This window comes from Ascaphus truei, unplaced genomic scaffold, assembly GCF_040206685.1.
Source record: "Ascaphus truei isolate aAscTru1 unplaced genomic scaffold, aAscTru1.hap1 HAP1_SCAFFOLD_987, whole genome shotgun sequence".
NCBI classification, from domain to species: Eukaryota; Metazoa; Chordata; class Amphibia; order Anura; family Ascaphidae; genus Ascaphus; species Ascaphus truei.
In genome coordinates this window covers 8149-80237 of record NW_027457327.1, presented here as the reverse complement: position 1 = coordinate 80237, position 72089 = coordinate 8149, and the positions used below count along the sequence as shown (strand labels likewise).

Here is a 72089-nt window from a genome sequence, read left to right as displayed (position 1 = left end):
GATAACAAAACAGGTATGTGTTAGAGTTATGTTAAAATGTTGCTAATATGGTTAAAGGGATAGGAAAGTACGTATATTTATTCCGTCAGCAATGTGTACTACTCTTTCAGGTTATACTATATTGTATTCGGCAACAATTTCTTTGTGATCGCTACATGTTATGCAGTCTGCAATGTTACGCTGTATCCACGCATTGAAAGGGAAAATGGTGGTTACAAAAAAAAAAAAAAAAAAAACATTTAAACGCACAGTCAACGCATAACGGTTGTTATATTTACCATTCTTCTAGAATTAACTGTTCGTCTGGCTGCAACTGGTCGCTCCAGAAATGCAAGGCATTTTCATCCACGCTTGACCCACCCGCTGAATCCAGTATGACACACATCTCCTCCATGAAGCGCTCATAGGAATCGCCACTGCTTTCTTCAAACAATTGGTCGGGAGGTAGGTTCATTTCTTCTGGTTCCCATTCCAATGCATTTTCAGCTGAAAGGCTTGGTACATAATCATAGTACTTTTGTTGTTGTACAATGTGGGTTTCAGGAATGGAGGGTGCAGATATTGCAGCAGGTATCGATTCACACGGAACAGTAGTAGCGGATCCATTGCTATTGGCATTAGGAATAAATATGCCTTTCACAACAATATATGTGCCCTCTTTCAGGGTAAAATGCTTTTCCTTTGCAATCTTCCAGAAACCATAGGTGTGTTCTAGCTTATCCTGCACACGTTCAAAAAGTCATTAGTTGATAAAGTGAATCTTATTGAGGAATTAAAATTCCGCGCATGCCTACGGTCTTGGTAATAAGGATATTTAGCTCGAATCAAATCATAGATTTGGCGTGTGCTTGCTTTGTGTCCGCGACTGTTTAAAATTGCTTCTGAAACCATGTACTTATAACCTAAGAGGGGATTCATATTGTTAACGAATTCATCAGCCATGTCAGAGTACTGCACCGACACACTTTATTCGAGCAAATACCCGGTATGTACCTGGCAGATACCTGGAATGCGCCGCTCCTCACCTCTGATAAGCCCCGTTGCATTTGCCTTCCCAACCTGGGTTCATGCCTGGCTGACGGGCGGCTGATCTGTTAAATGATAATGATTAGGATTTAATAGGCTGCAATGCTTCGCGTGTCTACCAGATGGCATAAATTCATGAATTGTAATGCAGTATATATATATATACTGTGCAGTATTGCAGCCAGCGGAAATAAAATGCTTCAATCCCTGCTTGGAAAATACCTCAATGCACTCGGGCAGAAAACAGTCACAAACCTCAATACACCCGGGTATACCCGAATTCGTGGGACTAGCCAAGCTCGAATAAAGTGTGTCGCCAGTGTAGCACAAAAGATGTGTGCAGTTCTGTCTTCTTTGCTCATCAAAATGATTCTGCTCAATGGCTAACAAATTCCTGTGTTTCGTTTTCAAGGTCAACAAAAGTAACTACTTTTACTCCTTATTTCAAACGCCAATTGGATGTGTCCTTTTAATTGGTTTAAGTTTTGTGGTTAGTGATAGGCGAATGTGGGAAAAACATGTATCATTTTTTTATCTCGTTTGTGAAAACATTCCTACACTTATTTCAGTAACATTGATTTTTCTAGAAAAATAACAAAGAGCACTGTGTGAAAATAGTGCTTAGACAGCCATATCAGTAAATACACACACCTGCAAAATGAAATGTTTTTTTCCCACATACATTTCTGTGTGTATTTGAAATTCTGGTTAACTACCTGTCTGCATGAGTTTAAATACGTGTGTATCTATATATATATAAATATATCTCTCTCATAAAAATATATATATATATATATATAAAGTGTATATTGTACTATATGTATAGTGTGTGTGTGTGTGTGTGTGTGTGTGTGTGTGTGTATATATGTATATGTATATATATATATATATATATATATATATATAATGTATCTTTTTTTTTTTTATTTATATTGCAGGAGTACACACAACATATTGATGGCAGTAAGTAGGCCTTGTATGAAACCTATTTAAATGGTGATAAACATGAGTGAATTAAGTAATAAACATTTGTTTGCACCCAATAATGTTAGAGGCTCACACTTAGTATAGTTGTCAAACATTAGGCCTGTATTATTAAAATAGTGTGTTTTCACAAGGAAGCATGAAGTGTATGTTTTTTGTAAATACATCTATACCAGTTTAGATAGTACTATATATACACACACACACACACACACACACACACACAGTGTGTGTCTGTGTGTGTGTGTGTGCATATATCAATACATACTACATATATATTAGTATCAATTCAGAGATGTTCTTGAAACAAGAACACATAAATGATTAAAGGACAACATTACAATGGCCACCAAAGGCAAGTAATATTTAACACAAAATCCTGCTGTACACGTACAAGAAAGATGTTTGCAGTTAAATAGGTGCTTTTATAATTGCATGAAAATAATATGCACATGCAATGATTACATCAATTAACACACCCAAATGCAATGTTTTGCTGCAAAGTCAATGGCAGCTTCTCTAAACTTAGCAACTGGCTCCTGGTGGACCATTACTGAACAGACGATTAAAACATAAATATTTATAACACTATTCATTAATTAGGAGTGTTAACATTTCCAAAACTTCACGTGTACAAGAACATACTTGAAAGTTTGGAAACAACACAGTCTTCAGCATACATACAATAGTAATTAGATAATCTGAAGTCAACAAAACAAGGCCAAAGACATATTTTGTGAATTATAACATTTATTTTTTTTGTTCCTTTTGCGAGCGAGTAACAGGCCTGCTTGTTGTCTCTTGAATTTTCCTTTTTCTTTTGCCACCAACTTTAGGCACAACAGAGCCACTTTGAGTGGCCTCTGGCACTTCACGGGCAGGGCTTGTGGCCAGTGACTCACCTACAGGGCTTTTGGGCAGTGACTGTTCACCTACGGGGCTTGTGGCCAGTGACTCACCTACAGGGCTTGTGGCCAGTGACTCACCTACAGGGCTTTTGGGCAGTGATTCACCTACAGGGCTTTTGGGCAGCGATTCACCTACAGGGCTTTTGGGCAGCGATTCACCTACAGGGCTTTTGGGCAGTGATTCACCTACAGGGCTTTTGGGCAGTGATTCACCTACAGGGCTTTTGGGCAGCGATTCACCTACAGGGCTTTTGGGCAGCGATTCACATACAGGGCTTTTGGGTAGTGACTGTTCACGGACAGGGCTTGTGCCCACTGACACATGTGAGCAAGTTGGTAGACACTGCACAAGTGATGGTTGGTCTGTTTCATGTGTGTCTTGTTTTGTTTTTGTCGCCTCCTTTGTAGGTGTCTGCTGCTGAATTTGTACAGATGGCAGCGGTAGGATGTCATCAGGAACCTGCACAGCAATGTCTGCTACTTGACCGGTAACATTTGGGCCTGGTGAATGAATATCAGATGAATGTGGTGAAAACTGACCTGCATGAACAGATCCTGGCTGTGAGGTGTTGAATTGTGGTACATTAGTCATTCTCCAGTAATTAGCTTGTGTTTGCTGAACAACTAATGCTTCGAATGAGGTGTTGATTTTTTGCAACTGTTTAGGCACTTCAATGAAGACTCTGTGGAGATGTGCCAATTGTGAAACTGTTTCTTCCTGCAGTGCAATCATCCTTTCCAGCACTGTCATCAGGTCAGAATGGCGACGATTTTCTGCTTCCACAATTTTTCCCTCAGAAGCTACAATTGCATCATATGTGGTATTTGCTGGACGTTTTGGCGGTAAAACAGTTTCAATTGGAACCTCTTCATGGTCACTTGCTTGTATTTGTGTGTCTATGGCGGCGGCGGCGGCATCATCATCATCATCATCATCATCATCAAAATCCTCTTCATCATGTTCTACAAATAAATGTACACATTATTAAATGGCATGTTAATCTCTGCTGTGTTACTATGTAATTGTACTGTGTCATAAGTAACAACTAACATGTTTCCATACGTTTTATAACCTCACATTAAAAACTACCTTGACTTAAGAATAATGTTTGGACTCAGTATGAAATATGAGTGAATGAAAACTTGCTGTAAACTCACAACTCCTACATGATAGTTAACATCACTAACACAATACAAGTTGCCTTACACTTCATTTTCACTGACACTAAGTAATCCTATTTAAAGAAGATGTGCAAAACAAATAATGAACATGACAACATAACATATAGAAGAGCACATATTATATGGCCACCAACTGATACACTCACCTTCTAGGTGTGTTGAGCTGGCTGACCCAGGTGAAGACACTTGTTCAGTCTCAGGTGACACATGTCCTTCAGGGGCAACTATATATAACAATAACATAAGTTTTACATTTACATGTGTAAATATTGAACAAACAGTTATTGTATGTTCTGTATTTATGAGTACCTAACAGCATCATTTCCTTAACCCAAAATGTGTGTGTGAAAGTGAACATAAATAGTTGTAATAACAATGTACATGCCTGTGTACTTAGAACTTTTGAGTTCCCTAACATAAAACATACTATGTTCCTGCAGTAATGCGTGAGGATAAATAGATAAAATTTGTACATAAAAATCATATGTTGTGTAGTGATATCAGTATCATAATGTACATAACTATCATGAGATGACCATTCACAATGGTTATCATGAAGGTGGTCATATTGCAAAAAGTGTTGTTTTTGGTAGAGGATATGTGTGGTACATTAATATAAGATGTGGCACACATGAATGTGGCTGTGACTAAACAAGACAACACATGCAGTGTGTGATAATGTGTCGTTGATAGTAGTAGTTCAACTATAGATATGAGTGAACTAATGTGTGACGTATGGTTTGATAAGTAATGAGTTTTTGGGGCATTTAGTAGCTAAAGTGAAGCTTTCAAATGAGTGTGATTAACTTCAGTTGTGCTAGTCAGGTTGTAAGAACGGTATTCCCTTCCCCAAAAAGCCTAATCAGCCACACCTTTCAATTACTTGAAACAGGTGAAAATGGTGTGAACTAAGTTGACCCTAAAATGAGGCTGTAATTAGTGTGTGTGCTGAACCCCACCCCCTCTGTTGAAGTGTATGCTGTGATGAGATATTAATTGCAGCTGCTTTAACACAATGGTAGATGAGCTAAATAGTCGTGTGCAGTTTTTAAGTTATGAAAACAATGACATAAAATATGATACGTGTGCCTCATTATGCTGTCTGTATATGAGTTAAAGCAAAAATGGACCTTTTCATAAACAACTATAGATGTGTTAGTGCAAGTGATGTTTGTAGGCCGTTGCATGCAATATATTTGATGCATGCTTAAAATAGGCAGTAATGTCATGTTTGTCGGAGTAAAATAAATAAAATACACAATAATATTATACATATTTCTGTTCTGTACCTGTAGCTAGTAATAATTTCTCATTAACATGTGTTACACATGTGTACTACCCTGTTGTTCCCCATCTTCGCCCACCATCAATTGCTTCCACTGCAGCAATGCATTTTGGGAATTCACATGTAAATGAGCACGCAATGGCACGTGCTATATTAGTTACTGCTTTTAGTAGGACTACAACATATATGTCTATTTTGAGATATATATATATATACAGAATCAGACATATACATATATAGATGCAGGTATGCTTATATTGTGAAGACAGTATAAAAAGCAGTGTAACTATGCAAAATAACTGTAAGCAACGACACGCCTAGTACAGTAATATTTCTCACCTGGTGGAAATTGTGAGGGGTAAATTCCTATATCACGGTCACCAGGTAAGCCTTCCACGACGACGGGAAGTAATTTTGCCCGAAGCAGCTCCTCCAATGGACTTAATATGAGACGTTGTGGTGTCGGCCCACCTCCAGTGCCAGTAGCATGCACGCGTTGGTGTTGTATTTTCTTTTTCAATTTGGACCTAATATCATCAAATCTCTTGTGACAATTCCGCTTGTCCCTCACATGATTCCCACACGCATTGACACCAATGACTATTGTGTCCCACATTTCTTTTCTGCTTGCTGAACTTGTCCGCCCTTGAAAAACATATAAAATATATGAGGTAAATGATTAATAATAGAAGCACCAGTTTCCTACACTGCTAGCTGTTCCAAGAGATAGCAAACATGCTGTTTTATGTGTAATATGTGAAGCACATGAGCATTCACTACTAAACCTATACATGTAAGCAAGGTTGCATTCATATTGTATGCAGTTATGGCAAATTGACCGCCTGTGTTTAGTTGTCCTTGTAAGGCATGATAAAAAGCTGTGTTTCCAGACTAATTAACATAGAAAGATATTCTGAACCCATATTTGCATATGAACAAAACTCAGATGACCTAGGATCACATGTATTTGAATAATAAATGTAAAGGTACACTTACCTAGTAAATGTCCATATATACTGTCATAGTGCTCCAGAATGCCAGTGACAAGAGCTGTATTTTCCTGGTCATTGAAGCGAGGATTACGTGGCTTCTCCACACGTTTCTTCCGAGCAGGTTTAGGGTCAGAGCTTGGCTGGTGCTGACTGGACTCTCCTTCTTCCAATGGAAGAGCCTCCAAAAGCTGCCCACCAGCAAGCACGCCACCACCATCCACCCCATCAGCAACTGCGCCACCAGCAGCACTCACAGCACCAGCACTCCCACTCCTAGCACCAGCACTCCCACTCCTAGCACCAGCACTCCCACTCCTAGCAACAGCACTCCCACTCCCAGCAACAGCACTCCCACTCCCAGCAACAGCACTCCCACTCCCAGCAACAACACTCCCACTCACAGCAACAGCACTCCCACTCCCATCAACACCACTCACACTCCCAGCAACACCACTCACAGCACCAGCACTCCCACTCCCAGCAACACCACTCGCACTCCCAGCAACATCACTCCCCTGAACAGTACGTTCACTCCGACGCGTACTCGCACGAGTAGCACTCCCACTCCCACCAGCATCACTCTTCCCACGCTTTGCGGGCATACTTCCAGCACTCACAAAAAACAGACAATAAATGTACAGCCAATCACACGAAACACTTCCACATATAAAACAAGACAAAGATGTAAACAAAACAACAATGGACAAAGCTCACCCAATACACAACAAGTCTCTCCGTCAATATGCAAATGTTCAATCAGCCAGCTCTGTGCGTCTCTCTCTCTCTCTCACTCCCAACAACACAGAGAATGATTAGCAGTACACGTTGCCTTTAAATATGGCGCGCAGTCCAATACATGCTTGTTTCGCCTGATTCAGCAAGATTTGTGATTGGGCAACCTATCAGCACCCCGCCACGCACGCCGATACACCTGTGTGTGATCGGATAATCATCGTGAGAGTGGGCGGATTTGTTTTCGGGTTCATTTTGAATGTATTCGGCACTTACTGCATACGGAGAGGATAAATCGCCATTAACATGACTAATCGGTAAACTTGCCGATTTCACTTAATCGACGCTTACTGCATGAGGCCCCTTGTGAGCTCCAACTACCCCTACAATTAACAACTCCTATATATACTTTTGTTTAATATATGTAGCACAATATATGTATATGAACAGGAAGTGGGAACCAACTCATTAATTATGTTTAATGAAATAGGATACCACAGAGGCTAAATATATATATATACTAGCTGAGAGACCCGGCGTTGCCCGGGATGTAAATCCGTAATAGGTAGTATTATTTATAAATCGTGGAACAATAAGTGACTGTTTGTTGTAAAGGTTGGATAATAATGTTGAAAAGAAAGATGGAATAAAATGTAATACGATGTTGTATAAAAATGGTTTATTGTAAACACACCACAGTACAATGTATATTTTGGTGACATAACAGATGTAAAAATGTGAGACGTGTGTCCTGCTAGGGTGTGAGGCGGCAGGTGGCGCGTGGGTTGTGAGTGCTGTCTGTGAGTGGGGGTCCTGCTAGGGTGTGAGGCGGCGGGTGGCGCGTGGGTTGTGAGTGCTGTCTGTGAGTCGGGGGCCTGCTAGGGTGTGAGGCGGTGGGTCAGTGATGTCGGTGCGTAGGGGCGGGAGGCAGCAGGTGTGTGTGGCGGCAGGTATGTGTCGAGTGTGGCGGGTGTCTGTTGAGTGCATGCAGCGGCTGTGAGGCGGTGGGTGAAAGGCAGAGGCGGGCGGAGTAAGGGCGGGTGAAAGGCAGAGGCGGGTGGGCGCGAAAGCAGAGGCAGGGAGGCAGGAAGGCGGGCAGGAAGGCGGAGGGGTGGAAGGGGAGGAGGAGGGGGGGGAGGGGAGGAGGAGGGGGGGAGGGGAGGAGGAGGGGGGAAGGGGAGGAGGAGGGGGGAAGGGGGGAAGGAAGAGGGGGGGAAGGGGGGGAGGAGGAGGGGGGGAAGCGGGGAAAAAGGAGGGGGGGAAGGGGGGGAGGAGGAGGGGGGAATGGGGGAGGAGGAGGGGGGAAGGGGAGGAGGAGGGGGGGAAGGGGAGGAGGAGGGGGAAGGGGAGGGGGGAAGGGGAGGAGGAGGAGGAGGGGGGGAGGGGGGCATATGTATTGTCATAATTAATGTATGTGCATGTCCCCCTGCTGGTTCGGCTGGTGGCCTCCCCCCTTTCTCCGTGACTCGGCCCCCCCCATTCTCCGTGACTCGGCCCCCCCCTCCCCGTGACTTCCCCCCCCCTCCCCGTATCTTCCCCTCCCCCCCCGTTCCCTGTGACTCTTGGCTCGCCCCCCCCCCCCCCCCGTTCCCCGTGACTCGCGCTCCCCCCCCCCGTGGTGGCCGCTTGGTCCCCCGATGTGCCGTCCGGCTGAGTGAGGCACGTGCAGGCGGCGGCAGGAAGCGCCCTGTGTGGGCCTGAGGTGCGAGGCTGCGCGGGTGGGCCTGAGGCGCGAGGCTGTTACTGGCGCCATAAGCTGAGGCGTGACGCGCAGTGACTTACCTGAGCGGGAGGTAGCGCCGGGGAGGTAAGGGAGCAGCTGGGGTAGGAGGGCCGCGCTTCCCGCCCGGAGCCGGTGCAGGGCGGCGCACGTGATTCGGGGGGGCGGACAGAGGGTGAGGAGGGGGGGTGAGGGGCTCCGGAGCTGCATCGTGCGGTGGATGTTCGGGTGAGTGTGGGGGGGGGGGGGGGTGAGGGGCTCTGGAGCAGCATCGTGCGGTGGATGTTCGGGTGAGTGTGGGGGGGGGGTTGAGGTGCTCCGGAGCAGCATCGTGCGGTGGATGTTCGGGTGAGTGTGGGGAGGGGGGGGGGTGAGGGGCTCCGGAGCAGCATCGTGCGGTGGATGTTTGGGTGAGTGTGGGGGGGGGGGGTGAGGGGCTCCGGAGCAGCATCGTGCGGTGGATGTTCGGGTGAGTGTGGGGGGGGGTGAGGGGCTCCGGAGCAGCATCGTGCGGTGGATGTTCGGGTGAGTGTGGGGGGGGGTGAGGGGCTCCGGAGCAGCATCGTGCGGTGGATGTTCGGGTGAGTGTGGGGGGGGGGGCTCTGGTGGGGGGGGGGCTCCGGAGCAGCATCGTGAGGTGGCATCGTGCGTTGGATGTTGGGGGGGGGTGAGTGTGGGGGGGGGTGAGGGGCTCCGGAGCAGCATCGTGCGTTGGATGGTGGGGGGGGGGCTCCGGTGGGGGGGGGGGCTCCGGTGGGGGGGGGCTCCGGAGCAGCATCGTGAGGGGGTTGGTGATGGGCTGCAGTAGCGGGAGAGCTGTGGCGTGCGTTCGTAGTGTGCATGAGGTTGGGGGGGGGGTGGTGGTGGAGGGGGGTGCATGAGGTTGGGGGGGTGGTGGTGGTGGAGGGGGGTGCATGAGGTTGGGGGGGTGGTGGTGGAGGGGGGGTGCATGAGGTTGGGGGGGGTGGTGGTGGAGGGGGGGGTTTGTAAGAGGCAGTGTTGCGCTGCTTGTTCGTGCGGTGTGTGGAGGTGAATGTTGATATAGAGATTCTGTACCTGATCTGTGGTAGCAGGCGGTGAGGGTTTTGTGGGTTGAGAGGTCGCCCCAGAGCAGTGAGGATTGTCAGTGAGGGGTGGGACAGTGGGGTGAGGGGTGGGACAGTGTGGCAGTGGTGTTGGCCGAAGGCCAATGAGAGTCAGTGAGGGGTGGGACAGTGTGGTGAGGGGTGGGACAGTGTTGAGGTGGAGTGACAGGCTAAAGGTGCAATGCGATTGGCCCTAGGGACACAGGGCATGCAGACAAACATACAGACATTTAAGAAATATATAGTAGATGATTGAAAACAAGAGAATACATCCTGTTTGCTTTTTGAACAAACTTTATTAGGAAGCAAAGAAGGGAACAAATAACCACACACACCACTATCTTTATTATTTTACTTAATATCTTTCACTGTTCCTCACTACTTGCACAACATTATATATATGTTTGCACATTAATAGTGCACTTTATTAAATTTGGGGATTCACGGTAGACACCACACAATTTCTCTAACACAAACGTTTATTATCTTCACTTATGTGTGTGGCTACCAAAATATATATGAATTATCCTAGGCATTATTGTCAAATCAGTCCCATTTACATATAGAACTGATTTGATACGCTTATTTGAATATAGGTTTTAAGACAAATTGTGCAAAATAAAAGATACATTAGTGGAGGTGAAATTTTTCACCTCTTTTAGTAAAAATAGGAGGTTGAGTGCAAGCATTATAGGGATTACTTTTTCCTTTTTTCTATTATTATCTACGATCCCAGTATGCACCCCTCCCACAAATAATTACTTACAATCATTTAGCTGAGCAGAAGCTGCCATTTATTTACTTAACGATGTACAGTATATGCCAGTTTACAGCTGTGCTATTGTATTAACATGAACCCGAACCCCCAATCCCTTATTCTCTTTCTACCCAAACTCCAGAGCAGAATCACTTAACCCACTTACTCCCCCTCCCCTACAGCTCAGCTCTCTTTCGTAAGTGCATGCGCCCAAGGTTATCTGAGCTCAGGCTTGAAGACGGGGGGCTTTGCAGACTCTGGCAGCCTCATCTCTATGGCTCGGTGACTTGCCGCCGCCACTTAGCGCTGACATCCTTCCGTGGACGCTTTTTAGCAGGTATGGCGTTTTCATACACCATGTCTGCAAGAGATAGAAAGTAAGGATCAAATCCAACCTGTAATGGAGACCTTGCTTTGCTAGACAGCTCAGCTGTTACATAGTAACATAGTAACTTAATAACATAGTCATTTAGTAACATAGGAATAAGCAATATGGCAGAAGCAATATAGTAACTTAGCAACATAATAACTAAGCTGCTAATAACTTGGTAACATTGTAACTTACCAACACATTAACTATGCTGCATAATAACTAAGGAGCATGGTTACTTACTAATATAGTTAGGCTAAGGCCCCGCTCCCTCAGTCAGAGTGCCCGCACTGCAGACAGGCGGGGCGCTGACAGACACAGACCGCGATATGCGGTCTGTAGGGAGCCTGAGCGGGAAGGGAGGGGGGCGGGATCTGATCGTGGTGCCGTCCACCCCCCTACAGACATACATACACACACACACACACACCCACACACACATATACATACACACACACACACACACACACACACACACACACACACTTTAACCTGCAGCTCCTTCCCTGCTCCCCGCCCAAGGCGCCTCCCATCTAGCTCCTTCCCTCCCCTCCTCCCCATTGGCTGACTCGCGTACCATGTGACGCGTCGTCGCACGGGAACACAATTCTCTTGTATCCCCTGCTGGCTGACGCGTCACAGTACGTAGTCAGTTGGCAGTGAGGAGGGACTGGGACCGGATCGTGAGGCTAAACAGCAATAGTGAGTTGCGCTCACGTGGCCGCCCGCGGCACCGGGCGCAGCGGGTCCCAGCCCTATCTTATAACAGGCAGATAAATCAGACCCCTCTGGCTAGGTATGTCCTAGTAGTGTAAATATAAAAGGCAAAGCAGGTGCATGGAGATATGTAATAGAAGAACAGAGTAGATCCAAGAAGGATCAAAAGATTCCCCACATGATTGCACTCAGTGATGTGACGTCACCTGGAGTGACGACATCCTCCTGCACGGCTACCATTACGGCTTGTATTTGGTGTTACTTTTCATTTGATCATTTGGTCTGCTGAGACCATTATCCTTCTGCAGCATACACTGTTAGTACTGCTACGTTGTAGCCGGCCCCTATACTAACAGATATATAGTTGTGAGAGGCTTACAACGTTTGTATATATTTCAAGTCTGCTTTATTGATGTGTACTGCATGGACATGAAGATTACATCACAGCCATACCCTGACATGGTACACTCACACCAGTGAGATACAGTTATTGGTTCCTATCTGGGATATACTGTTGCAACACGTGTTACTGCTGCTGCTATCTATGTGTCAAATTTGGTTACTGTAACATACAGACAGGCATGCATTCGCTTTCACATCCAAGCTAACGGTCTCTTTGACATTACTACCCTGTGGCTACTTTGGTAGATCCAGCCAGAGACTGAATTCACACTATAAATTACTACCTTGATTTGCTGCAAATTTATTAAGATAAAGGAACATCCACTCTATATAAAGTCCAGAATCTACTGAGACTTATGAGCAGGAACTATTGCAGATTTGTCATTGATGTAATTATAGAGGTTTCTGAGTTTATTGAACCTAATTTAGGTGTACAGTATACTATCATAAACGAATACTCTATGATCCACTCCACTACGGGGAAGTTTTAATATTGTATATATGTTTTTAATCTAAACTGTGTTGAATTATTATTGATGTAATAAAATGTTATTATTTTGTTCTAATGCTCCAATCCCAATGGGTCCTTTGACTGATCTACAGTAAAAATGTTCTGGTAGACCATTGTTGTCTTTAAAATCAATCCTGGCATTGAGTGCAATCGTGGGGAATCTTGATCCTTATTGGATCTACTCTGTTCTAATATAGTAACTTAGCAACTTTATACCTTAGCGACATAGTAACCTAGTAACATCGTAAATATACAGTAGTAGATTAGTTTTAAAAATGACATATGTTCATCGAACCTTTGCTAAATTCTAATTGGGTATATTTATAGTTCTATTGATAGAGAAGAAAATACAAATTCCCAGGGAACCCTATTATGTCTGATAAGGGAGGGGGGGGATGCTTTTTCATGAAACATTTTATGGAAGCGTTTGGACCATCATTTTTGCTCGGTCTCAAGCTCTTTAAAGAGCAGGGGTGCGCCACCACCCAGTTTGTGCACCCCTGCGCTAGCCCACCCTGTCTGTTAGAACTGATAGAGTTTAGGAGGGAGGAGAGGTGAGCTTTGCACGCACAAACTCCTACAGAAGAGTGCAGCCAGAGGAAAACAAACCCCTTTCAAGTCTTAGCTCACCATGTTTACAAATGAACTTTAAATAATTACTTCATAGTACTTCAAGGTGTCAATAACAACAACAGGTAACCTGAACTGTGGGTAGCACCGCTGGAGCCTCCACCGCCTCATCACTAAAGCTGGTGGACAATTCTCGTAGTCCGGAAGGGTTGGCAACCGTCTCACAGCTGCCCAAGACCTCTGCTCCCACCACAGAGCGCCTGGTCGGTGAGCAACTGTTTCTTGTCACGGTTCTCAGAGGTTATTCCATACACCTCACATCTGAGTGCGATCCTGTCCTTGGTCCAGGACTGATACTTAGTCGATATCTGTGTAGTCTCATCCATACGTCGACTAAACTACAGGGAATGGGATGCGGTGTGTGTCCGAGCAGTGGAGCGTTTGTAATTCAGAGTTCTGTAGTCTTCAAAATTGAGACTGTACTCAGGACATATATTCCCAGAAGAATATCGGTGCTGAGCCTAGCGATCCCACCGCTGCCACCAGAAAAAAAGCCTGTCACAGGAGACCAGGACAATTTACACTAGGGATCAATATACTAGACAGAACTGCAGAGTTGAACAAAAGTGAATTTATTGGAAAAAGTTTCCACAAACTTCCAGTACATAAAACATGCATACAAACTCGCCCAACTGTGCTAACTGGACAATCAAACTAAAGTCCTAGATGTGGGGACCTCCGTCTGGAAGCTTACCCTGATACACGTTCCCAACTTGCAACGCTGTTCTCTGTAGTATGGGCAGCACTGCCTTGTTCTCCGCTGGCTAGCAGTTTTAAATTCACGACCGTTGCTTCACTCCAAACAGCGCCGGACAATGCTGCACACAGACCACACAACACACAGCTCCACTGGATGCTCCAGACCCCTGCATTGGGTCTCCTCAGTTCCTTTATGCAGACTCCCTGTGAGCTCTTCCTTTACAGAGGCTCTGCCAGTCCCCTGTCATCACACAGCCTTCACCAAGAATATCCACTCCAGCATGACTCTTGAGGCTACAGAGAAGGAGTATTTATACCCCTGTCCAAATCAGGGAGATGGCAGTTAGTCTTGGTTGGAACAATATTCCTGGTCTCTGCACATGGTCCTGGACCCGGTTGATGAGAGAAATGGGGTTGAATGGGGTCAGTGCTGATACAATCCCCTTCCACCGACAAACCATAGAGATACAGCCACAGGTCTTACAGCTTTCAGATGGAGCAAGTCACTCAGCAGGTGGTTCCTCAACAATGGGCCTAATCCCTTCACAGTGTGCAGGCCTACTATCCCAAACTGATGTGATTACAGCTCAGTTTGGAAGAGAGAGTTAACCCCTACAGGTCCCCATTCTTGAACCGAGCTGTACATTAATGTACATTAATGTTTTACATCCTTTAAGAAGAACATATATGGACTGCTACAATAAACTGTACATACATAAATAAATACATCATATAATTGATAGGTAGGGGTAATGGCAGGCATAACCTTTAAAAACAGCTAAATCTACCCCTACCATCATATCAATCACCAAGATTCGAACTGCTTTGCTTCCTGAGGGGCAAAAGTGTTAAATCCTTCAACATGTCACTGTCATTCCTTATTTTGACCCCTGCAACTATAAATAGCAAGAAAGAAGATCCGGCGCAACTGCGCATGACAAAGATCCAAGCTACTTCCGGATGAATTCACAAAACTTTATTGGCACATGACACACAAGGCAACACCACAATCTCCCCCTCAACGCTATAGAACAGCGCTTTCGTCTTGGAGTGGGGAGACGTGGTCTAAGCCTGAACATTTAAGCTAAATGTTCAGGCTTAGACCACGTCTCCCCACTCCAAGACGAAGCGCTGTTCTATAGAGTGAAACGCGTTGAGGGGGAGATCGTGGTGTAGCCTTGTGTGTCATGTGCCAATAAAGTTTTGTGAATTCATCCGGAAGTAGCTTGGATCTTTGTCATGCGCAGTTGCGCCGGTTCTTCTTTCTTGCTATTCATCTCCATAGAAGGCTGCAAGCGGTATTTCCAGGAGTAGACGAGAGCAGGACCCAGACCGGAGCTTCTACATAGGTAAGGGTTTTCCCCTCCAACTCCGGTCACAGTAGAGGTCACTCATTGCACCCTCATTCCACATCCCCTAGTGACTCTATTGACACCTTTTAGGTGCAGAGACCAACTACCGAAGCGCAAGACAGTTTCACCTTGTTCAACTATAAATAGTCTATCATAAGTTAGGTAGAAGCTTAAACTGATCCAGAATGATTAAACAGCAATTAAAGTGGTGGTGAGGCTGTTTATCTTGATTACCAATCAAATAAAGGAGAGAATGGGAATGGCTGAGGATAATTGGGAGAAGATGAGAATATGATAGATTTTATAGACATTGTGGTGATTGGAGGGAAGTAGTGATAAATATACCTCTCTTACTGTTACGTTTTTTCACTTTTCTTGTCTTCTTGCAGACAAACAGAATGATCAGAAAATATCCGAGGTATCCGGGGTACCCAAAATACCCATAGTAATCCCATGACCTGTAGTGGCGTTCTAGGAGAAGTTAAAAAGAGATAAAGGGAAGAGTTAGAAATCACAGCTCTACTAAATCTGCTTCTTCCTGTGTTTCTGATGCTTTCCCAGCAGACTGGCATTGAGGATACATTTTTACACGTCTGTTGATGCATTGCAAAATCTATTACTGGTTTATTTGGAGCAGAAGGCTGCACTTACTGTAGGTGGAAAGGGACATAAGGGCAGGGACAGTGACAAGTAATAATCACTTTGAGAGAAAGCAGAGGTAACAGAGACAGAAAGACAGACAGGGGACAGTAACATGTAATGTGGGAGTCTCAGTTAAAACGTTCAGTCCCAGAGCCCCTACTGTACCACGTTGCTGGTCCCCACTGGCACTATAGGGAGTTCATATATTTCAGGAGGTCCCTGATGTTTATACAAACACTTTGTGGATTATCAATGTTCTGCACTCCTCTTACCCCAACTTTCTTCAACCCTTCACTTTGTATTCTCCTGGAAGGAGAGTTGAGGGAGTTGGCACAGTCAGAGTGTGGCACATGTCCTACCTGCTTGGCACAGCTGCAGTGCAAAGTCTTTATGCTCCTCATTGACTCTGGTTCGTGCCAGGCACCGGTAGATGCCAACATCAAACTCCTGGAGGTTAGTTAGGGTGAGGGAGGCATTATCTGGGGACAGTATGATGCGTTCACCCTCCATCAGTGGCTTCTGACACAAGTGCCATGTGTAGGTCACTGCAGTCCCCTGCATCTTGTCACAGCTTAGGGTGACATTTCCCCCTGCACGAGGAAAGGAGCAGCTCGATGACACAGTGACATTGGAGACAGGCACTGCAAGGCACAAAACAGCAAAAGGAGCATTAAGCATTGAGAAAGAGAACAGCAGGCTATATCAACTACTGCGTCACGGATTCTAGGTGAGGTCTGAACAATAATATTACTGTACGGCAGGGGGGGTGAGCAAACTTTTTACTCCGAGTCCCCTATTCATCCGTGAGATTAGTCGGCCTTCCCTGCCTGATGTAATTCAAATCACATGACTTTTTTTTATTAATCGGTATAACGTTTTTAAAACAGTAAAATATGACAAAAGTTATAGGTTTGTTTTTAAATAAATCAGCATAGTAGTATAAGATAATACCGACTGCAATTTTTTTTCTCCCTCCCCATCCTCTCCCTGATCCTCTCTCCCCTCCTTATCTCCTCTCTCCCCTCCTCATCTCCTCTCTCCCCTCCTCATCTCCTCTCCCCCTCCTCTTCATCCTTCTCATTTCTCCTCCTCAGCTTTCTCCCCCCTCCTACTCCTCCTCCAACTTTCCCCCTCCAGCTCTCTCCTTCTCCAGCTCTCTCCCTCTCCTCCTCCACTTCCTCCAGCTCTCTCCCCCTCCTCCATGTCTACCTGGGGTACAGGGTGGTGACAGTGGCGGGCAATGGGAGATGATAACGGCGGCGGAAAGCCGCCAGAGTTAAGCAGAGGAGCAACCGGCAGTGGAGTTGCACGGAGGCAGAGCAGGGCGGCAGGGAAGCAGCGCGCTGTAGCAGCATAGACACCAGACGTAAGAAAGTCTTCCGGGTCAGACCACTGGGGCACGCTCCTCCCGGCCATCCTGCTCTGTCTCCGTGCTATGCCTAAGGCTGCGGATTTAGTAGGGGCTACAGTGGTGGCGACATGACCACATGACGTCAGCAGTCGCCATCCCTATAGCGTTTCCTGCACTCTGGTGCAGGAGACGAGAGGCGGCCGGTCGGCGTGTGTGCGGAGGCCCCCAGTTTGCGCACCCCTGCTGTAAGGTACTGACATAATCACCTAGTTTTAACCAATTCACAGACACGTTTAAGTCCATCAGACATGACATCTCTTCATGGGAGAAGGAGTGGCTCAGTAAGTAAAGACACATACATGTCCGGTATTACCTTTCATTTTATACCGGATGCAGGGGCAAAATACCAGGCTGTCTGGTTCAAAACCGGAAACCTCTCAACCCTACGCCCCATTATATCGCGCTGCGGAATATGGGGGCACTTTACAAACAAACCATAATAATAATAAATTATGCATTTTACTTTCATTCGTTCACTTTGTCCTACATGGGACTGTTCCACCCCTCCTCTTCCTTCTCCTCCACTTTTCTCGCCTTCAGAAAGGACCTTTGGCAGTGGGTTCATCCATAGCCAAAGGTGTTTAACCAATAATTGTACTTATCAAATATTTAGCTTTATTTGTTTCTCTTTACACACACCGTATTACTCTGTAATTTGCACCCCAAAACTGTGATCATATAAGTTACGATAATGGTAAAGTTTGCCACGAATCACCAAACAACAACATCTATTTGGGAGGGGGATTGAGAATGAGGGCGTTTTCATTTTACCTTTAAGTATGGAAATATTTTGCCAACATTTGAAATTTGATAATGTAGCAAAAATGTATTAATATTGAACAAGAAGAACAGAATATGAATTAAGCTTTGGTGAATGTAAACATATTTCCTAAAAGGTTTTAACGAGTTCTGGGTAAATCACTCATCTCTGAAACCTGCAAGGATGTGCACTTGAAATGAAGATCTCAAACTTACTGGACACGGTGAGCAACAACTCATGACTTGACTTTTTGCCATTCATAAGACGAACATCTTGTACATATTTTCCACCGTCATCAACGGTCAGGTTGTGGATCCAGATGGAGAAGTTTCCATTGAAAAAGGAAACACGCCCGGAAAAGTTTTTCATGGTGGAGGGGTTGAAGTTCTGAGAAAAAACGGCTATGGAGGATTTTTCGCCTTCTCTTTTCAGCATCCATTCAGCATTAAGGATGGAAGACTCATTAATATCTTTTCCCAGAAGTAATAGAGAGTCACCAACCTTCATGTGAACTTCATTGGGAGAATCCACCATCAGCCCAGCTGAAAACAAGAGAATTGGGTGGAAATAATCACCTAAAAACGTGTTGCATGGAACAAAAGTAGCATTACTATCAAAAAAGTTAGTCCCTCAACTCAATCCAGGAGGACTCCTTTCAACCCAAATATGTTACAGGCCTCAATCTCTGATCCACAAAGAAGAGAAGGACCCTAGGAACTGTGGGAGCTATCGCCCAATTTCGCTAATTAATTATTTCGGACATCAAAATATTCTCAAAAATACTTGCCAACAGGCGCATATCAAATCTTCCCCCCCTTATTCATGGTGACCAGGTTGGGTTTATTCTGGGTTGCCAGGTAGCGAATGAGGTCAGGAGCATAGTGGCCACAACAGCATAAACCCGTGAATCAAATGTCCCCTCAATTCTGCTCAGACTCGATGCAGAAAAGGCTTTTGATCGTATAGATTGGACCTATATGAACGAAACTCTAGAGGCGTTTGGTTTTGGGGTCCGTTTCTCAGAACTATAATGTCCCTATATAAAGATCACACTGCCAAGGGGATATTCCAAGGCGTCCCTTCCAAACAAATAAAAATTAAGAGTGGCACTCACCACTTATATTTGCCCTCTGTATAGAACCACTGGCAAACAAATTAGAAACAATGCAAAAATCGTCGGTATACAAATTGGTGACCAAAATTTTAAACTAGCACTCGTTTCCCATGATATTGTCCTTACAATATCTAGGCCTTAAATCTCCCTGCCGAGCCTATTTTCTGATCTGACATACTTCAACAAATAAAACAAGTCCGAGGCTCTTAATATTAACCTCCAAAAAGAAACGTCCAAATGACTAGAATTTTTTTTAAACTTTATTTATTCCGAACACACACATACATAAAATATCATCTTTCACATTACAGCATTAATCATATCTTATATTGGTACATGTGTTACTTATACAGCTTTTGGTTATACAATACACTTAGTATAATTTATAGCCATGACTGTCGCACCCAGCTCTATGTCTATACTTAGCTTCCGATCTTGAAAATGCTTCATACCTGGTTGTGATCTTTCATTTCCTACCCTTTTTCTTTCGGCCCTATTTCCTCCTTCAGAAGATACAAATTACCTTAGCACTGCTATATAGGAGATTGGCCCAACTCCACATACAACAGACATAGACAATAAACCTAATAAAAATAAATAATTAAAAAAAACTATTCTAAATCCTAACTTTAACTCAAAGTCACTCTAACTGTATCGACGTATCACTCTAGTTCCTTTCACTTAAACATTTTATCCTGTTGAGTCCTTGATTCCCTTATATATTAGTTTCTAGTATTTCCTCCCAGATTTTCCTATTGATAAATTGGGTGTTTGTCAAAAACTGTTTCCAATGCTCACTCATCCTATTTTTTGACGATGGCCCTTCAAACCATGCACCCAACCTGTCTAATTTGAACCGGTCCAGCATTTCGTTTGACTTCCTTGAAAGTCCTCTGACAGTGTTCCATTCAAACCACATTTGTAGTGTTTTTTTTTTTTAGTCAGTTCCATCAGAGGGGCAGTCGGTGTAGAGAAGTAGGGTATACATTGGCAAAAATAGCTGGCTAGGACCAGGGAAGACCTGTCCTAGGTTTTAGTCTTAATAATTTGGCTTTACTGTAGGGTTCTTGCCCATTCCCCAACAAGTAGACTAAATACTTAGTTTCCCTTTTTCCTGAGGCCCACTTTTTAGCGTTTGCAATCAAATCAAATGACTTTGCGAGGTCATACTGTATGCAGTATTTCTTCATACAGACAGTATGTCTGTACTTCATACAGTATTTGTTATACAGACAATGTCTTCTAACTAACCTGTGGCATATTCCTATTGTTGCCACAATACACAGTCCATTAATTACTGTAATATGAGTGACATTGAACGCGTGCTAATTGAATATAATGTACCTTACATTTATATTCTTACATTTATTGAATCAGTGCCTTTTATCTGCCTTTAATCCTAAAGACTTTCTTCATCTCAAATTAATTTCTTTTTACAACTGTCTGCTCTAATTATATTATATTTTATTGTACTGGATTTGTCAATAATGAATTTGTCCGATACCATTTAATATCCTTTGTCCTTTATATGAATATATATTCAACAAGAAAGAAGGATTTAATGCTTGTCCCTCAATTCTTTTTTTATCATCAGGTGCATTGTAGCACACCACCTGATTAATTAAGGGCAATATATTAGTCAGGACTGGGTATATAAGAGAAGAAAGGAACAATTTCAACCTACACGGCTAGTTCCTGAGTAAGCTACTAGTGCTTTTTCCTATTTGTATGTGGGGGAATGGGAGTAGTTGCCCCGGGAGGGTGGTTAGGCCTTCAGGGTTGGTAGCAGGGGGAAAGGGGGTGGTTAATCCCTTAATTACCATAGCGGTTAATACCTGCTAAGGTAATTAAGGGGTTACTGGCCATTATCCTGCCTGGGGTAAGTACAACTTTTATTTACTATATGCTGGCTGGCTAATGTTTTATTTTTTATGGGCAAATGCACTAATATCTAGATCTGAGGGACACATAAAAGAAACCTAAAGAAACCCATACATCGCCTGTTTATAGGCTTAAAATGTGAGTTTAACATTTAAAGCTTTATTGTTTGTACCAATATAAGTTTTATAATCTACACTATTGGATCCGTTTTTCTTCTTTTCCTATGATCCGTGGAGGAAGAACTAAGCTCCTTGTAGCTACTTTAAAGAAGAAACAAACCAAGCAGTATATGGTTTATTATCTTTGTCATTCAATCACTTTATTTTATTTTTATTTAAATTTTACATTAGTGCTGATAATCATTTTGCACTTATTTTTCACTTAATTCACATTATTTTGAGCGCTCCCCAAGCTTACAGGCTACAGGCAGATCGTATGGATAGATCTTAGAAAAAGAAACTGCTAAGTCGATCAGTATTGGCATTTTCCTACCAAACGGTATCTGGCTTGCGACAAATCTTCCTGAATACCGTGAAAACACAAATGTCAGACCGTGAGGTACGAACATGCCAATCCGATCGATATGGCAGCCAGCTTATCGCAGCTAACTGAATAGTCCTCTATGTCTCTAAACTCCATTAATATTTATTTCCTTCCATCTCCACTTCTCAATTGACATGAATACTTTCCTATCTGCGCCCTGTAACATTACACAGCTATATCTCCTGCACTTAAACACACCCCTACAAATCATCTTCACACATTCTCTTTCTTTCCGTGCTTCTGTGAATATCTCTCCCAATCCTGGCCCCTGCCTTATTTCTACATGCTCTTGTCCTCGCCTCCCACATACAACATCTACTCATCCTGGTAACAACCCCTCTAACCTCATATCCATCTCCTGTCAACCTCCCTTCTTCTTTTGGCCTTCACTAATGGACTGCAGCCAGCACCCACAAAGATGGCCACTACCTAGACCTGGTTTCTCTCTCTAATTTCTCCATTTCCCTCTTTCCGCTCTCTGAGCATCATCTCATCTCATTTTCTCTCTCTCGCTTCTCCCCTTCTCCACCTCCATCTACACCTAATTTCTACAGAGAGCTGCACTCTATGAACCTACCAGTTTTAGATTCCACTTTTCACTCCTCTGCTCCAGACTCTGACAACCTGGTCAGGAACTACAACTCTGCCCTAACCTCCTCTCTTGATCTACATTCTCCTCTTTATCTCTGCTGTTCTCGCCCTTCTAAGGCCAGGTCCCCGCTGGCTACTGCAGCGCCCGCTGTTGGGGACGCTGCAAGGACAATAGCCGCTGCACAATGGAAACGGGCCCTCTGCGTGGGGGGGGGGGGGGCGCTGCGCTCTGCCGACAGTGACTCCTGCTCGCAAGAGAATTGTGATCAGGAGTCGCGACGGAGCGCTAAGCCACGTCCCCCGCCGATTCAGCCAATGAGGGAGAACCTGCCGGGTGATGTCACGGCCGCGCCCCCGTCCCTCCCCTGTCACGCCCCCCTGTCTTTTGGTCTGCAGCTCCCTGCAGACCAGGGGAATCGGCTGCACGCGCCGCCAGCCTCGCTGACGCGCATGTAGCGCAGGTACTGTGGCCGCAGCCTAACCCGAGACCCTGGCTAAACTGTTACACAGGCATTCTGCGTTCCAGCACTAGTGTCTCTGAGTGCCTCTGGTGGAAATCTCATACTCTCACAGACCTCCTTCACTACAAATTTATGTTATCCATTTTACTCTGCCCCCCCCCCCCCACTCTCCTACTTTTCATCACTAATCAACATGCACAATTCTAACCCACGCCAACTCTTTTCTGTCTTTGACTCTCTACTCTGTCCACTGTCTGTTACCCATTTTTCTTCCTGCATTTCACCTCAGGACTTTGCGGTCTATTTCAAGACAAAGGTGGATTCCATACATCAAGACGCCCCCTTTATATCCTCCTCGCATTCTGCACCCCTTTGTAACTGTCCTCCAGCCTTCTTTGACTCTTTTTCCGCTGTCACAGAGGAGGATGTGTCGCTACTGATCACTTCTTATCCCTCTACCACTTGCCATTCTATCCTGGTTTCCTCTTACCTGTCCCATCGTACTTTCAGTGTCTTGTTTGCTAACACCTCCTCCTCTTTCAATCTCTCTGTGGAGAATACACTATAGAGGTGACCTTATCACATCTCGTGGGTTCAAATATCACCTCTATGCTGACGACACACAAATGTACTTTTCAACCCCTGACCTTACACCTGCTGTTCAGGTCAAAGTCTGTAAATGTCTCTCCGCTATATCATCCTGGATGGCCCTTCCGCCGACTCAAACTTAAAATGTCAAAGACGAAGGTCCTCAAACGTCCTCCCAAGCCTGGCCTTACTGCCACCTTCTACATTGCTGTTGGCAGCACTATGATACACCCCGTATCACAAGCACACTGCCTAGGGGTCACATTTGACTCCACACATTCTCCTCTCACAGGCACAATGTAGCTAAAACCTGTCGTTTTGTCCTCTGTAACATTGCAAAGATACGTTCTTTCCTCTGTTGCGCTAAAACTTTAACGCAGCCCCTCATTGATTGCTTTACTTTGATAAATCCGGTACAGTCCTTTTGGCTCCATTTTCTCCCTAGATTCTCAGCTGGGAGACTCTGATAAATGTAAATGTACTTTTTAACGCAAAGCAGGACCCTGCTTCCCTTGATACACAGCCCTTGCGAGAATGCAGAGTATGTAGAAGTATGTATATAACCACTATTTCCTGTACACCATCTTTACGACCACTTGTTTCTATTTCCTAACACTATCGGAAAACACACATCATCTTAACCCCTTCACCACATGCATTGCCTGCTGTTACCCCACCTTGGATTTGCTGGTTAACTATTTCCTAATGCCTTTAATTGCTCCGTATAACTATACTAACATTATTTCACATAGCGCTTTCATAAACTGCTTCACAATTACAATATACATTTAGTTACAGTGTATTTATTGGCTCACTACAAAGGGGTGGCAGTGAGATTGTCAAATTCCATCTTTGTTGGTGGTTTAACTTTTTCTTTTACTACATTTCATGATAAAAACAACAGCAGTATCCAGATCCCAGTTCCAAATGTTGTCCGACCATTAGAAGAGAGCTGGGACTGTTGAGATAATGAAGTTTGGCTTATGAAGATTCAGCACAGTATGTGCGGTGAGACATTGCTCCACAAAGAAATGTACTTTGTGTTTGATGACCCGGAGAGGTACAGTATGTGCTCTTAAGATATCTTGGTCTTGAATGTCATTTAGCAATCTGTGTAGAATGCCGTTCCTCTTTGATGAAGGAGTTCTCTGGTACAGGCCAATGTCACTTTGACTGTCACTTTGGACGACTGTAAGGCCGTGTCCATAGATGGACAGGCCGTGCTGAGGCGTGCGGACGCTCCGCGCTGAGCCCCTGCATCCTCAATGAGGATGCCTTGAGAGGGGGCTCACGCGAGCGTCCGCAGGCGTGCTGACGAGTTGGAGGTTTCAGCCGAGCGCCAAGCTGTTTTTCAGCGCGCTGTCGGCTGAAAACCTCCAATCACAGCACACCAGCGTCAACGTCACGGCGCCGTGACGTCGGCACCGTGACATTGACGTCAGTGCGTCGCGGGCTATTGGCCCAGCGACGTCACTGCCCCGCCTCCAACCACCTCCCCCCGGCTCCCTTCGCGCACGCTGGCTCGCCTGCCAGTCCATGCAATCGCGCTGACTGATGCAGGCGAGCCTCAGCGTTAGCGCGCCTCTGCTCTCCCCACACCTCTATGGCCCGGGCCTAAGACTATCTCACAGCATGTGGTCTTCCAGCTAATTCTCCTACTCAATGATTATTTCGACTATTTCATGCTCTTTCATCATCTTCTCCGGAGCAAAAATTGTCTGGATCTCCATGCTGAATCTTTTCCCCAGCATGAAGGTCCAGAAAATGTTTCGTGTACTCAAGAAGTTCCCCAGTCTTCTCGTCTTGATATGAATGCTCATTGATAAGTTGATACCGTGAGCATTACAGAAACATGGAAGTTGACAGCACAAAATAACCACTTTCCCACTCCCTACTTTGCCCTTTTTCCTGTATAAAACCTCAGAACCTATTAGATCATTGGCTTCCCACTGGGATTCAAACTGGGTTTTCCATTTCAGAGGCAGTGTCCTTACCACCACCGACCTACTCCTTCAGCCTGTCTTTTTGTGTTTACAGTCCTGTAGTGCCACTACTTTTCAAGTATAAGGATATATTATTATTCAGACCATTTAGTATTTCTTTAAATCAGACTCAGTACCACTATTTTTTAACACTTTGGCAGCCAAATAATGTAGGTACGCTTGGGGTTTAAGGCATCTCAGCCTTAACATGTATCATGCATGTACTGTATGTAGTTACCGTAGATAAATAAAACAGAGCTAGCAAGATTACACACAAAGATTGATGTGAGAATAGTACTGGTGAAGGAGGAGGAGCTGGTGGTTTCAGTTCAAGGCCAGATGGAGCCTGCAGAAATCATCCAGGATTTACAGTTTGAGAGGAGATGACATCTGTGAATTATTCACATTGTTCAAGCAAAAGATTTCAACACTCAACGCTATTCAAATGTCTCTGTTCTATGCCATAGAGCCCTGTGAGTGTGTATACTGTACTTCTCTTCCACACATCCCCAAAACTACTGCATTCACCCCTCTGTCACATGTCACACAGTAGCTAAGGTGCAGACAAGCATTCTGGGTAGTGACATGCAAATATAGACTTGGACTACAGTATCTGAATTTGGCTTCCTACGCATTTTAACCATGGATGTTTCTTTACAGTCTTTGCCTGCTGCATTAAACTGTTTGTAATGGTCAGCCTGGGACAAGGAAGTGCAGACTCAGTGGACCCATTCAGAGACAACTTTTTAATCCTTGTCGTAAACTTATTTCTACAAACTGTGTAAAGTAGCAGGCAAAAGCTCTAGGGGACAATCCATGTACAAAATGGTTCACAGGAAGCTAAAAAAAAGACACATGCTCATTTGCATGTTACTACCCCAAATCCTTGTCTGTAGCTTAACCACTGTATGGCATGAGACAATCGAGCAAATTAAGCAAGTTGGGAGCCTCTTGAAGACAACACATTTGGTATCCTCCTGTAAGTGAATTACGGAGTGATAAACTTACTAGTTACAGTAACTAACATCTTCGTTTTCAGCTGCGTTCCATTCAGCAGACGGATGAGTTGAGTATACGTTCCCTCCTCCTGCACAGTGAGGTTGTGTAACCAGGTGGAGAAGTTTGGCTTGACAAAGTAGATGCGGAGAGTGTAATTTACATCACTGTATACCACGTCTTCAGCTGAGAAGATGACAAGGACCGTTTCCTTCTGTTCCTTGTTCAGCCTCCACTCTACGTTGAAGATTTGGTTCTCGTTTCTTCCTGGTCCTGGAAGAAGAAGTGAATCTCCAGTCTTCTTGTGAACTTCCTGAGGTAGCTGCTCCAAAGTCCCAACTGAGGACAAGAGCCAAAGTGTTAGGTGGAAACAGGAACTTGAGCCTCCACTGTTCGGGTTACTTTGAGTGTAGGGAGAAGTGAACTCCCCCAGTGACCTCTATATAGCTCACAGTGTGACACAGTGTATGTACAATACAAATGTTTTATCCTAACTGTAGAGAAGGAAGCTCTGTCTCCTGTACAGTGCTGGATGGCAAAACTAGACAATGGACTGGGGACGTAATCACTCTACTTTCCTCTCCACAGGTCTCCAGCAATCATGCAATAATAGGTTGCTGGTATCTCTGAGGCCTCGGGCATGGTCAGCACTTAGGCGCTGACCCGTGCTGAGGCGCGCTTACGCTTGGCAGTGAGCCCCTGCAGCCGTAATGAGAGCAGCTTTAGCAGGGGCTCGCGCAGCGTGCGGAAACGTAGGTCTCATTACATTTTTAGTTTGAGCGCTCACGGGAGCGCAGGGCCGGTCACATGAGCGGTTCGCCCAATGAGGGTGAACCAGCTCCGTGACGTCACTGGCCCACCCCCCGACACGCCCACGGACGGCACGCGAACCAAGGCCAGGGAAAGCACCTGCTTTCCCTCAGCCTCAGCGCGCCTCCACACGGCTGCAGTCACCATGGACGCAGCCTGACAGTGAAAGACTTTATGCTGCTCTCTGACATTGATATGACCATATGTAATATACTGTTATTTATACTGCTGACCCCAATACGTGATATAATCTTGTATGCACTGCTGACCCACACAAGTGATATACTGTTATATACTGTACACTGCTAACCTACACACATTATATATAGTTATATACATAGCTGACCCACACATTATATACTGTTACATACACTGCTGACTTACACGTTATATAGTGTTATGTATGTATGTATGTATGTATATGTGTGTGTGTAATATACTGTTATATACAGTGCATACCCACACACGTTATATACTGTTATATATACTGCTATAATATGTGTACAGGCAGACCTCGGTTATCCGACACAATGCGTTACTCAAAATGGCGTTGGATAGCGAAACGTTGTAAAGCGAAACACGTTTTCCCTATAGGAACACTGGTTAAATGAAAGGTTCTGTTCCTGAAGGCATTTTTAATACTAAAATACACCAAAAAATTTACGCAGGCAATATGATACGCAGCACACACATAAATTATATAGTGTATATACTGTATTATATATATAATATAACATAATATATAATATAATAATATATTATATAGTATAATATTATATAATACAGTGTATATATATTATATACACATAAACAACTTTGCAAAGCGTCGTAAGAGCGTTGGATAAGCCATTTTGGCGTTGTAAAAATGAACATAGGTATACATTGCATAGCGTTGGATAAGCCATTCGTTGTAAAACGAAGCATTGTAAAACGAGGACTGCCAGTACTATATATTACATTGTAATCTCTATGAGATCAGCCTATGAAGGGGGAGAACATGAATCCTTTGTTTAGACCGTTAGGGGATAAAGTGATTAAATTAAAGATCTATTTAGCTTTGCATTAAAGCAGCTGCTTCTCCCAGTTTCCTCTTCTTGTAGTTGGTGTCAAACGGTCAGTCCCTTGGAAGGATAGAACTTTGGGATTAGCTGAATGATGTTCCTGTACATGTTCAGATAGAGGTGTATCTAGTGAATTCCTAACTGACCCAATGTACTCGAGAACCCGTCGCCTTAATTGTCTCTGGGTCTTGCTTACATATTTAAGGCCACAGTGGTATTATATAGTTACTTAGTAGATGAGGTTGAAAAAAGACATGCGCCCATCAAGTTTAACCTATGATAAATTTAAATGACAGATACTTTATCCTATAACCTAATACTGTATTGTATTTACAGTTTATTGATCCAGAGGAAGGCAAACAAACCCCCAGTGACATATCATCCAATGATATCTCATAAGGGGAAAATAAATTCCTTCCTGACTCCAAGAATTGGCAATCAGATTACTCCCTGGATCAACATCCTTCCCATGTTTACTTATTTGGTACATCCCTGTATACCTTTCCTTTCTAAAAGGATGTCCAACCTTTTTTTGAACAAATCTATTGTATCTGCCATCACAGTCTCCATGGGTAATGAATTCCACATTTGTATGTTGCTAGATAAATAACTCCTACAGATTCACAGTTAATAAACGGATTTGGAGTGACATTTGTAGAGTTATTTCAGTTACTGAATTTATGCTCATCTGCATGTATTCGCACGCTTTCCATGACCCACATGCAAAATAACCTTTTGTTTGTTTACTGAGCCAATTGTATGTACCCTATTTGTGTTTGTTGGAGAAATTACTTTTTTTTGACTGTCTCTTGCCCTTCCTAATCGTGAAGTGTTTGGTACGTTATGATTTCTGTAATCGCAACAGCTACAAATATCTATTTGTTATTCTTGCAAATTACTGTCAGGCACAGAATCCCATATTTAAAATAGCCCTCAAACTAATGGGTGACCTGTTTGTCACCTCTCTCTGTGATTCACAGGGGATATTTCAGGAATGTAAGGTTTTCTTTGAGGCTGACAGCCCATGATCTGGGTATTGTCTTCCTAACTATACATATTTCTGTTTCATTGGGTCATCAGTGAAAGCCCCAGGTTAAGCTCCCTTTCTAGATCAACACAGAAACAGGAGAGTCTTGACCTGTCATAAAAACTATTCTTGTATTTTTAAGCCCCTGAGAAAGAGAAAAAGATGAGACGAAGAGACATAGGGGTGGGGGGAGTTGAGTGACAGAGAGAATTGAGTGACATTAGAGTGAGAGTGGCAGAAGTAAGGTGGGAGGGTGACATGAGTCGGAGTAACATAGGACAAGAGAGAGTAACGTGGGGAGGAGAGGAAGATGGACATTTATGGGGGAGAGGAAGAGTGATATGGAAGCGTTATTGAGACAGGAGTATACTGTACAGAGCAATAAGAGGAGTTTGGGATTCGCTCTGTCTATTTTGTTTAAGGACTGTGTTAATTATCAAGATTTACCACCTTCCGCCCTTTAATCTTCTTTTTGTTGCCACAGGGGCTATAGGCAAAGCGGTACTCATTTTCAGTAAAAACGTTAATTAGTCAGTATCTCTGAGCCTATAAGGAATTGACCTGAGTACAAACACTGTCGATCATCTGTCTGTCTTTTCTTACCAGGCAGTAGGATGGAGAGACGGAGCCATCGCAAAAGAATCTCGGCGGCTGACTTCCTGTGCATTTCTGACACCCACTGAATTAAAACAGAAGTGGAACGTGAGGTTACGTAGGTAAATCATGTATTAGTGAATACTCGTTAAAAACACAAGAGACTTCAAAGCGGCAGTCTCCTCCAGAACTCAGATAATATTAGTGTCTTGCTCCCTGAGCATGTCCTGCTTTTGAAAGAAAAAATACTGGTAGTGCTAAAATAACACATTTTTCATTACCTCCAGGTCCTCAGGTAGCCACATTAAATATGTAAATATTCGGTGCCTGAAGACGGTCCCCCTAGGGACTGAAATGTCTGTCTAAATCTTTGCTTGTTGGACTTAGTAAATACTTGTATTATTTTTTCTACCATGTGCTGTGCTGGTAGTGATCCATATTGATATATTGATATAAGACTCCGGACCACCCAGCGGGATGTCAGCCCTCCCTGTGGTATAATACAAGACTGCAACAGATGACCACCACTTTGGTGAGCATTTATATCTCTCAAATGTGCATGTTCTAACTACACGTGTGTGTGTGTGTGTGTGTGTGTGTGTGCGTGTGTGTGTGCGTGTGTGTGTGTGTGTGTGTGTGTGTGTGTGCGTGTGTGTGTGTGTGTGTGTGTGTGTGTGTGTGTGTGTGTGTGTGTGTGTGTGTGTGTGTGTGTGTGTGTGTGTGTGTGTGTGCGTGCCAATCATGATCCCTTTTAATGTGATATTATATGTCAACACAAATTTATGCTGCAGTATGTGGCATGCGCCTCTTTCTTCTTTTCTTCTAAATAGATCACCGTGGATGTGGTTCATCCCCCAGAAGCTGCGATCTGTCACAGCGCACTTAATATCCTTCATCGAAATATTGATTTTAACTTTGTTTATCACATGGACTTTTTCACAGTAGTTGCATTCACTCACTGTATCTGAATTGTCAATCACTCTGCACAATTTCTTTTTGTCTAAATCACGATTTATGTTTTGAGCATGTATGTGGATTTTCACCTGCACACACTCTAAATGACTCAATTATTCATTTCTTGTTATCATTTGCTATATTCTAGCAAGCACTAATTATATATATATATATATATATGATACTTTTCTCTTCTTTGTGCAATATATATACACAAAGAAATGGCAGTAGAAAGACAGTAGTCAGCGCGCAAACAGAATCCTCGTGAATGACACATATATATATGTGTCATTCACGAGGATTCTGTTTGCGCGCTGACTACTGCCATTTCTTTGTGGGGGATTTTAAAAAAATCCCCTTTGAAGGAACCGCACCGGTTCCTCTTGAAAGTCTTGTGTTTGTTTTTTTACTCACTTGCACTTTAATAGATGTGATTATTTTTCACTGTGCATGTGCACTTTATATATTTCCTTTGAGAGTGGTTATATGCGCTTGAGACGCACTTTTATATCGTGTATACTGCCTGGACGGAGCATCAGATTTTAAAAATAAAAAACGGCTCTGGAAAGAGTCAGATTAAAAAAACTAAATGCAAAAAAAAAATAGTGACCAGTGCAGACTGCCATATATATATATATATATATATAATTGTATATATAAAAAAATAAAATAAAAAAAAGTAGCTGTACTGTGGGTGTTGAATATATATGTGGGGAGTTATATATATATATATATATATATATATATATATATATATATATATATATATATATATATATAACTCCCCACATATATATTCAACACCCACAGTACAGCTACTTTTTTTTATTTTATTTTTTTATATATACAATTCCACTTTCTTGTAACAGAAAGATTTGAAAATTAGGCACTTTTAAAAAAAAAATAACACTGAATAATAACAATAATAATTACGGAGTTGGAAGCTTAAATGACTTACCTGCTGCTTCTATGGCTGTATCACATAATATAAGGAACCGTCTCTAATTGTTGACTGAGGTGACATGAGGGGGCATTTCCTGTTCTAGCTGTGGTTGAAAAAATTAACTTCTTTATTACAAAAAAAAAAAATCACTGTCAAATCATCCAGACAAGCTTAGCTGCCTCAAAATATCCACGTTAAAATATTTTTGGGGGGAACAATTGAATACGTCGGCTGGCTGGAGCTTTTTAAGAAATATGTTACAAAGAAGATTGTAATTCGGAGCTCTTATACAAATTCTCCAAAGGGGTCAGATCAGAAAACATTCAGAAGTAGAAAGGTCATAAGATTATTTCAATGTCACTTTAGATATATTTTAAAATAACAAATATGATATTATTACAATTTGCATTTATAACACCTGTACCACAGATATATATACTGTATATATATATATATATATATATATATATATATATATATATATATATATATATATATATATATATATATATATATATATATACACACACATATATATATATATATTTATATAGTAATGTGAAAAAGAAAGTAAACCCTCTTTGAATTCCATGGTTTTACATATCAGGACAAAATAATAATCATCTGTTCCTTAGCAGGTCTAAAAATTAGGTAAATACAACCGCAGATGAACAACAACACCTGACATATTACACCGTGTCATGATTTATTTAACAAAAATAAAGCAAAAAGGGAGAAGCTATACGTGAAAAACTAAGTACTGTTCACCCTTATTTCTTAAATAGGAATTAAGATGCTAAGTAGCAGACAGGTGCTGCCAATCAAATGCCCTTCATTAATTGATCATCAGCAAGTGTGACCACTTCTATAAAAGCCGAAGTTTTAGCAGTTTGCTGGTCTAGAGCATTCAGGTGTGTGTTAACACAATGCCAAGGAGGAAAGACATCAGCAATGATCTTAGAGAAGCAATTGCTGCTGCCCATCAATCTGGGAAGGGTTATAAGGCCAATTCCAAACAATTTAAAGTCCATCATTCTACAGTGAGAAAGATTATTCAAAAGTGGAAAACATTCAAGACAGTTGCCAATCTTCCCAGGAGTGGACATCCCAGCAAATTCACCCCAATGTCAGACCGTGCAATGCTCAGAGAAATTGCAAAATAAACAAGAGTAACATCTCAGATTCTACAGGCCTCAGTTAGCATGTTAAATGTTAAAGTTCATGACAGTACAATTACAAAAAGCCTGAACAAGTATGGTTTGTTTAGAAGGGTTGCCAGGAGAAAGCCTGTTCTCTCTAAAAAGAACATGGCAGCATGGCTTAGGTTTGCAAAGTTGCATCTGAACAAACCACAAGACTTCTGGAACAATGTCCTTTGGACAGACGAGATCAAAGTGGAGATGTTTGGCCATAATGCACAGAAAAACAAACACAGCATATCAGCTCAAACACCTCATACCAACTGTCAATCACGGTGGTGGAGGGGTGATGATTTGGGCTTGTTTTTGCAGCCACAGGACCTGGGAACCTTGCAGTCATTGAGTCAACCATGTACTCCTCTGTAAACCAAAGTATTCTAGAGTAAAATGTGAGGCCATCTGTCCGACAGCTAAAGCTTGGCCGAAATTGTGTCATGCAACAGGACAATGATCCTAAGCTTATCTACAACAGAATGGCTGAAAAAGAAAAGAATCAAGGTGTTGCAATGGCCCAGTCAATGTCCAGACCTCAAACCGATTGAAATGCTGTGGCGGGACCTTAAGAGAGCTGTGCATAAATAAATGCCTACAAACCTCAATGAACTGAAGCAATGTTGTAAAGATGAGTGGGCCAAAGTTCCTCCACAACGATGTGAGAGACTGATTAAGTCAAACAGAAAACGATTACTTAATGTTGTTGCTGCTAAAGGTGGTTCTACAAGCTATTGAATCCTAAGGTTTACTTAGTTTTTCACACAAGGCTTCTCCATTTTGGCTTTATTTTTGTTAAATAAATCATGACACAGTGTAATATGTCATGTGTTGTTGTTCATCTGAGGTTGTATTTACCTAATTTTAAGACCTGCTAAGGAACAGATGATTGTTATAATGTCCAGGGCTGCCAACAGGGGTGGGACAAAGGGTACTGGCGTCCCACTGCACCCGGTGCCGGGTTTCCCTGCTGGCAGCGCCGGAAGTAGGCTGGGTTAGGTTCCGGCGTGCCGGCGTGAGAGGGATCAACATCGGGAGACAGGTGTCTGCACCTACACCCCCCCACCAGCAGCATTGGGGCACCGCCATCCCCGCCCCCCCCCCACACTGCCACGGGCCGTCCCACCACACCCCCTCCCCATAGCATCGGGCCAAAGCCGCCAACCCCGCCTTCCACCAGTAGCAGCATCGGGGCACCGCCACCCCCCTCTCCACTACCACCGGGCCCTTCCACCCCCCACCCCACCCCCCGCAGCATCGGGCCAGCATCAGCCTCACCCTCGCAGCACACCGGCATGCGCAGGAGTAGCAAAGTGGAGTGCCTGCAGCGGGGCCGGCGGCAACTGCCAGGCCCCCCGCAGCACTGTCACCCACAGACACCCCCGTACCACCCCCCCGCCCCCTCCCTCAGTATCATCCCCCCTGCAGCACCGCCACCACTAGCAGCCACAGGCACGCCGCGCCCCCCCCACCCTCCACCCTGCAGCCACCGGTCTGACCTGAAATCATCCCAAAGGTAAGTCTGATTTTTATATATATGTATTGGGGGTGTTGGGGTATTTTTTATATGTATTGGGGGTGTTGGGGTATTTTTTATATGTGCTGGGGTATTTTTTAAATGAATTGGGGGTGTTGGGGTATTCGGGTATTCGGGTTTGGCATCCTCTTCTCAAGGCTATGGGTTTGTCCCTGAAATCTCCGGGTGGGCGGGTGGTCTGGACGGCAGTGAGCAGTGGCGCTCACGTCAATGATGCAGGAGCTGGGCGGCAGAGGATTGGACGGCTGTGGTGGAGTGTGATGTGCGCGCGCACGAGCGCTCCCTAGTGTGCCCCCAACTCGGAAGTCAAGTCCAAGTCTCCACTGCTGTCAGGTACAGGTCACTGACTCACCTGGTCCTGTCCTCCATTGCGGGGCAAAGCTGCTCACTGAGTCTCACTCCGTCCTCTCTAGCTGTCCTCCTCCTCCTGCTGGCTGCTGCTTCGTGTGCGTGTATATATATACATATATATATATGTGTATCCCATCTACCCCCACCCCTAAGTGAGATTGGGGGGGTGGGAGTGTAGAGGGAGAAAGGGGGTGACCTCTGCATAAACACGCTTATAGAGTGTCAGCAGAGGTCAAGACAAATATGGAGAGGGAAATAGAGGAGATGCTGATCCTAGGGGTAATTACTCCATCCCAGAGCCCTTGGGCAAGTCCGGTAGTCCTAGTCCCTAAGAAGGACAAGACCACCCAGTTTTGTGTGGACTACCGGTTGCTCAACGCTGGGACGGTGTCAGATGCTTACCCCATGCCTCACATGGATGAGTTACTAGATGAACTCGCGGGGGCAAAGTATCTGACCACCATGGATTTGAGCAAAGACTATTGGCAAATCCCACTGACCCTGGAGGCTAGGGAGAAGTCAGCATTCATCACTCAAAGTGGCCTCTATGAGTTTTTAGTGATGCCATTTGGGATGAAGAATGCCCCGGCTACCTTCCAACGCCTGGTGAATAGGTTACTGGAAGGGATGCAGAGCTATGCCAGGGCTTACTTAGATGACATTGCTGTCTTTAGTAGTTCCTGGGAATACCACTTAGGACATGTAGCTGCGGTGCTGGATAGGATCAGGGAGGCTGGGCTTACCTTGAAACCCACTAAGTGTATGGTAGGGATGGCAGAGGTCCTGTACTTAGGGCACAGGGTGGGTGGAGGGCACCTCAAACCAGAGCCAGCCAAGGTAGAAGCCAAAGTTCAGTGGCCTGTTCCAAAAACCAAGAAACAGGTCATGGCATTTTTGGGCACCGCAGGGTACTATAGGAAATTTGTCCCACAGTACAGCGCCGTGGCCAAACCCCTGACTGATCTGACTAAGAAGCAACTGCCTGTGCTTATTACCTGGACTCCTGCCTGTGAAACTGCTTTCCAGCCACTGAAAATTGCGCTTGCTGGAGCCCCCATACTGGCTGCCCCAGACTATACCAAGCATTTTCTCATTCAAACTGATGCCTCAGACTTTGGTATTGGAGCTGTACTGAGCCAGGTGGGAGACGACGGTAGAGAGCATCCGGTGGTGTATCTCAGTCGCAAACTACTCCCCAGGGAGGTGGCATATGCCACCATTGAGAAGGAGTGCTTGGCCATTGTGTGGGCACTCAAAAAGCTCCAGCCCTATGTATATGGAAGGGCTTTCACAGTCATCACAGACCACAACCCCCTGAGTTGGCTGCAGAGGGCATCAGGGGAGAATGCCAAGTTGCTGAGATGGAGCTTAGCTTTACAAGAATGTGAATTTACCATTCAGCACAAAAAGGGCAGTGAAAACAGCAATGCTGATGGACTTTCACGCCAGGACTATCCCTCTGAGACTGAATTCATTAATGGTGCCAGCAGTGCCCCACTCCATGTTAGGGCCAGTGGGCCACAGGTCACCCATTAAGAAGGGGAGGTGTAGAGGGAGAAAGGGGGTGGCCCGGTATTAAAGGGGTTGCACCCCATTTGGCCATCCCCTGACCTCACCAGGGAGACAAGGGGTTAACTGGGCTGCGGTCCAGAAATGTGGTTTAACCCTTGTTATAGCATGAAAATGTATATTCCCGTCCCCATGCTTTATTGTTATATCTTGTTATATCAGTGTCTGCAACACACACACACTGGGATCCATCCGGGAGGGCAAGGGTTAATAGTTATTTAGTGATTATAGCCCTTTGTGTAATTTTCCCGCCTTTTCAGGCACCATTTTGCAGAGACCCATAGGCCGCCATTAGAGCTCAATGCATTTCAATGGCGGATCTTGCTGTTTTGGACCTGTTTCCCTCGAAGACCAGCAGGTGGCGTCCGAGAGGAGGAGCAGCGGTTTCCCATTGTAAGTCAATGGGCTCATTGACTTCAATGGAGATTCCTCGACGGCGCTTTCCAGGAACGAGTTGGCTGCCGTCCAAACCGCAAAACCGCAAAGCGGATACTTTTTCTGAAAAAGAGCTTTGATCACTGATTAGTCAAGTTCAACGTTAAGTGGCGTGGGAATCTACAGTTCTAGGGCACACAGAAATAAAATTCTTTTTGCCTCTAGTTCCTAGACATCCCCCCACTCGACCACCACCGGGTCCCCGAATCCTGGACCCCCGAGAAGGGTCGTGCCGAGAGAGCGGGTCGCGCCATAGGCTCCAATGGCGGCGGCAGAAACAGCTCAGGAATTTGACTAAGTCCGAAAAGCTACAAACCATGAATCCATACCTCCGGTTCCGGAGGGTCCTGAGGGCCAGGGTTTGGGGTACCTGTAGGCACTGCTCCGGCATGGCTGCAGAGCCATCCTTGACCCTCTTGGACCAACCCGACGGAGTATGGACCCCCTTGAAAGTTCGGGAATTCTCCCATAGACTTCAACGGCGGCCAATTTCCATTGACCGGCTATGGCGGAGAAACCCCATAGACTTCAAAGGCGGCGATGCATCATTGAAAGTCTATGGCGGTGGACTCCCATAGCCGCCAACGGCGGCGGTTTGCCATTGAACGTCTATGGCGGCGGAGCCCGTTGTTTTCAATGGGGATTTAGTAAAAAAACGTGATTTAATTTACAGCGGAGTTTTTTGTATTAAAATAGGAAACGGTTTAAGGGGTATTTGTGTAACTCCGGTTCCGAAGGTCGTAGCGGGCTGAAACTTGGACCATATGGTGTCCCAGTTCCGGCAATGAGATCTGGGTAGTTTGGACCTGCTGGACCTAACGGAACCGGATATTTTAATATGTTTGTATTTTACCTGTAATACTGTATCCCAAGGCAGGGATAAAACCCAGAGGAAATTCCTTTGCATACAAGGAAGCATATGGTCAGAGAGGCGACCCAATGTCTAGGACTTAAGTACTGTTCAAAGGATTTTGTCACCTTCCCTGTTTTCCTGAAGGCGGAGACGCCTCAAACTAGAGTGGTTTGTGAGTGTCAGGTTTTACACCTGTGAACAAGGGGCATCCTGCCAGATATCCCTTTTGCTAGACTAGCTGGCATCCCTGATGTAAATGTGGGGCTACAGAAATGAGACCCTCAGGGTCCTAGTGCTTATGAGCTAACTAGCTGGGGGGGGCATGGATTAAAATGTGTTCCCACGTTAAAGATTGGCTACAGGTAATTGCTATCCAATAGCCTGTACTCAAGGTTAAGAATAGGGTTGAAAAGATATATAAACTGTGGTCAACCCTATATCCTTTGTCTTCTGATACCATCTTGATTGTTACCTGATTGCTGGAGAATTGCTACTTGATACTTCTCATTCCCCACCCCCAAGTAAGTGTTACTTCTTGCCTGTTACTGTACTATATTGCTGTGTTCACCTATTTAAGGAATAAATATACTTTATTATATCTAAGCCTCCTTCAGTTCAACCCAGTTATTTGGTGTATTATTATAGCCTGTCACAAAGCTCCCGTCCCAGGGGGTATGCTCTTTTCTGCTACTCTGTTACAGACCTGAAGGTAACAGGAGGGCTGAGCGCTCCGCGGTGGTGTGGGGAGAAACAGGACAGGAAGGACAGATGACCTTGTTCTTAGTGGATGCAGTGCCTCCAGCCAGCAGGAATCCTCTGTGGATATTCAGGGGATGGGCCACTAACAGGACTGACAGAGGCAAGGCCCAGGGAAATTAAATAACTGCACTTAGTTAAGTTATGGGGGGTAAAAAAAGTGACAAAAACCCTCCACAGCAAAGCATATAGCAAATGGAAATATTACTGAATGCTCATTTGCATGTCTTAGACAGGTCTGCAACCCCGCCTTTCACCTTTATCGCCCAGCATACAGCGCTTCCACTGCAGCAAGGGATTCTGGGGAATTACATGCAAATGAGCACACCGTGCCACCTTTAGCTTCAAAACCATACACATGGTTCCCTATAGGAATATATATATATATATGTATATGTTGAGTTGTGGCAATGTGTTGCCGCCGCCGCCGCCGCTGCTAGTGATTCAAGATGCTTTCCACAAACTTTACATTTTGTGAGATTGTTATTCTCCTTAAATTTAGTCTCAAGTATAAACATCCTCTTCTTTCTTCCAGCTACTCTCTCTCCTCCATTCAGTGTGACAGTACAGCATGAGAGATGCCATCTTCCCACTGGCTCTTAATTCACGGCATATATAATAATATGGGCCTAGGTGTCGCCTCAACACCAATCTTGTCTTTCCATAGGTGTGAGTCTTTGTTAAATTATCTCAAGCAAAGTAAACTGAGATAAACCATTGTAATAAATTAATATTGATCAGCGACGACTCTGTTTGCAACAATTGTCATCAGCGTTAGTTATAAATAATAGAAATGACGTAAGGTAATATACAATTCCATATACCATTAACGCAGCAATAGTGCCCGCAAGGGCAATGTCTCCCGCCATCTCCCCCCGCAACTACTGTCAATATGGCTGCGCGGCATCAGATGACGCTGCGTTGCCATGCCAACTGGAACATCACGTGATGTAACAGCATCACAGCATCACGTGATGCCCGTTGCCATGACAATGAGACGCTACATGATGTCACAATGTCATGTGGTGCCACGTTCTCATGGCAACTTGACGCCGCGTGACGTTACATAGCATCCCGTTGTCATGGCATCACAGTGCAACACAGGTTGGCCGTCAGTCGAAGGTGGCAACCCCGGCAGGGACTGCACCCCGCTCTGATGGGGCCTGCTGGGAATGGAGGCGCTGCACCCAGAACGAGATGAGGGCTCTATATCCAAAAGCCTGTCCTGTCTTCCCCACTACTATCTGCGGATACTCAGCAATCCTGTAAGCCTCACAGATACAGCACAACGAGAGTACAGGTAACAGTGACATCTCCCAGAGGGGGGGGGGGGAGGGGCACCTGTTACATAAATACAAAATAAATAATATCCAGGTCACCTCCTTCATATAACATTGTCTGAAAAGGGAGGAACTTAAGTAGCTTAACAGAAATATCTTAAAGACCAAGTGGTGTATAAACATCTACATGCAGAAGAAAACTAGCTTTCCCTATCAGAGGTACTGGGAAATGTTACTGTTGGATATATACTGTGTATGTGACGCCTGATCTGTATTCAAGTCTATAAAAACTACAACTCCCATGATCCTATGCGCAGTAGGACAGTGCTTTGACCTGGAAGTAGAGTGTTTGCACTTCCCGGGAAATCAGGACTATTGGAAAAGCCCTTCTGAGAGCTCACATCGTGCTGCTGCTGTGTATTGGAGACCAAGGTAGGGACAATCACCCAACTTTCCCCCTGATATCCCACATGTGTACTCCTCTGGCTCCATGTCTTCCCCATGTGTCGCCCCTCTTCCCCCTCCCGCAGACTTTGTATAAGGTTATATAGTCTATGTGCTGGTGGGTTGTGCAGTCTGATTATGTACATCCCAGCTGCTATACCCAGCCTGTACCCACAGAGGGGAACTGCAGGTCCTGCTATACCCAGCCTGCACCCACAGAGGGGAACTGCAGGTCCTGCTATACCCAGCCTGCACCCACAGAGGGGAATTGCAGGTCCCAGCTGCTATACCCAGCCTGCACCCACAGAGGGGAACTGCAGGTCCTGCTATACCCAGCCTGCACCCACAGAGGGGAACTGCAGGTCCCAGCTGCTATACCCAGCCTGCACCCACAGAGGGGAACTGCAGGTCCTGCTATAACCAGCCTGCACCCACAGAGGGGAACTGCAGGTCCTGCTATACCCAGCCTGCACCCACAGAGGGGAACTGCAGGTACCAGCTATACCCAGCCTGCACCCACAGAGGGAGCCTGCACCCACAGAGGGAGCCTGCACCAACAGAGGGGAACTGCAGGTCCCAGCTGTTATACCCAGCCTGCACCCACAGGATGGATGCTGCAGGTTGAACAGCATCCATGAGTCACAGGGATCTATCCCTGCGTTTAATGTGACTTGGAAAATATTTTCAAAGCGCAGTTATTTTTCTCATTTGCAATTACTGGTGATGTACAGGTGCAGCCAGTTGGTTTGTTGGACAGGAAACCGCAGGTGGCCACCGCCTGCTCGCAGAATTTCCGCGGCCATACTAATTGCAGATCAGGATTAACACAACAGGGATCCCTGCTTCTGAATGGGACTCTCGCTGTGTGAATCCTACCGAGCTGCATCACCAGTCTGTAAGAGACGCGCAGTAAGAGGGCGGCAGAATCAGTTGCTCTCCCTGCGCACCTCTAACAGGCGATCACGTGGCGCTTATTTTATTTTAATAACATATTATTGAAGCAGGGTGTCTCCCGAGCTGAACTACATTAGGGAAGCAGGGGGTTCTTGTTCAGGACTCAGACCCCGGTGAGAGGATGAATGACTCTACTCCAATGTTATTTAAGAACTGGTTAACAGTAGCAGGATGTCACTGGGTCTGCCAGTCCCAGGGGTACAGTACTTGGTGCTTAGGATGACTCCCTGGGGCGACGTACACGCCCTGCGGCCAGTGCCGGGAGGCAGCCAGAACTCGGGCATCTCTTCTCACCCAGTGAACCACCTTTAGTTGTTCCTAATGAATTTAACACACAAACTGCTATTATTTGCCTGGGCTGTAGCCACGTTCCCTCGCTAAGCTTGGCCAGATCTTACTGAGGAGACATCACAATGTACTGAGGAATTAACCCATAGAGCCCTAATGACTGACTGGAAACCCCCCACACCCGCACACACACACCCCCCACACCCCCCCCCCCCCCACACACACACACCCCCCCCCCCCCACACTCACCCCCCCTCCCACACACACCCCCCCCCCCCCACACACACACACACCCCCCACACACACACACCCCCCCCACACACACACACCCCCCCCACACACACACACCCCCCCCCACACACACACACACCCCCCCCACACACACACACACCCCCCACACACACACACACACCCCCCCCCCCTCACACCCCCCACACTCACACCCCCCACACACACACCCCCCACACACACACACACCCCCCACACACACACACACCCTTCAACATTTGGCACATACAAATAGCTCCCACCGTAATCCCTCTACTTGTGCTGGATGTTAGTACTTGCAAGCAATGCTTATATAAATCCTCTAAACTACTCAATTTACCACACAAAATACTTTCTGTTTAATGGGTACACCTGGTCTTTCAGGCCCCAAAACGTGTGTGTGTGTGTGTGTGTGTGTGTGTGTGTGTGTGTGTGTGTGTGTGTGAAAAAGAAACAAAGATTCTGCTAACTCCTATACAAACAAGTGCTAGAAAGTGAGAGTGACTGGTAGTGGTAATACTGAGTGGCAAATGGAAATAAACTGATAATTAGAGAAATGTAGGATATAAATGGTAAATATATAACAACAAATATAAAGTTATAATCCACATGAAGAGAAACAGTCTCAAACGCACTCAAAGGGGAATATCATACTTCAAAAAGGAGCAGCTGCAGCCTCAAATGACACCGTCGAGGGGAAATCTACAAGTACAAAAAGAAAGACGTGCCAGCTCCCATAGTGTGATCCAAGCTTTAATACATTGTAACTGAACATAAAGTTCACAGATCAAAAAGGTCCCATATCATGAAATATTGACCATGAAGTATGACAATTTAATATAAGACACACAGCTGTACAAAAACAAAGTAAAGGCCACAAAGAGGTGTAATTCAGTAAATGAATTCTGTGCGGTGCCCTTACAATGTATATAAAGGGTAACGGCGTATCTGTAGGTGAACGTGGATCATCCAGCACAGTTATCCAGGCGTTGAATCTTTGTCTCGTACCACGATGTCCGTAGGAGAGCTTGAATTATGCTCCATTGCCCCTATCTTCACACCGTATATTTGTCCAAGGCAACTTATAATAATTACATATCCTTTTCTTTTATACAGGCACAGCTGCCACCCAACAAATATAAACCCCCGCTACCGGCATGGACAGCGGAGCACAGCCCGCTACCGGCATGGACAGCGGAGCACAGCCCGCTACCGGCATGGACAGCGGAGCGCAGACCGCTACCGGCATGGACAGCGGAGCGCAGACCGCTACCGGCATGGACAGCGGAGCACAGCCCGCTACCGGCATGGACAGCGGAGCACAGCCCGCTACCGGCATGGACAGCGGAGCACAGCCCGCTACCGGCATGGACAGCGGAGCGCAGACCGCTACCGGCATGGACAGCGGAGCGCAGCCCTCTGCCAGCATGGACAGCGGAGCGCAGTCCTCTGCTAGCATGGACCCACACTTGTTTAGTGAGTATTCTGGTTATTTTGATGGCTCTGAAATTTCATGCAATGGATATCTGGTTATTTTGCAGTTATGGAAGTTGTAATGAATATGGCAGAAACTATTAAGTATTTTAATCAATCTGGCAACGAGAGATTTAACGTTGGTTACAAATTGTCTTAAAAACACAACAATTATTTTTTATGGCCTGTTAAACCCTGACCAGGCCTTCGGTTTACAGGATTGATGGTATATAGAGATAAGGACATCTGGTTTTGTAAATGAGGGGATTGAGATATGGCTGTCCTGACACTATAATAAACGTAAAGCTTTGAAATTGACCTTGACGGGCATTTTGGGGTTTCTGCAGAGTATCAGGGGGCTAAATTGGACTATCCTGCACCTGACCGCACTTTGCTAGAATAACAGAGGCTCCATACCTACATTTAATAATTCCTTCGGTGTGTCAACGGGTTAAATATATATTGTACGGGTAAATATTTACTAACTTGCGAAGGAGAAAGGTGAGACAGCTAGTTAGCTGTGTGTTAACACCTGGTTGCCTAGATGTCACGTGCTCACAAGTCTGCCCTTCATGGCTGATGGTATGTTGGGACGGATTGAGGGGAGATATTGTTTGTTTGAGGGTCCGTGCATGGAGAAAAGTGAATCGGAAAGATAGCTGTGTGTATTAACCGTATACAGGGCATGTGCTCACAGGTGTAGCATGAGTAAAATACCCAAACTAATTCATCTTGTGTTTTTATACAATCACTAGCAGGTAAGATATGTCTTCAACTCTATTAGATACAGGATACCCACAAGCTCATATTGAACCCCCAAAATAACCACAACATATATATATGTGTGTGTGTGTGTGTGTGTGTGTGTGTGTGTGTATGTATATATATATATGTGTATATATATATGTATGTATGTATATGTATGTATATGTATGTATATGTATGTATATATGTATGTGTGTATGTGTGTATATGTATATGTATGTGTGTATGTGTATATGTATGTGTGTATATGTATATATGTATATATGTATATATGTATATATGTATATATGTATATATGTATATATGTATATATACTGAGCATGACAATATATATTTAAAATCAGAGACAGAACATGAAACACAGACAGAGCTCAGTGCACATCCAGTGAAACTTATATGCTTGTATATATGTTGTGGTTATTTTGGGGGTTCAATGTGAGCTTGTGGGTGTCCTGTATGTTTTACAATTCTTGTTCAGCTGGTCTTAGCTGTTTGGAGAGTGGCTCCTCCTACCTAGTTGAAGCTCACCCCCTCCCACATTTAAATGGTTAAAAGCTCACTCCACTGCATCTCCCACTCTCAGGGGAACTTGCTTGCAGTATGATTGTGACAAATCTAATGCAGAGTGCTTTTCCTGGTAATGTACAGGTTAATAAAAGCTTCAATCAGACTTAGAACTATGTAACTAATTTTGACAGATTTATTATAAATCATTCTTCCTGGTTATGCACAGGTTATTAAGAATTTATATTAGTGTTAGGGACCCTTGAGATGTGGTCTGCCGTGTAGGGGCTCAAGGGCTTACAACACTTTGGCCAAAATGTTAAACTAAAAGACCATTTTATTTAATAGATATCTATACTGTATGTAAGGATGTGTATACATATATATGAGGGTTCCGCGCTGTCACTAATAAAGGAAGCGCCATACTGTTCTTTTGCCAGTAAGGTCACTGTGTGATTAGTCAGGCTGCGCATGCGCGAGGGAAGCGCGCGAAAGGCAACCTATCTGGAGGGACTTTGGGGATTGCACTTTGAACTCTGAACTGTGGGAGAGTCAGCTGAGGCTGAGAACCAATAGGGTGCGAGACTCTGGATGGAGACACAGGATGCGTGTGGGCGGTGGGAGACACGAGTGAGAGGTGAAGGAGGAAGGTGGCGGAACCTCGTGTGCGTGAGCGGAGGGTCAGTGACCCTTCCGCTTAGGTGAGAGACATTCCCCAGCCCCGAGGAGCATTACCCCTGTCATCGTAGGGTGCCGCTTTTGTAGGGACGGCCGTAGCAGTTAGGGACGTATCCCTTTAGTGCGGGTTCAGCAGCGGAGTTGCGGACGCCATCTTGGTCTGGAGAACAGACCGCACAGCATAGCAGAGTGTCGGCGCAAGGCTGGAGCAACACTAGGGACCCTTTGTGAGTTGGTGTGGTCACCGTAGTGACCGGAAGGTATCGTTAGTCAACAAGTGCACCTACACCGGTCATCAGGCGCTGATCCCGCCTCCCACTAACTAATTGGGGGCACCAGTGTGCCATCATACTATTCTATACAGATACTAGTTACAGGACATACTCCTTGGGAGAGTGGCAGAGCCACCTGTGTACAGAACATTATCCCTAGCAAGGTGTGGCCGAGCCACTGTATGTTACGTTGTGTTTTGTAGAGTATAAGGGTCTTATACATGTTATGTATACTCTGCAAGATTCTGTTAGTTAATATCAAGAGTAAAAGGTTGCCTGTTGCACAATACCGTTGTTATGTTTCTTGCTCAGGGTAGATCCTCTAATATGGGGATCCTGGGTAAGTGGAGGCGCTGCACCATGATAAGTAAGGGTATGACCCCAGGCTCCCCAACAGCGGAGGCTCAGAGCTCCTGAAGCCACAGGTATACACAACACCAGTAGTTCCTTTAAAGCAGGGATTCACAAAAAGGGCTACATGTACATATATATTTAGGCACTGTACCGTGTATAAGTTTCACTGGATGTGCACTGAGCTCTGTCTGTGTTTCATGTTCTGTCTCTGATTTTAAACTTCAAATCTATTAGTCAATTTCTACCAGAAGGGCTAGTAAAACATTTCTTTATGACGGGTATTATATTTTACCAATATCAGAGAAGGTGAAATTACAAGAACCCCCCCCTCCCAGCTTTATATGATGGATTTTCCTTTTCTTATTGCCTGGTTTTCAGCGGTTGTACCGGAGAAGTCGGATATTAATTCGGAGAAAGCAGAACCATACACTGAGGATCGTCTGACGCCAGTAAAGGGTGAAATTGATTCATTTCCTGTTGGTGGTAAGTAACCTCATATCCTCACTGTATTCAATTTTGTTTAGAAATGGACTGAAATGTCTACAATATTGAAGAAAACAACATTAAAACACGTATACAATTATAAAATAAAGAAAAACCTGGCGCCAAATTGTCAGTTGAATGTCCTGAACTCCTCAAGGGATCCGCACACTTGCTCGACAGACCATGCAAAGAGAAAACCACAAACAAACAAAAATCATAGCGCAACACTGTAGGGTGAGCAGTACTGCACTAATATACACAAAACAATTAAGAGTCCTAGCGACAATTAAAAACTATTTATTAAAAGGAACTATGCCAAGTCAGGCATTGGCAAATACAGAGTACCGCAGGTCATCTGAGACACAAAAATTGGAGCCCTACTTACAGACAGCAAGGCTTAAACTCGCATTGGTAGGAACAAGTCCTAAATACAGATGGTCTCCCTGCCGGGTGATGTCTCTGCTCCGTTGCGGCTTGAGCTCCAGACCGTCCCTGCGATGGTAGCCGGAACAGCTCCGGCCGTGGAGGCTGGTGTGCGGGGTCCACAGCTCTGCACCGCGTGTAGACACACGCCTCACTTCCTCCTCCGGAGCAAACGGGAACTCTCTGCGCACCCGCGCGCGATAGTACCCGTGGCCTTAAAGGGACAGCTGACAGGCTGAAGGGAAAGCTGGGCTCCAATGTCAAATGACCATAAACGTCCAAAGCCAGTCCAACAGTGGCAATGCCACTAGCCCTACGCGTTTCGTAGATGTCACTCTACTTCCTCAGGGGTGTATTTGCCACTACCACTTTTGCTGGAATGGTGTTCTGCGAATTCACCCTCTTTCACCCTCTTTCCTACATGTTATAGTGAAAAACACAAACGCATGATTTGACTAAGGCCTCGGCCATGTTCCCTGCTTGCTGGCGGGAGCGCGCGTCACCGCTCAGCACTGAGCCCCTACAGCCGCAATTAGAGCGGCTTTAGTAGGGGCTCACCTGCGCTTCCGCGCGCTTGCGGAAGCGCAGGTCTTAGGGGAATTTACAATTCCCCCGCTTGCCGGCGAGACAGGCCGGTCACGTGAGCGGTTTGCCCAATGAGGGCAAACCAGCTCCGTGACGTCACTGGCCCGCCCCCGGCCAGTGACGCGCCCGCCCCCGGCCCGCCCCCTGACGGCGCGTGCGGTAAGCAACCGCAAGGCCAGGGAAAGCACCCGCTTTCCCTGAGCCTCAGCGTACCTCAGCACGCCAGCAGGGAGCCTGGCCGAGGCCTAAGGTTATATTAAGAATATTATCATTATTGAGGTTTGAACATTGGTAGCACCATAAACGTCATGTTTTCAGCACTCAGGGGAAAAATCACTCATCACTCGGTTAATAATAAAGTACAATCAATTACAGGCAGTCCTCGTTTTACAATGCTTCGCTTTACAACGAATGGCTTATCCAATGCTATGCAATGCATACCTATGTTCATTTTTACAACGCCATAACGGCTTATCCAACGCTCTTACGAGGCTTTGCAACGTTGTTTGTGTGTATATAATATATATATTATACTATATTATACTATATAATATATTATATATATATATATATATATATATATATATATATATATATATATATATATAATACAGTATATGCACTATATAATTTGTGTGTGCTGCATATCTTATTGTCTGCGTAAACTATTTTGTGTATTTTAGCATTAAAAATGCCTTCAGGAACGGAACCTTTCATTTAAACAGTGTTCCTATGGGAAAACGTGTTTCGCTTTACAACGTTTCGCTATCCAACGCCATTTTGAGTAACGCATTGTGTCGGATAACCGAGGACTGCCTGTACTTATCCCCTCCCCTTAGGAATCAGTATACAGTATTTCTGTATAGTTATCTCAACGTGTCCCAATGTTTTTTGAGTAAGATGAAGCCTATTTTTTAACTCTACTTGAAATTCTCTGCTGTTGAGATTCTTGATGGTTTTTTTTTTAATTTATTTTTTATAAACCTTTTTATTTATCAGTTTTAATGGGGATCAGAAAATAAAAAGGGGACATTCTAATTTGGGAGAGACATTACCCCAGATTAGGCAGTAGGCGTGCAAACAGAGTAAAGTACGTCTTAATAGTAGATGGGGGAGAGGGTGACTGCCTGTCTGTTCTGGACCACCGGATGTGGGATAAGAGCCCTTTTGCCCTCGCCCTCTGAAGCAGGCTGCCGAGTATGACCTATTAATGGCATGAAGTCTGACCGCTGTCGGGTACGAACAGGACAACAGTTTGTATGTTTTCCCTGACAGCGGTGCAAATGGGGCTCTTAGAAGCCGCTGGGCGTATGTCCGTCTAGTCCTCATCCTCTAACGTGTCGCCCACTTCCTCCTCCCATTTTGTCATGTATGTGCATTTCTGGTTATAGATTGGGCTGAAGCGTTGTTGGTAAAGAGCCGAGTTAGTCCCCTCTCCAGGAACCTGGAGTCGAACCGCATCTGGAGCGTTGGAAGTTCCTGACCTGCAAATAACGGAATCGCTCGGACTGGGGTCATTTTTTTTGTCTCTCTGTATTTGGTTGAAAGGCTTTATTGTCCTGGACTCGCAGTGCCTGCGGCTTTCCAGGATGTAAATGCTTGTACCGAGAGGCCGGGGGGCGGGAGTCGGGGTTATGAAGACGTGTGATCATTGCCGGATCTGGTGGTGGATAGGTTTTAAAAGGGGACATCGGACGATCCCACAGAGCGAGAATGTGTTTGAGCTGCTGTAGTTTGGTTGCAGGCTGGCTGCTATTCTGTGTCGGCCACAGCAGGGGGTGGATATTGGCTCGTAGTCTGAATCCTCTATCGACCCAACACCTGGGGCCCTCGGGAGAGTTCCAGAGGAGGAGAAGCTGAGCCAGTTGTGAGGCCTGAAAGTATTTGGCCCTATTGGGGAGGGCCGGGCCACCACACTCTGAGGCTCTGTATAATGTTGATTATTTTATCCTAGGACGTTTGCCATCTCCAACAAATGGGGATATGTTTACCTGCAGATCTTTAAGTATATTTGAAGGCCCCGGGAGCGAAACAGATACATGATCTTCAGGAGAAGGTTCATGTTAACAGAGACGACCCTGCCAGTCCAGGATATATTGGGTTTGCCCCAGGCAAAGATGTTTTTTTTAAATCATGTTTAGTCAGGTCAGTGGGAAGATTAGACAATCGTTTTTAGGTATATAACATAAATGGAGTAATGCTGCCACCCAGTGGTGGTACGTGGGAATGCTCCTTAACAAAAACAATGTTGGCGATCTGTGTAAAATAACACAGAACAAGTGAAATTAAATGCAAGAGATATACAAATCAGATACTCTGCCTCCCACTCGCCCTTCAAAAGAACCAGTCTTCCAGTCTCTCGCACATAGCAATGCAACAGCATGAGAGAGCGGGGTGCAAGGTATATAAAAAAGGCAAAGAAAGAGAGACCATAGAACAGTATCGCTGTGGTTAGAGTGAGGAAATGGAATGAACCTTCAATCATTGTACTCACATTAGTGAGTATAATAAGCATGTCACAATCAATGGTGAATATGATGGCAGCATCCAGTAATAAGCGATGTGTGTGGCTGATCTTTAAGAGGAGAAAGAAGGAATCACCATCACGCAAAATATCTGAACTCCAGTATTTATAAACAATAAAAACACTCCCCCACACTGTGCGCTTACAGGGTGTCCATTCTGTGAGGACTCCTGACGAAGCTTGTATCTGTGAGCGAAACGCGTAGAGTCCAGAGAAGGAGCAGGAGAGGAACATCTGGTCAGGGAGAGAAGACTGCTATGGGCGACTTGTTTCCGGACGGTTTGGAGAAGGGAAGGCCGGAGAAGAGACGGTTACATCATTTTTAGAATAGGGCAGATTGGGGAAATGTTGCGGAGGGAAAATGGGCAATATTTATCAGCAGCATGAATGTGAGAAGCGAAGGAAAGGGTGGAGTCAAATATTTTGTCAAAGGCAGCGTGCTGGGGAACTGGGATGAATAGTAGTTTCGACTGACAAAAAAAAGGCATTGTACCCAAAGTCGTGCAGTAGCTGCAAAGGCAAACACGATCTCATCATGCATTAAACGGGCAATGGATGGAAGTGACGTTAACATAATTATGCCCCTTTACAAAGCATTAGTAAGACCACACCTTGAATATGGAGTACAATTTTGGGCACCACTCCTTAGAAAAAACATTATGGAACTAGAGAGAGCGCAGAAAAGAGCCACCAAATTAATACACGTAAAGGGGATGGACATTCTAACTTATGAGGAGAGGCTAGCTAAATTGGATTTATTTACATTAGAAAAGAGGCGTCTAAGAGGGGATATGATAACTATATACAAATATTTGGGGACAGTACAAGGAGCTTTCAAAAGAACTATTCATCCCACGGGCAGTACAAAGCACTCGGGGGCATCCCTTGTTTTTTTAAACTTAGGGGAAAGGAGATTTCACCAGCAACAAAGGAAAGGGTTCTTTACACTAAGGGCAGTTAAAATGTGGAATTCATTACCCATGGAGACTGTGATGGCAGATACAATATCTTAAAAAAAAAAAAAAAAAGTTGGACATATTGGAAAGATATACAGGGATATACCAAATAAGTAAACATGGGAAGGATGTTGATCCAGGGAGTAATCCGATTGCCAATATTTGGAGTCAGGCAGGAATTAATTTTTCCCCTTATGAGATATCATTAGATGATGTCACTGGGGTTTTGTGTTTGCCTTCCTCTTGATCAAATATAGGATAAATATCTGTCGTCTACATTTAACATAGGTTGAATTTGATGGCCATGTGTTTTTGTTGTTGTTTTTTTTTTTAACCCTCATCCACTATGTAATTCTGTAAGGCACAAAATGGAGCAATAGGGTCAAGTTTGTGTATTTAGTCTTCTCCCAACTATCTTTACACTATATATGTCTGGGTTGATATCATTAACTCACTAGTATGATAGACCAGGATTTCCATAACTTTACTTGTCATGGCCAATTTCAATGTTAATAATGAGTTGGATGTACACTTATATTATCAATAGAGTAATAAATACAAATTATATATTGCAGATCTTTGGGGACCATCACCAAAGTCATTGGGGTATTGGCTATCCAGGGGCCTCAATTTTAAAGCCGCAGGTATAGAGTAAACAGAACATTTTTGTTAATTTTAAGTAGTGATCAAAGTAAATTGTGCAAAGTATTTTTTCTTAGTAATTTGCTTTACAGATTTAAAACATTTGTGTTCTGTCTTTTTTGTTTACTTCTGTTAGAGAACTGCCTGGATGAGGAGAACTGGGACTCTGATATGTCCAGTAGCTGGTTTTCTCCCAGCACCCCAGATATGCCACAAAACAGTGTTTCCTTTACCTGTACAGACTGCGGGAGAAGCTTTTCCCAGAAGGGCCGTCTCCTCAGACACCAGAGGATTCACAAACGGGAGAAATCTTTCACGTGCGCAGTGTGTAAGAAACAATTCCGGGATGAAAGAAGCCTCCTCAGACACCAGAGGCTTCACACGCAGGAGAATCCTTACACATGCACAGTGTGTGAGAAACAATTCCGTAATGAAAGAAGCCTCCTCCGGCACCAGAGGACGCACGCAGAGGAGAAAGCTTACACATGTACACTGTGTGAGAAACAATTCAGTGCCGAGAGAACCCTGTTAAGACACCAGAGGGTTCACACAGGGGAGAAACCTTTCAAATGTGCAGTGTGCGGGAAAAGGTTTTTAAGGAAGGGCTATCTCCTCACACACCAGAAGATTCATAACGGGGCGAAACCTTACACATGTGCAGTGTGAGAAACAAGTCGGTGATATGAACAACCAGGGGATTCACCCTGGGGATAAACCTTTCCCATGTACAGAATAAAGGGAAAGCTTTTCATAGACTAACCCCCTCCTCAAACACAAGGCGATTCATACAGGGAAGAAGCCATTTGCTTGTTCAGAGTAGGGTTGGGCAATACACTGGTAGCATAGCTATACCACAGTAATAAAGAAGGCCGGGAACGTGATACTGTCATGATAATCGTCACGGAAGACCTCGCCTCGGATGGATCAATCAGGGCTGTGGGAGGACCCAGTGCTTTAGGATAGCCCAAAGAGGAGGATCGGAAATTTAAACTGACCAATGGGAAACGAGCTGCCAGAGCTAGGACCCAGGCCTCAGTTTCAGCCTAGCTCCCACAGAAATCCTCCTGCTCCCCAGAAATATCCCGCTTCTCCCCTCCAGGCATATGGCTTCTCTGATCCCTTTCTCCTCTCACCCCACAAGCATTAGATTTCCCGGGTGCCTTTCTCCACCCGCCAACCAGAAGCATGATGCTTGTCCAGTCCCTTTCTATTCCTTACATCAGACTTCTCTGGTGTCTTCTCCACTCCATCCCCGGCAGATGCATTAGGCTTCTGTGACCCCTTTGTTCCCCTTGCCCCCCAACTCTCTGCAAGCCTTTTATCCCTCCACCCTTCAAACAAAGTATTATTTTTTTTCAATTGAATTTTTATGGTTTTTATCCTATTGACCATATATAGCAATTGATCCCAAGTACTCTTTCATTTGTATATTTCACTATGAAATTGTTCATAGATACAGTGCTTCTCAATGACATGGAAAATGTGTATTAAACAGATACAAGCGATTTTGTGCTCAAATAAAGATAAAAAATCACCTTGCCAGTCCGACCTGAAATCCACCAGACTGATTGGTGAATTTTTTAGAGAGTTATGAGCAACTTAAAAAATGGGATTATAATGGAAGTCTTGTTCAAACCTTAATTATGGATGCGCATCCACAATATCCCCTCTCACTGTGTCCGTGTGTGTTTCCGTTACTCTCCAAAGCGTAAGGTGAGCGGTGGTGATTTTTTAAGAGAAAAATTCACATTGCACTACGAAAAAAAAAAAAATCAGTGAAAAAGACTTAGAAAAAATTCCTCACAATGGGGCAAATAATCAAGGCAGTGAGTGCCCCAATCAGTGGCAATGGTGTCTGTATCTTGTGTGTGATGTTAGGTGGTCCAAGTGAATATCAGAAAGAGAAAAGACCATGGTGCAGATGGAAAGTACAAGTGTAGTTTTTAAATAGAGACACCATTGCCACTGATTGGGGCACTCACCGCCTTGATTATTTGCCCCATTGTGAGTAGGAATTTTGGAAGTCTTTTTCACTGAATTTTTTTTTTTGTGCAATGTGAATTTTTTCTTTATTTACATGGTAATCACCACCGCTCCCCTTACGTTTGAGAGAATCATTTGCAAGGCCCTTGGAATAGTCTAAGAGTTGAGTGGAGGTTTTTACCTCTTACATTTATTTTTAAACGCTTCTTGCACTATTATAGTGTTGTAGATATCACATTTACACTTGTTTATTTGGTTCACTGAAATAGCACCTGTGTGTCACGTTAGTTTATTTTTCACTGGGAGGCTGAGCGAGTGTTAGATCACCATCCATTGTTTTGTTCTATTGTGTTTCAAGTACTGCTGAGTTAGTGGAAACAATTACGTTGATCACTTAACTGTGTGTAGAAGTGGACAAGGCACAATTTGAATGTGAATACACCAATGGCAACGTCATATGCAATAGTAATATAGAAACAAATACAATAAATGGTTCAAACATGTAAAGTCAGTGATACAAATAAGAGTCTAATTGGCCAATGTAATGTTTGTATGATCAACTTGTAGGGTTTTCAAACAAATGGAGATGTAACAGGTTTAGGTAGAAATTATCTGCTTCCCAGGGAGTCTGGGATGCAAAAAAGGAAAAGAAGCGCATGCTCCATAGCACAGATCAATTTAATATATTGATTAGATTCTGAGTCAATATTAAACATTTACAAGGTGTACATTTAAGACATTAGGTAATACATTTAGCACTCAGGGTCCAGCTGGAAAGTGTGAAGATTAGCAGTGGCTGGTGTGTGCTCAATAGAGATTGAGCGTAGTGTCATGTGTCAGTCTTGGGAAGAGACACAATATTTTAAATAAGTGTCATTAATGTTTGCAGGATTTGCGAATAAATAAAGCTGGTCTGAAAAGTGACACATTCACCCATTATATCATCGGCTGTTTTTGTGACTGCACTATCACTAATTTTATTAGGCGCTTGTGATAATAGAGAATGTATTTATTCTCTTTAATAGTCACACACACACACACCTTGTGGAACTGAAGGGGTTTATAGGCAGTCAATGCCCTCCACATGCATTGAGACAAATACAGAAAGTGCAACTCAGGTTTGAGAATAAAGACTTTAATCAATTGCACAGACACAAAAATAGTGCATAGTACAATACAACCACATCCAAAAATAACTCGTCCGAGGACCAGGTCATGTACATTCATAATGCAATGTGTCAGTGCAGAAATATACTTCAGGATTCAAACCCATTATGGGATCCTCTTGTATGGGAATCCTATGGAACACTATTAAACTTCCCCTGGTGCTGGCAGTAATGTCACAGTACTAGGTAACCACTGCTTTGACGGTTAGATCTGGATGGGAGGATCACACCCACACCCTTATTTTAGAATGTATCCTATTGCCCTTCCAAAGGGGATATAAAAGGTGATCTGTCAAACTCTTGACCCAATAAGTAGCACCTCAAGAAGTCTAGTTCTTGGTCACTTAACCTGCAACATGTTGAAGATGCATTGTATTAAATCAAAACATGTATCTTAAAATGTGAGGTTTACAATGACTATTTGGGTGAGAACCAAATTTAGCATTTCACATCAATAACCAGAGAAGCCCATTTCTATATAATCTAGAGCAGTGGTTCCCAAATATTGATCAACAGCAGCGGAAAGCCCAGAAGCCGCCGAGCAGGTCTCCTGGGCAGTGAGGGGGATAACATAATAAAACAGAAGTATACTAGCAGCGCAATGTCAATGTTTATTAACCCTGCACGGGCCAGATTCATTTGTTCTTGATGCAATAACCGCTAAATATTTCTGATGAGGAAAATACCCAGGAGTTATAAAACAAAGGGGAGTTTTACTACAATGAAAATGTGCAGAGAAGATTTTCTTTCTAAATTATATAAAGTGTTTAAGTGCTTTAGTCTACACAATTAAGGATTTTTTTTAAATTTTAAAACATGACATGATCGTTTTAAATCCTATTAAATAGATGACTGACTTTGTACCCCAAACAGGTATAAAATCAGTATGGTTAGAAAAGGGTAACACTTGGTCAGATGATTGACGTAGATAGGGCCAAATCACTCCAAGTACCGATAAAGGGGAAATAGTCTGTGCTCCGGCTAGAACAGCTCACCCAACCAGCGGTTACGGTGACCACGTGGCGCAAGATTGGAAATCGAGCATTGGCGTTACCGGGCCAAGTGGCGGTGACAGACTTTGTTCTGGGCTCTAAATCATTTTTAGGCTTATATTGGGATATTTACATTTTAAAGTATTATATTTTCTTTCTCCCTTTCACATATTACTTCTAGAATTGAAATACTCTATAATAGAAGTAACTCCCACATGTGAGTACAATTAAATTACTTTCAGTATCACATGAAGTTTTGTACTCATCACATATATTATTTATTTCCCTTCTTAGGCCGCGCTTATAGTGCCGGCGACACGACCGATTACATCACCCGTCGCCATTGCGAAAGTTGTAATCAGGTTTGGAGACGTCGCTGGCTACAAGGGGAGTGACGTCAGCAAGGGGGAAGTAACAAGGATTTTGGTAGCGCCGTCGCGCCCACTATAAGCGCACGCGACGGCATCAATTCAATTGTTTTGACGTGACATCGCCGGCACTGTAAGCGCAGCCTTAGGATTGCGCTGCCTTTTTGAAGAATTGACGACTGGCAGGACAGTCTGGGAAGAGCAGCACCCGGCATACGGGGTTATTCAAATAACTTATTGTGATTCTTTTCTTCCTCCCTCCAGGCTGCATTGTTTTTTTTAATTTTATTTAGTTACAGGATTGGAGTAGGGGGTCTCCTGAGCCGAACTGTGTTAATTTCAGTTCCGGGACCCCCTGATTCCCGAGATACCTCCTTGAGGGGTGCCGATATTGCCTGCAGGTTGCAGCTCCGACAGGACTTGTTTGGGCTAACAAAATGGTGGCTTTAAAATGTCCCGTGACTTGCGGACCAATAGGAAGCTGTGTCATCGCTTACAGCGTCCTGCTGACATTTAAACAGATACACACACACACACACCCCCCCCCGGAGCTGAAATTTACGTAGCCCATTTCCAAAGACCCCCTACTTCAATCCTACAACTAAAAAAAATAAGAGAGACAAACTGCAACCTGGAGTGCTGCTTTACGTAGATCGTATTAATTAGGATATTATATGGGCAGATTACAGAACTTTACCGGAGTCAGGAAGGAATTTGGATTTGCTGGGGATCAAATAATATTGCACTGACATTGTCATTCCCTTCTTATTACAATAAATAAATCTAATTTATAAATAGTTATAGGGACTCCTGGGGAAGGACCACTTGAGATAAAATGAAGATTTATGGACAATGAAGAATGCCAAAAAAAATTAAAATCTTAGACTGATAATAATAGCATGTTCTTGTATAGCCCTGCTAGTTTTACATAGCGCTTTACAGAGACATTTTGCAGGCACAGGTCCCTGCCATGTGGAGCTTACAATCTATGTTTTTAGTGCCTGAGGCACAGGGAGATAAAGTTATTTGCCCAAGGTCACAAGGAGCCGACACCGGGAATTGAACCAGGTTCCGCGGCTGCAAACTGAGTGCCAGTCACTGTCGTTACTCACTGAGCCCCTCGTCCCATGCCAGTTCCCACGAATGAAGGAGGCAGCCAGGAATCCTGGGACAAGGCGACTCCGGCAGAAAGAGACACCATCACTGCGGCAGTTGCCAAGCAGGTTCCTTACGGATCATTTTGTGGTGGCTGGTAATCCAATTCTCTCGGCCTGGAAATGAAATAGGAAAGGTAACGCTTTTTGCAACTTTTCCCTCCCCTAACCCTTTCACTGCCAGAGAGAGGCCAGCAACGCATTGCAGAGCAACGCGCAGGGAGACACCACTGCCGGTCAGGGCAATATAACACCAACACCACGGATCAGGGTGCATTAACCCCACCGCCGGGGAGGGTGACACACCCCCACGCAGCGCGATGTGTTACTGGTCTGGCAGTGAAAGGATTAACCGTATCAGCAAAGCACATAGGAGTCGGGTTCTCTCTGTGCTATACAAGACATTGAGAATCACTTGTATCTAACACAGATTGTTGTCCTCTGCCTACAGCTACAATGTAACTTTGCCTTCTGTATATCAAGAGCTGCAATGTTGTGTACAGTATTGGGGTTTGAAAAGTAGGCCCAGCACAGACAGATCCTGGGAGTTTATCTGCAGGAAGCAGGTTTGGGGACCTGTGGAAGACCAGCAGACACTCATGGGAAGTCTGACCCCTGTCTAACGGGATAACATAAGCGCTGATACATTTCAGGTTACATATTTGATTGGATTCATGCTGCTACAGCGTTACCAAATGTAATAATACTTACTGAGAGGAGGCAGATCTGTTGAAACCTTTTATATAAACCTGTAAAATAAACAAAGATGTGTGGAAATAGAAGTGCAGCAAAAGCACACGTTCTTATTGCCTATTTGAGCACGTTCTTTGTTTCTGTCTGTCCTACTGTTTCAGAAATACAAACACAGTCAAATGATATTGAACTCATATCATAAAACACTTAACGTGTGTAAATTAACCCTTCAGAGGAAATGTTTGTTTGATAAAAAGTTAAAAAGGCTTCATCTTGCTATCTCCATTAAACACCAATAATTAGAGTGCAAGCTCTTCAGGGTAGAGGTCACCGTTACATGTGCCGAGTACACAGCGGTGTGCTCTGAATGCTACACAGGAATCCTTGTTATACAGAACATACAGCAGTGTGAACAGATAAACAGAAATTACTCACAATCAATGCAAATACTGCGCAGGGAAAGATTGCAGGAATCAGGAAAAAGCGGTGTCTCTTGTGAGGTGATTCTGGTGCTGAATAAGAGGGGAAAATAAAATCAGTCCGACTCTTTTTATAGCAGCTGTTTGTATCTCTGGAGCTCTATACACAGCATTGTACATCATTAATAAATCAGAACATTCCAATTAGTAATGCTCAGTCCAGTTCATAAACCCCACATGACACAGATGTTGTTACATGGGTGAGTGCCCTTATTTATTTGAGCCGGCTAAGGTGCCCCCAGAATAGATAAGTCTGTAGTACAACTTATATAACATTGCCGCCACCTATAGTCCACAGCGATATATAGTCTGAGGCACTCCTGTATGTCAAAGCATAAAGTGAAAACTGTGGGTGCTCATATACTAAATCTGTCCCTAGTACCGGGCAGTATGTAGAACAGGTACGATGTAAAGTATGGGCACTCCTCGGATCAAAAAAGTGTCACTGTTTCAATTCCAGACAGAACCTCTCAAGGATCCTGGAGAAAGGCCCATTATTGAACCGGAACACTGTTGCTGAATAAAACCTTTTCAATTTGAAAACACCTGCGAGTGCCTGGATAGGTATACTTCCACCAGCTCACAGCATGCTGCCTGGACAGGTATACTTCCACCAGCTCACAGCATGCTGCCTGGACAGGTATACTTCCACCAGCTCACAGCATGCTGCCTGGACAGGTATACTTCCACCAGCTCACAGCATGCTGCCTGGACAGGTATTCTTCCACCAGCTCACAGCATGCTGCCTGGATAGGTATACTTCCACTAGCTCGCAGCATGCTGCCTGGACAGGTATACTTCCACCAGCTCGCAGCATGCTGCCTGGACAGGTATACTTCCACCAGCTCGCAGCATGCTGCCTGGATAGGTATACTTCCACCAGCTCGCAGCATGCTGCCTGGACAGGTATACTTCCACCAGCTCGCAGCATGCTGCCTGGACAGGTATACTTCCACCAGCTCGCAGCATGCTGCCTGGACAGGTATACTTCCACCAGCTCGCAGCATGCTGCCTGGATAGGTATACTTCCACCAGCTCACAGCATGCTGCCTGGATAGGTATACTTCCACCAGCTCGCAGCATGCTGCCTGGACAGGTATACTTCCACCAGCTCGCAGCATGCTGCCTGGACAGGTATACTTCCACCAGCTCACAGCATGCTGCCTGGACAGGTATACTTCCACCAGCTCACAGCATGCTGCCTGGATAGGTATACTTCCACTAGCTCGCAGCATGCTGCCTGGACAGGTATACTTCCACCAGCTCGCAGCATGCTGCTTGGATAGGTATACTTCCACCAGCTCGCAGCATGCTGCCTGGATAGGTATACTTCCACCAGCTCGCAGCATGCTGCCTGGACAGGTATACTTCCACCAGCTCGCAGCATGCTGCCTGGATAGGTATACTTCCACCAGCTCACAGCATGCTGCCAGGACAGGTATACTTCCACCAGCTCGCAGCATGCTGCCTGGATAGGTATTCTTCCACCAGCTCGCAGCATGCTGCCTGGATAGGTATACTTCCACCAGCTCACAGCATGCTGCCTGGACAGGTATACTTCCACCAGCTCACAGCATGCTGCCTGGATAGGTATACTTCCACCAGCTCACAGCATGCTGCCTGGACAGGTATACTTCCACCAGCTCACAGCATGCTGCCTGGACAGGTATACTTCCACCAGCTCACAGCATGCTGCCTGGATAGGTATACTTCCACCAGCTCACAGCATGCTGCCTGGACAGGTATACTTCCACCAGCTCGCAGCATGCTGCCTGGACAGGTATACTTCCACCAGCTCGCAGCATGCTGCCTGGATAGGTATACTTCCACCAGCTCACAGCATGCTGCCAGGACAGGTATACTTCCACCAGCTCGCAGCATGCTGCCTGGATAGGTATTCTTCCACCAGCTCGCAGCATGCTGCCTGGATAGGTATACTTCCACCAGCTCACAGCATGCTGCCTGGACAGGTATACTTCCACCAGCTCACAGCATGCTGCCTGGATAGGTATACTTCCACCAGCTCACAGCATGCTGCCTGGATAGGTATACTTCCACCAGCTCGCAGCATGCTGCCTGGATAGGTATACTTCCACCAGCTCACAGCATGCTGCCTGGATAGGTATACTTCCACCAGCTCACAGCATGCTGCCTGGATAGGTATACTTCCACCAGCTCGCAGCATGCTGCCTGGATAGGTATACTTCCACCAGCTCGCAGCATGCTGCCTGGATAGGTATACTTCCACCAGCTCGCAGCATGCTGCCTGGATAGGTATACTTCCACCAGCTCACAGCATGCTGCCTGGATAGGTATACTTCCACCAGCTCGCAGCATGCTGCCTGGACAGGTATACTTCCACCAGCTCGCAGCATGCTGCCTGGACAGGTATACTTCCACCAGCTCACAGCATGCTGCCTGGACAGGTATACTTCCACCAGCTCACAGCATGCTGCCTGGATAGGTATACTTCCACTAGCTCGCAGCATGCTGCCTGGACAGGTATACTTCCACCAGCTCGCAGCATGCTGCCTGGATAGGTATACTTCCACCAGCTCACAGCATGCTGCCTGGACAGGTATACTTCCACCAGCTCACAGCATGCTGCCTGGACAGGTATACTTCCACCAGCTCGCAGCATGCTGCCTGGATAGGTATACTTCCACCAGCTCACAGCATGCTGCCTGGATAGGTATACTTCCACCAGCTCACAGCATGCTGCCTGGATAGGTATTCTTCCACCAGCTCACAGCATGCTGCCTGGATAGGTATACTTCCACCAGCTCGCAGCATGCTGCTTGGATAGGTATACTTCCACCAGCTCACAGCATGCTGCCTGGATAGGTATACTTCCACCAGCTCACAGCATGCTGCCTGGACAGGTATACTTCCACCAGCTCGCAGCATGCTGCCTGGACAGGTATACTTCCACCAGCTCACAGCATGCTGCCTGGACAGGTATACTTCCACCAGCTCGCAGCATGCTGCCTGGACAGGCACCTCCCGTAGAGGGGGCCTGCAGGATCCGACCAGGTGTCAGTTTTGCCGGCAGGGGGCCCGGACCACTGTGCTCACCGGGACAGGGGTTCTAGCCGTCCCCCGGTCGGTGGCCCTGCACACGTGTAAAATTATATACGGTATAAACACACACGTTTAAGCGGACAGATTTCTTCCTGGATTTTCAGACGGCTGCTGCGATTGTCCAATCAAAAGCTGCAAGGCCATCACCCGATAACACTGCAGCTTCCTATTGGCTCACAGTCCCCTTGGCAGCCATTTTTATTCCCAAAGTGAAAAAGCAGGTAAAAAGAAATCAGTATTAGGGGAGGCGGAGGAGAGGATTGCTTCTTTAAAATAAATAATGCTGCTCAGATTGCCCGTAAAGCAGCAGCTGCTTATTGTATGTATTAAGTAGAGCACAAATAAGTGAGGCTTGTGCCAATTATGCAGAGCAAAGTTACAACAAGGATTGTGTATATTATGCAATAAAGATGAGAATTGTCGCTCAGAATAATGATATATCTATCCCTGGAAATAATGTGTAATGGGACAGATTGTGCAGAGGAGCAGTGTGTCGATGTTTGTGTCACAATGCGCAGGATTTTACACCTCACCTGCAGGACTGCGCATCCTTGGGAAGCATTTGGATGAAAATATATGAAATTAGAGTCAAAGAATTTCACCCAAATATCCACACGTTCAAAATGAAAGGTTACCCGAGATCTAGAAAACATGAATATCACTTAGAGGACAGGGTGTAAAACGACTGAGGCTAAAGGGTCGGTCCCAGATCAGACCAAAGTGACGTGTTTAACGAGTTAAAGGGTGACCCACATAGGAACAAGAGAATTAAAGGGGGAGGGGGGGGTTAGAGAAGATGGCATATTACTGAGTGCTTTCATGGAACTCTCTCAAAGTGGGAGCGCACAATAAAACCTAAACAGAAAAACATGCGAAAAAAGCCACAAGTGCACAGCCACAGAAACCCCGCCACTGCAAAGTGAAAAAATACAAAACAAGCCCATTTTCATATATACCATAAGAGGGTAAATGCAGTCACTGTGTGTGGATACACAGCACCATTATATAACATAGTACCTTTTACTGTAAGGCTGGTTTTGGTGTGATTCATACTGAGCGGGTTGTTGACTTCACAGGAGTATTCTCCGCTGTGCATTACAGTGGCGTTTCTAATAATCAGTATAGCGTTATTGTTGTGGTAGCCATAGTGTTCGTCTTCTAGAATGGGCTGCTTGTCCTTGTACCATGTATAATTACACCCGTTCACGACAGGCACATTGCAGACGAAAGCGATGTCTGTGCCAGATACAGTGGAGTTGTACGTAATGCGAGGGGTGGGGAGACGCTCTGAAAGACATATCACAGGGTGAGACATCCGTGTACCAGACCTTGGGAGAACCACATTAAGGGTAATTCAGTGCTCGTGTCTACATGGAGTTATAGGAGGCGTTATACAGAGGTTATAAGAAGCAATAGGAGGCGTTCTAGGAGCAGTTATTATCCTTTGTACTGATGTAAGTAGTCCAAAACAAATCTTTCTAGATATGAGATAGGAGACAATGTCTACATGATACATTAAAGCAGCCTCTGCCCCAGAAACCTGAGAGTTTAACTCACTGGGCTCCGGGAGAGCTATTCAAACCCATAACTCCATTCAGAAGATTACAGTATTAAGAGTAAAAACAGCATCAGAAATTTAATAACAGATCTCTTTATCAGAAAAATAAATAAAGTGACCAACGTAAACTGCTTTCTTAACTGAATTATTTCTCAAACTAATTAGAGGGGATGGGGAGGAGGACATGAGAAGCAAAATCTAAGACTTACCGAGAACCACGAGTGTCGCTGCTTCCTCTTTGTCACTGTGTGCACATTTCACCTTATATACTCCGCTGTCTGTAGGTTTTAGGGCATGGATTTCCACCGAGCGGTTCTCAGATATGAAGGACACACGATTCTTATAAGCACCGTTACCAGAGCATTGCGACTTTCCAACAGAGCAGTCAAAAGCACCGACCTCTTCTGAAGAGGAGTCCAACACACGCCCCATGATATTCGCACAGCTTTTATCCTCGCCTAAAAAAGGAATCTTGACCGATTCACCCTCCAGAGCATAAAGCATTTTAGGCCGGACTGTAATCAGTAAACAGAACAACACTGAAAAATGAGAGAGAGAAAAAAAGTTATGTTTTTAGAAAATACATAGATTTTCATGTCTTTAGCACCTACTCTGTATACAGCTCTTTCATGAGATATTACATACAATACTGGGAAATATAATGTGGGATACAAACAGTCAGGAAAACAATTAGGAGAAAGGAGTTTTTGTCCCATAGACCATATCACTCTTCAGCATCGAGCAGCCTGTAACCCTTTCAGTCTTGTGCCCTTTTGGGAGTAACAAGACGACAACATTCCTTCGTCTCTTAGCATCAATAAACTTGCTATTTTGACTCGGCACCCGAAAAACTTTAAGACAATGTGAACTTTTGATAAATATTATATTTATACTGACTTAAAAAAAAAGGTATCCTTCGCTCGTGTCAGTCTTCTGTGCGAATGTAATGGTGAGATTGTACACCATTCTATCAAAATAAAAGCAACAGACGTGTGTGTGTGTGTGTGTGTGCAATTTTACCTTTTTAGCTCCACTTTTTGATTTTGATCCATAGCCCCTGATGTGATTTAATGTATGCAAAATATGGTGATGTAGCATGACCAAATACTGGCAAGGATTTTACAAAGACAATAATGTATGTTTTAAAGACTCTCTCAAATATTTTGGTAAAGAGAAAAGATGTGTACGATTCTACACGCACCTAAGTGCAATTGGGGTGCGCTAGGTATAGCCACAGGCTACTCCATATAAGTATATGAAGTTCCCAATATTGTCTAGGGGTGTGAATTACAGACCAGTTATGACCTCTATTATTTTGAAGTCACAAAACTCAAAACACATTAAAAGATATGTACTGTAATTAGGAATAAAATTCTGGAAGCCAATATTCATGAAACACAAAACAACAAAGGATGTATAAATAATAAAAAGTATAAAATGATAACCACTGGTAGCTCTTATCCCTAAGAGATGCAGACCGGAAGCTAAGCACAGATAGACAAATCACCCGTCAGTCCTTTGAGTAACCAGTTAAGTTAGGCTTGTTCTATAGTGCTCGCGATTCCTCCGACGTACGCGCGCGTCAATCATAGTTGGCCGTGTTTGACATCCGTTGGTAAAGATGGGACGCGCGCGCAAGGCCGTGAGCAGTGGCGCGGCAGACAGGAGAAAATATAATAAAGTATATTTTCGTGCTACTGCTGCCGAGCCGCAAGCCAATCAGAGCGCGCCCCAACGCTGTGACTTCATAATCACGCCCCCTAGCCGCCCACAATATCTAAACGACACGGACGCGCCACGTGCACCAGCGCGCACTATACAGCAGCCCTTAGAGTGCACTCTGACAGGTGGGCAGGATTAGTGATTTCAGTCCTCCTGTAGTGTGAGATAATCTTGTGTGTGAAGTAATGCTGCCCCACAAGGAAGGATACCACGCCTCTAGTTTAGAGATAACCTCAAATGGAAAGAAAAAAGGATATAAAGGGGGGCAATGAAGCGTTTATAAATTTTATGTATCACCTTAGGTGACCAAAGACAATAAAATACAATAACGTGTTGTTTTCCCAATTTCTTCCTGCTGTGACATCAGCAGGCCGGGCCCCAGTGTCCTCGTCTGTCTTTCCAGCCGATACTGCAGCTCACGGAGTGGCTTGTGGGAGCTTCACTGCGGTCTGTACTTAGCTCCTCCTCCTACGTGTTTCTCCACGTAATGCGGCTTTGCCAGGGATGGGTCTGCATCTCTCATTACCCCAATAAATACTTCCATTAATTGCAAGATTCAAAACACAGGTTTCAATTACTTTACTGATTTGTATCATTGTTATTTGTTTGTTTCAATATAATTGCACTTAGTATTTGAATAGTGTGGCTACCAGTGGTAAACGTATGAACCTTACATTTGTAAAATAAAATATTTCCTCTTCTCTGCTTATTATGTTGCTTCATGCTGCCAGTAAATGGTTATCTTTTAAAATGTGGACACAAAGCATATTTAACATTGATTGTAATAATAAAATTAAACTCTCTCTCTCTCACAAACAATTGTTGCCAGTATTACCCATACATACACCATAAGGCAGGGGTGGGCAACCAATTTTTCAATGTAGCCACAGGTGTGGCGAATTAGATGTGAAAATAGCCACACCGTGTAAGAATTGAGGTATTATGTTGCGCAAGCGAAAATTTAAAACACACACTGTTTGAACAAGATTATTGAAAACATGAACACTTTGACTACTCCGTTACAACTGCGTCAGACGCAAATGGTGAAAACACACACAGCCACACACAAACACACACACACACACAGTCGGTGGGGTGGTATGTTATTTATATATTCTCGGTCCCCCCCACCCCCCATCATCTCATTTCACCCCCTCATCTCATTCCCTCCCAAATCCATGATCAGGGGCACAGCCAGGACGTGACTGGGTACATAACAAAGATACAAGCAGCCATTGCCAGCTGTCCGCATGCAGCCACACACACGGCCAGCCAGCCACACACGCACAACCAGCCAGCCACACACGCACAACCAGCCAGCCACTCACACACGCCCAGCCAGCCAAGCACAGCCACGCACACACACACGCCCAGCCACGCACACACACACGCCCAGCCACGCACACACACACGCCCAGCCACGCACACACACACGCCCAGCCACGCACACACACACCCAGCGTCTCCCCTCAGCACCCTTCGTCTCCCCTCAGCACCCTTCGTCTCCCCTCAGCACCCTTCGTCTCCCCTCAGCACCCTTCGTCTCCCCTCAGCACCCTTCGTCTCCCCTCAGCACCCTTCGTCTCCCCTCAGCACCCTTCGTCTCCCCTCAGCACCCTTCGTCTCCCCTCAGCACCCTTCGTCTCCCCTCAGCACCCTTCGTCTCCCCTCAGCACCCTTCGTCTCCCCTCAGCACCCTTCGTCTCCCCTCAGCACCCTTCGTCTCCCCTCAGCACCCTTCGTCTCCCCTCAGCACCCTTCGTCTCCCCTCAGCACCCTTCGTCTCCCCCCTGCACCCATCTCCCATCAGCACCCTTCATCTCCCCCTGCACCCTTCATCTCCCCTCAGCAACCTTCATCTCCCCTCAGCAACCTTCATCTCCCCCCAGCACCCCCCCCCCCCCCCCCATCCCCCACCAATGCCTACCAGATCGCGGCGGCAGCAGCGGGCAGCAGTGGTGGCGAGCGGGCAGTGATGGCAGGCGGACGGCAGTGGTGACGGGCGGCAGTGGTGGCGGGCGGCCATCAGCGCGTCACACTGGAGCGTGCTCGGGGGGGGGGGGGGAGCGCGTCATGGAGCGGCCTCGCAGGGGAGGGAGCGCGCGTCACGCGTCTGCTGGAGCGGGCTGGGGTGTTGGAGGGAGAGGAGCGCGTCACACCGCTGGAGCGCGCTCCTTACCACGGAAGGGGAAAGGGGGAGGTTGAGTGTCCCGGCGGCCCTGTTCGCCACAGTTTTACAGCCAATTCGCCACAAGTGGCGAATGGCGACAGGGTTGCCCACCCTGGCCATAGACCATAGTGTCCCATAGTCTGCCTTCACCCCTCCATTAGTTTTAGGGGAATATCACGAGAAAAAACAGAAGTGTAAAGAAACCACTACTAGTGTGCACTCACACTGGCCCGTGTGAGTATTATGTTATATCGCTTTTTATTCTCTTTCACCTCATACACCACTATCTGTAACCATTTGAAAGATATCTACAGACATCAACATCTGAAGCCCTGTAGTAACGGGCAACAATAAGACACCGAGATAGGAGAACACTCACATTGGCCCGTGTGAGTGCTTGATTATACCATTGCATTGCAATGGTTTATTGCTATATTACCCTTCCCTATACCGCAGCTGTTGTATATTTGTATTGATCTAACCTCCTTTTCATTTCCACGAGAGGAAAACCTCCTGGAGGGATACATCCAACAAATGAAGAAAGCTGAAAACACACCGAGGAGAGAAGTCTCGACCGCAGAAGAACACATCCTCCAAAGAAGACAAGCAATCCAAAGAAACCTTGATGTGATAGAACTTACACAAGGCCGTGTAAGTTATTTATTCTTTTATCTTTCCACCTACATACACACATCAATGTATGTACGCCCTCTGTATATGGAGTCCGCTCCATAGACTGTCACCTCAATAGAGGTGTCACTTACCACATTGATCACCAGTCCAATAGGACATATTATTAACCGCCCGTTTCCTATAACTGTGCTCCCCCATCTTTTCTTGTAATTTAGATCTGGAGTAATGTTATCCAACTTTTCGGGTCAATCCAAGATTTCGGGTCAATATCAGTATCAATGAGATTAACGACAATCATGGAGACTCCATAAAGTAAAGGGAGACTACGGCTGTCCTACAGAAACTGGTTAATGTGAATAATTTTCAGTGCGTTATCAAAAGCCATGACATTTGCAGGACAGCATGGGGGAGTGCAAAGCATATACTGTGCCAAATTTGAAGGCAATTGGTGTATATGTGTTGGCACATTAATCCACATTAAGAATTTTTCACAAAAGATACAAGTATTACTGGCTTATAAGAATTAATATAATAATATTGGCAAAAATATTATTTAAAGAGATGAATGTATAGATATGGGTTCCAATAGGAATAACATTCACACATGCACACCCTGGTTATGAGAGTTTACTAAACGATATAGAGAGCTTCAATTATATAAACAGTATTTAATTATAACAGCAACAAAATTTAACTATTCCACGGTTGTACTATTATACTTCCTTATATGGTTTGTACTTATTACAGGCCTAACAATATAATACAGTTCATCCTATGTAAACATACATGAATATAAAACACAGATATATACAGATTTACAAGTGCACAAGAATTATGATCATAATTACCTTCTCTGATGTCTATTGAAATTGAAATAGCTCTTTCTCCAAAATCTCCTTCTCTCTCCTCTCTTGTTAACTAACTAATACTGTGTATGTGGTATAAATGTGTTTCCCAAACCCATAAAATAACATCTAGGAGGTTTTGATTGGTTGACTAAGAATGCTCAAACTAAATTATGTGTGTTGCTATTAAATTGATGGGATTACCTAGAAATATATCTGATGTATCATAAATGGTGGATAGGTCAGAAATTCCCCTATTTTGATCTCTGTGAGGAATATGTATTGGGATCTAAATGTTATTTAATGAACCACAATTTGTTTAGAAGTCTCTGTTACAGGCAGTCCTCGGTTCTCCGACACAATGTGTTACTCAAAATGGCGTTGGATAGCGAAACGTCATAAAGCGAAACACGTTTTCCCATAGGAACACTGTTTGAATGAAAGGTTCCGTTCCTGAAGGCATTTTTAACACTAAAATACACCAAATATTTTACGCAGGCAATAAGATATGCAGCACACACGTAAATCATATAGTATATGCTGTATTATATATATATATATATATATATATATATATATATATATATATATATATATATATATATATATATAAGATAATATATAAGATAATATTATATATTATATAATATTATATAATATTATATAATAATATAGTATAATCTAATATTATATAATATATTATATACACAAACATTAACAACTTTGGAAAGCATCGTAAGAGCGTTGGATAAGCCGTTTTGGCGTTGTAAAAATGAATATAGGTATGCATTGCCTTGCGTTGGATAAGCCATTCGTTGTAAAATGAGGACTGCCTGTTCTAAACAAAGTAATGTTATCAGGGTGTGAAGTAAATAAACCTTTTGTTTGGTAATTTTTCAGTTCTTGCATCCTCAGTGGAATTTGTATTCTGGTGCAGACAGTATCAAGTTCAAAAGATAGTTTATGATTCCTGCATTAAAATTAATGTAAATAATTTTCAGTGTGTGTGAGCAAACACGTTGAAATTTTCAGGATAGTTGTAGGCAGTATACCGTACATCATGTGCCAAGTTGGAAGCTAATCGGTTTAAGTTTTGACACTTTAATTAAAATTAAGCACATTTGGTATCCATTTTCCACTTCCAGAAACTGGTTAATGTGAATAATTTTCAGTGCATGTTCTCAAAAGCCATGAAATTTGCAGGACAGTTTGGGGGAGTGCAAAGCATGTACTGTGCCAAGTTTGAAGGCAATTGGTGTATGTGTTGACACATTAATCCACATTAATGGGTTTTGACATTAATCGTTTTAGACTGTTGTCCTTCAGCAACTGGTTAACGTTAATAATTTGCAGTGTGTCAGCAAAAGCCATGTAAATTTCAGGATAGTTGCGGGCCGTGTAAAGTATGTGTTCTACCTAATTTTAATGTAATTGGATTATGTTTTGGCACATTAATTAAAGTTACGCATTTCCATATGAGATACTGGGCCCTTCTTATAATGCATAATGTAAACAATTTGCAGTGTGTGCTAGCAAACACTTTATAATTTTCAGGATAGTTGTGGGCAGTATACAGCACCTCATGTGGCAAGTTTTAAATGAATCACTTTATATTTTGACTCCTGGATTCACAATAAACGCGTTTATGTGAGCATTTTCCACTTTCGGAAAGTGGTTAATGTACATAATTTGCGGTGCATGTTATCAAAAAACATGACATTTTATGGATAGTTTGGGGGAGTGCAAAGCATGTTCTGTGCCAAGTTTGAAGCCAATTGGTGTATGTCTTGCCACATTTATCCACATTAACCGTTTTTCACATTAAACATTTTAGTCTATCCCCTATCCCTGTGTGTGTGTGTGTGTGTGTGTGTGTGTGTGTGTGTGTGTGTGTGTGTGTGTGTGTGTGTGTGTGTCTGAGTGCCTATCTGTGTTTGTGTATGTGTGTGTCTGCCTGCCTGCCTGCGTGCAGGGGGGAGAGAGGGAGATGGTAGATGCAAGGGGGGGGAGAAGGGAGATGCAAGGGGGGGGGAGAGAAGGGAGATGCAAGGGGGGGGGGAGAGAAGGGAGATGCAAGGGGGGGGGAGAGAAGGGAGATGCAAGGGGGGGGAGAAGGGAGATGCAAGGGGGGGGAGAAGGGAGATGCAAGGGGGGGAGAGAAGGGAGATGCAAGGGGGGGAGAGAAGGGAGATGCAAGGGGGGGGAGAGAAGGGAGATGCAAGGGGGGGAGAGAAAAGAGATGCAAGGGGGGGAGAGAAGGGAGATGCAAGGGGGGGGAGAAGGGAGATGCAAGGGGGGGGAGAAGGGAGATGCAAGGGGGGGGAGAAGGGAGATGCAAGGGGGGAGAGAAGAGAGATGCAAGGGGGGAGAGAAGAGAGATGCAAGGGGGGGGAGAAGGGAGATGCAAGGGGGGGGAGAAGGGAGATGCAAGGGGGGGGAGAAGGGAGATGCAAGGGGGGGGGGAGAAGGGAGATGCAAGGGGGGGGGAGAAGGGAGATGCAAGGGGGGGGAGAAGGGAGATGCAAGGGGGGGGAGAAGGGAGATGCAAGGGGGGGAGAAGGGAGATGCAAGGGGGGGAGAAGGGAGATGCAAGGGGGGGAGAAGGGAGATGCAAGGGGGGGAGAAGGGAGATGCAAGGGGGGGAGAAGGGAGATGCAAGGGGGGAGAAGGGAGATGCAAGGGGGGGAGAAGGGAGATGCAAGGGGGGAGAAGGGAGATGCAAGGGGGGGAGAAGGGAGATGCAAGGGGGGAAATGGAAGATGCAAGGGGGGGAGATGGGAGATGCAAGAGGGGGGCGATGAGAGATGCAAGGGGAGGGAGATGGGAGATGGGGGGGGGGGGTACATGAGGAGGATGTCGATGATGATGATTTTACCCGTGCGGTCCAATTTTTAAAAAATGTATTGAGGCGGTGGGGGGTCTTTTTAATATGTATTGAGGCGGCGGGTATTTTTATTATGTATTGCGGGGTGGGGTTATATGTCTTTAGGGGTGTGGTTTTTTTTGGTATGTATTTTATGGGGGGATTGAGCGGGGTAATTTATGGAAGGGGGGGGCGAGTGAGAGGAGAGAGGGGGAGTGAGTGAGGAAAAGATGATGTGAGACACAGGGGAGATAAATACATGGGAGGCGGGAGGGGGGAGAGAAACCGAGAAACCAACACACACACACACACACACACACACACACACACACACACACACACACACACACACACACACACACACACACACACACACACACACACACACACACACACACACACACACACACACACAATAACCCCCCCCCCCCTTGTATATTACCGAGGAAGATGATGAGCCCGGAGCTGCACATGATGAGACGGACACACATAGTCGGGAGAGTGAGCGATGTGACCGAGCGCGTAGAGACCCGTGCAGCTTGTGGCACAGCAGCCCCTGCACTGCCTGCAATACCTCCTCACCCCGCCCACTCTCCCCGGCAGAGTTACATATTGTACCGCCCACACTGTATGAACTCCTAACCCCGCCCACTTTCCCAGCAGAACTCATACCCCGCCCACTCTCCCGCAGACAGCCTGCACTGCATGTGACGGATCTCCTGAGATTTACACCGGAATGGAGCATTACATTTTTAACAATTGCGTTTCCAAGAATACCCCATTTTTACCATATACCCAAAATACATCAATGCAACACGGATCCCCGAGGGAGACCGATGGTTTCGGGGATCAGTTCCCTTACAGCAAATTTATCCAGATATTTAGGTCGTTTTTTACAGCAGTATGTAACTAATTTACCCTCCCAAAGTAAAGATATGTCCCTTGTTTTGCACCTAGTTAAGGGTGTAATATGGCATCAAGATTACTTATGGGTGTTACGTGATGTTGAATCACTATACACTATTTTTGGACATAAGTATGGGATTGAAGCCCTTGAATTTTATCTTAAAAAAGATGCCACAGTTTCTG

The 72089-nt window shown here is 44.8% G+C and overlaps 4 protein-coding genes across 6 annotated transcripts in view; 1 reads left to right on the top strand and 3 right to left on the bottom strand.

The window, feature by feature from the left end:
* Positions 1–4343, bottom strand: part of LOC142486781 (uncharacterized) — a 10752-nt gene extending 6409 nt beyond the window's left edge. The window contains exons 1-2 of the mRNA XM_075585236.1: positions 4247–4343; positions 3502–3881 (exon numbers count right to left, since the gene is read on the bottom strand). Coding sequence (XP_075441351.1) covers positions 3502–3881; positions 4247–4343 — 477 coding nt within the window. The remainder of the gene's footprint in view (positions 1–3501; positions 3882–4246) is intronic.
* A 5890-nt stretch (positions 4344–10233) lies between these two features.
* On the bottom strand, positions 10234–32003 carry LOC142486778 (cell adhesion molecule CEACAM5-like). The gene is made up of 7 exons (XM_075585231.1): positions 31726–32003; positions 29823–29898; positions 26334–26660; positions 18381–18707; positions 16354–16635; positions 15698–15823; positions 10234–11032 (listed from the first exon to the last, which is right to left on the bottom strand). Exons 2-7 carry the CDS (start codon positions 29884–29886, stop codon positions 10944–10946), a joined length of 1215 nt encoding a protein of 404 aa, XP_075441346.1. The 5' UTR covers positions 29887–29898; positions 31726–32003; the 3' UTR covers positions 10234–10943.
* Positions 32004–40016: 8013 nt separating this feature from the next.
* On the top strand, positions 40017–53075 carry LOC142486779 (uncharacterized). Of its 2 annotated transcripts, XM_075585232.1 has the most exons (5): positions 40017–40113; positions 42751–43110; positions 46059–46163; positions 51227–51295; positions 51430–53075. In XM_075585232.1, the coding sequence occupies exons 2-5, from the start codon at positions 42792–42794 to the stop codon at positions 51957–51959; spliced, it is 1023 nt and encodes a 340-aa protein (XP_075441347.1). In that variant the 5' UTR covers positions 40017–40113; positions 42751–42791; the 3' UTR covers positions 51960–53075. The 2 variants fall into 2 exon arrangements, with proteins under 2 accessions (XP_075441347.1, XP_075441349.1); XM_075585234.1 differs by lacking the exon at positions 51227–51295 and having other exon boundaries at positions 40018–40113; positions 51430–53074.
* A 1315-nt stretch (positions 53076–54390) lies between these two features.
* On the bottom strand, positions 54391–71550 carry LOC142486780 (cell adhesion molecule CEACAM6-like). Of its 2 annotated transcripts, XR_012799060.1 has the most exons (7): positions 71443–71550; positions 62977–63306; positions 62227–62496; positions 61743–61759; positions 58085–58161; positions 57668–57705; positions 54391–57073 (listed from the first exon to the last, which is right to left on the bottom strand). XR_012799060.1 is itself a non-coding variant. In XM_075585235.1 (6 exons), the coding sequence occupies exons 1-6, from the start codon at positions 71489–71491 to the stop codon at positions 57031–57033; spliced, it is 807 nt and encodes a 268-aa protein (XP_075441350.1). In that variant the 5' UTR covers positions 71492–71547; the 3' UTR covers positions 54391–57030. The 2 variants fall into 2 exon arrangements, 1 of the variants encoding a protein (XP_075441350.1); XM_075585235.1 differs by lacking the exon at positions 61743–61759 and having other exon boundaries at positions 71443–71547.
* Positions 71551–72089: the final 539 nt, after the last annotated feature.

Coding starts and splice junctions, on each gene's coding strand:
- LOC142486779 (XM_075585232.1), top strand. CDS start 42,792: ATGGACAGCGGAGCACAGCCCGCTACCGGCATGGACAGCGGAGCACAG. Junction 46,164..51,226: donor TGATTCATTTCCTGTTGGTG/GTAAGTAACCTC, acceptor TATATATTGCAG/ATCTTTGGGGACCATCACCA. Junction 51,296..51,429: donor CCTCAATTTTAAAGCCGCAG/GTATAGAGTAAA, acceptor TACTTCTGTTAG/AGAACTGCCTGGATGAGGAG.
- LOC142486778 (XM_075585231.1), bottom strand. CDS start 29,886: ATGCACAGGAAGTCAGCCGCCGAGATTCTTTTGCGATGGCTCCGTCTC. Junction 26,661..29,822: donor TCTCTCCATCCTACTGCCTG/GTAAGAAAAGAC, acceptor TCTTGTCCTCAG/TTGGGACTTTGGAGCAGCTA. Junction 11,033..15,697: donor AAAACGTAACAGTAAGAGAG/GTATATTTATCA, acceptor TATCTCTTGCAG/ACATGGTGTATGAAAACGCC.
- LOC142486780 (XM_075585235.1), bottom strand. CDS start 71,491: ATGTGTGTCCGTCTCATCATGTGCAGCTCCGGGCTCATCATCTTCCTC. Junction 58,162..62,226: donor AACCAGCCTTACAGTAAAAG/GTACTATGTTAT, acceptor CCTCTTATTCAG/CACCAGAATCACCTCACAAG. Junction 57,074..57,667: donor AACAGATCTGCCTCCTCTCA/GTAAGTATTATT, acceptor TTTCATTTCCAG/GCCGAGAGAATTGGATTACC.